The sequence below is a fragment of the Mustela lutreola genome, chromosome 16 (genome assembly GCF_030435805.1).
Source record: "Mustela lutreola isolate mMusLut2 chromosome 16, mMusLut2.pri, whole genome shotgun sequence".
In the NCBI taxonomy this organism is placed as follows: domain Eukaryota; kingdom Metazoa; phylum Chordata; class Mammalia; order Carnivora; family Mustelidae; genus Mustela; species Mustela lutreola.
In genome coordinates, this window is record NC_081305.1 from 19,594,976 (window position 1) to 19,666,472 (window position 71,497).

General features: G+C 48.4%; 1 long non-coding RNA gene across 1 annotated transcript; it reads left to right on the forward strand.

Moving 5' to 3' along the window:
• Positions 1 to 21,299: 21,299 nt before the first annotated feature.
• Positions 21,300 to 38,221, forward strand: LOC131818570 (uncharacterized). The gene is made up of 3 exons (XR_009348883.1): positions 21,300 to 21,467; positions 36,120 to 36,485; positions 37,956 to 38,221. It is a non-coding gene; the product is annotated as an uncharacterized LOC131818570 (long non-coding RNA).
• The last annotated feature ends 33,276 nt before the right edge of the window (positions 38,222 to 71,497 follow it).

Genomic DNA, 71,497 nt, shown 5'->3' on the forward strand with positions numbered 1-71,497 from the left:
TGGGCCTATTTTCTCAATTGTAATAAAGGGGTTGAAATGATTTGCAGTGATCTTTTCAGCCTTTGTGTTTTGACTCTACCTGCCCCTTGTTTACTCTGACACCTGGCGTCGGCCCCTTCTTCATTTTGCAAGGAAAGAAGTTACCCTTCCGGTGGCCCTGCAGCCCTGCCTTCACGAAGGTCCCTGCCCGAGCCCGTGTGTCCACACCAACCCTGACCAAGACACTTCACGCTCAGTCACGCAGATCAGAGGAAGAGGCAGAGATTAGAAACGGTGGGGTTTGCACATTCCGATGGTTCTTAACTTGATTTCAACTTTTGACCTGTAATGCTTCCCAGCTGTTTTGAAGTCATACATCCCATCTTGATTAGACTCGCCCCCAAAAGTGATCCAGACAGAGGGGGCTGCTTCAGGGACCCATCACACCCTTCCTGGCTCTCAAGTTGGCAGTTCCCGGCTGAAGGCGGTCACGGCTCCCCAGCCGTTGGCTTCACGCAGCCCCACAGAAGGGGCTCGTGCTCTTCCCCTCTCATTCTCTGCACCCAGAGGCCGCCTTTTTAACAATCTGTTTTTACAATGTGGGGAAAGAGGTGGGAGCAGGGGACAAGCCAGAGTCTCTGCCCACCCCAGCTCCCCTCCATAATATACCCCAGGTGGCGGGAGTTAACTGGGAAAGCTTGAGGCTCCGATTCCAAAGTACACATCGAAATAAATGGAAACCAACTGGAGCTGAGTTGGGCCGAGGCACGAGAAGAAATTTCATCTGCGAGGTTATTTTTTCCTTTTTTTTGGTGCAGAATGCTAATCACGGGCTGAACTCAGAAGGAATGTGCTTTCTCAAGATGAATTTCCTAACATGGTAGAAAATGGACACAATCCAGGAAGCAGCTCTGTCTGTCGCCTGGGGACGGACGTCTGCGTGCTGGCCACGAAGGGTGACCTCTCCATCCATCACCGGGACTGGAGGCCAGGCGCCTGCCGCCCACATGAGTCAGGGAGGGAGCTCAAAGTCCTCAAGCTTCTCCTGATTTTCTAAGACCCAGGAATTCAGAGGCCTGGGTCCCACATTTGCTTGCTCTGAAAATAAGCTTTTGGATGTTTTTGTTGTTTTGTTTTATTTTGTTTTGTTTTGGTATGTCGGGAGAAAATGTCCCAGGAGCTCACATTTTTTGTTCTGCATGTTTCTTAGTATCGGCTTCACTAAAGCACGTCAATGCAGTTTTGTAAGTTTATGCAAATCAGTGGACAAAGATTTCCTGTTATTTCATGGAGTCCGTTCACTTGGCCACCTTGGACGTTTCCTGAGTCACTACTGGGCACCCGGTCATACGGTTGTTTGAAGACAGCACCTGCGGAAGGTAATGGGGACCAAACCTCCAGCTGTTGGAAGCGTTGACAGGTACCAGGTCACCTGGACTCGCCTACCGAGCCTGGCCCCTGAGGGCCTTCGTCAGCTCCTGACTCAGCCAACTTTTCTCATCTTGGTGACCACAAACTCTCTTCTCGCTGTGTCGATTCCAGCTCTTCTGAATCGGTGGCTCTTCCCCGGGTGTTCTTACTCCTTCTCTTTGCCTCCTCTGTTCCCTCTGGCGACAAGGCTTCCAACATGTGCCCGCAAGCGCCTCACCCCATCAGCTCTCCAAAGGACACACTCCTAGGAAAGCCTTCTCTGTTGCTCCGGGTGCAGTAGTTTCCACTTCTGCTTTGTTCTCACGTGAAATACAGGACGCGGCCCATCGGAAGAGAGCTTCGTGTGAGTCATGCCTTCTCCACCAGACTGTGAGCCTTTAGAAGGCAAAGGTCCTGGTTCATCTCTGTTTCTCACAGTCCTTACCGAATGCCTGTACCAAGTATATGCAAAATAAACATTTTCTGATTGAATTGGGAGTACTTAAAAATATAAAACTGGATACAAGTTGTTACAAGATGTCTGAGCTGTGGGATGAAGCAGGGGTCACCTTGACCCCCAGGGCAACTTCCCTTCAGCCCTGGGGGACAAGTTGACCCGTGCTTTGTCACACAAATACCATAGACAGGTCCGACAGCTCAGACATCTTATTTTCTTTCTTTCTTTCTTACTTTAAAAAAAAAAAAGATTTTATTTATTTATTTGACAGATATCACTAGTAGGCAGAGAGACAGGCAGAGAGAGAGGGAAGCAAGCTCCCCACTGAGCAGAGAGCCTGACTCGGGGCTTGATCCCAGGACCCTGGGATCATGACCCAAACCAAAGGCAGAGGCTTAACCCACTGAGCCACCCAGGTGCCCCATGACATCTTATTTTCTTATACTTCACTCCATTCCAGAAAGGCCCAAAGAGGGTGTCCTATTTTACACATGAAGAAATTTAGGCTTTGAGAGGTTATCATTGGCCCAAGGTCATTCATGTACTGAGTGTATGTTTAGAAATCTCTAAAGACTAACCCAGGACTCTGCTTTGAAGCCCAACTTTTTTCACGGATCCCCGATCCCCCTGTGTCCACCCCTCCCACCCCTGCCTCAAGCAAAGTGCCTTATAATAAACCAACATAACTAATCCCCCCGGGCAGGGGCATAACCAAGCGCTCTTGTCATCACCGTCAGGTTCAACTCTATTATCCAGGCCGTGCTTTTCTATATCATGCACTCTAGGACTTCCTGACGCATCCACACCTGCGCTAAGTGTTCATTCACAGAAGCCAGATTCTACCTCTAGAGCAGGGTCCAGGGGACACAGATGTGTTGGCATCAGGCTTTGCAAGGAGAGTTTCTGCAAGGAGAACTGGACGTTCCTTGATGCTGTGGGTGTGAGACAGTCACCGTTGAGAGGGAGGCCAATGATTCAGCCAGCATGTGCGGGACCCTTGGGACCTCATCTGTCTTCCATTCCTGTCTTCCATTTACCAATTCCTGTATGAGTGGAGGGAGGTTTATTTTACTTTATTTATTTATTTATTTATTTATTTACTTATTTATTTTTGCTTTTCCCTTGGATGTGACCCATCTTGTCAGCCCGTTCTTTTGTGCCCATGCATACAAATTAATTCTGTGGTAATTTTGATAGAAAATGTGATGAGTTGGCCAGAGAAACTTCGGTTAAGAGAAATTAAATTAAAAGCAGCAAATTTTAAGAGAGGAGAAAATAAAATGACAGTTTTGATCATTTCAGGCCCAGGGCGTGGGATGGAGATGACACTTCAGCGTTCTAATTCATTTCCTTCTTTTAATTCCTTATTTAAATTACCACGGCATCTGGATGGAGGCTTCCCTGCCCATCTTGCAACTGGCAGGAGCCGTAGGAGGCGTCGCTGCCTGGTTTGTTCACTAGATGGCGCTGCTCAGACCGGCTGCGTGGCCTGGATTCCGCCTGGCTGAGGAAGTCCGGAGTGGACTCCGGTCAAATACGACAGTCTTCTGTTCATTTCATTTAGGACAGACAGCCCACCCCCCTGACAGCATAAGAAGTGGGGGGATTCTTTGATTTGAAGCAGGAGCGACTGCTGGAGAAGGGCCGGCTACTGGATTAGGAAAGATGCATAGAGCCCACCAGGACCTTGTAGATCATCTTGCCCATCGGTGGTTTGCAAACTTGTTTGTAAAGAGTAAAACGCTTTCCTCAGCAAAATGCTCTGCAGAACCGAGTAACAGACAACGCAGGAAATAGCAGCGCTCCTGTGGTTGCTTTCTGGAACACTGGGGATTCAAGAACCATTGATCTTGCCTCTTTCTTTCTTTCTTTCTTTCTTCCCTCCGTCCCTCCCTCGCTCCTTTCTTGCTTTCTTACCTGTTTTCCCCTTTCCAATTTCCAGAGTTGGAAATGCTGGCTGAGAAAGAACGAGATTCACGGCAGATCTTGGCCCCAAATCAGTCCCCGAATAATCTTTCTGCGAGGCCACTGTCTTGTTGATTTTAAACCCACAAATTCCCATTCAAGGGGTCTCCAAAGAAAACGGTTCTAAATTCCCTGAGAGGCACTGTTGCGGATGGAGACATGTATTTGTTGAATCAGTGTGTTGACAATGATCATAAATTCAAACAGGGACAAAAGCGACAATGATGAGTGTGTAGATTCTGGGCCAGACCCTGGACAAACTCTCTCATGCCTTTTCAAAATCTTTCCTTACAAGAAAAATGTGGTATTTGTTTTTCTCTCCCTACTTTGCAGATGAGGAAAATTAGATTCAGAGGCAAAACTTTTTGTAGCAAGTAATAGATCAGGGTAAGGGGAAGTTTTTACAATAAAGAGACCTGAAAACACAATGTCTTAAATACAGTAATTTGCTTCTTCCTCATATGACTGTCCCCAGGAAAGTGATCCAAGGCAGCTGGGCATGTCCGGGCTTGGTTCAGCCTATGGCTCCCATCTCTCTGTTAGGGCGATCATCTCCCAAAGAGCAGAGGAGCTTTATAGCTAGTAAACTATGGGGCCTAGATTTGAACCAAGGCTTATGTGATTCGAAAGTCTGATGTGAAAAGACCCCTGGACAATCCTCCCCCGTTGCTCTGACCCTCAGTCACTGCAGACCAAACAGAAGAAGAAACTACCACCAGCTTAGGTGTTGGGCTTTGCTGGGGTGGCCAGCCCCCAAGGTGGTTCCCTGTGGTTCAAGCCCTTGCGTGGTTCTCTCTCACGCTGAATAGGGCCGACCTGTGTGGTCACCAGAATATTATAGATTCCATAGAGAGTAACTTTTGATGAGACTAAGTCCCCCAAGACATTGAACTCTCTGCTTAGCTCTTGGATCCCTAGCTCTGGGGAAGCCGGGAGCCTGCTGTGAGGATGCCCACACAGCTGTATGGGGAAAGGTCCCTATGGTAAGGAACTGAAGCATCCCGCCAGCCCCTGGCAGCAACCCCACCAGCCACGGGAGTGTGCCACTGGGGAAGCAGACCCCGCAGTCTCGGCCAAGTCTCTGGAGAGTGATAGCCCCGGCCCTGCTCTCAGATCCCTTCCTTAGAGTCCCTGAACCAGAATCAGTCAGCAGGGCTGCCTCAGATCCCTGCCTCATGGAAACTGTGTGAGATCCTAAATGTTGATTTTTATTTTATGCCACTAAATTTCATGCTAATTCGTTATGCAGCTCTCAATAACTAATCCATTAATAGAGATGCTAGGTGCAGAGGATGCCCTTTTTCTAGTCCAAACTCCAGCCATCTCCTCAGGAAAGCCTGAACTGATTCCATCAGGGAAATAGCTCCCCGTCTTCCCTCTGTGTGATCGCTTCTTTACCAACTCTCGGGGCCCTCAAAGCCGAAATCCGTACTTTTACGGGTCAGTTTCCTTCTCCAGACCCCTGGTTCCTCGATGACAGTGTCCTGTGTTCAGCCTCATCTTCCCTGTGGCCAGAAGGTGCCAAATTAAATGTGTATTTAAGTGACTGACTGAAACCTTGGAACTAATCCTCCGCTTGTTTGTTTTATAATATTATGCATAGATTTGCCTCAGATGCAGGCTCTAGAAGCATTGTCTTGCCTTTTACGTGAAGCCTCTCAGTTCCTTCTTTGTTGTAGTAATAGGCTTTTAACAATGCCCTGTATAAATAAAAGATAAATCTCCTAAGGGCCAGAGAGCATGCTGTTTTAGGAGCTTTTACAAATAGTTGGCACCTCCTTATTCTTGAAAATCAGGCCTGAAATCTCATCAACACAAATGTCCCCTGGAGATCCCCAGAGCTGGGAATTTTTTTTTTTTTTTAAATCGCATTCTCTCTTGTCCCATTTAGAAGAGGAGAGAAGGATGGGGCGCCTGGGTGGCTCAGTGGGTCGAGCCTCTGCCTTTAGCTCTGGTTATGATCCCAGGGTCCTGGGATCAAGCCCTGCATCGGGCTCCCTGCTTGGTGGGGAGCCTGCTTCCTCCTCTCTCTCTGCCTGCCTCTCTGCCTACTTGTGATCTCTCTATACAGATGTCAAATAAATAAATAAAACCTTTAAAAAAAAAAGAAGAAGAAGAAGAAGAGGAAGAGAGAAGGAGGTCTGCCGCGACCTTGCTCAGCTCAGGCCTTCCCTGTGCCCCTGGCCTGGGGGCTTCTGCTGGCCGATGGGCCCACCTGGGACATCACTGAAGCCACCTCCATTCCAGACTCTAGGAAGTTTGGGCACTTTGTCGAAGTTACATGGAATTGAATTTTGGTTCAACAAAGGGGGAAGTTGAAATGTTTTCAGGCGTGAGTGTGGCTTAATAAGTGGAAAACAAAAACAAAAACAAAAACAAATACAGGGTATTTCGGGATGGACCGTGTTGTTCCCTTGCTGAGGAAGCCGTAGACACAATTCCTCCTGTGTATCCACATTCCCACCCTGACTGAGGGTTCAGGGCTGTGAGTCCGGATGGATCTGTACCCTTTCTCCTCCAAAAGCTGCATTTTTTAAAAATTAAATAACACGAAGGAGCGTATTTCCTTCTTTGCCTGGTTTTCATGGTGACCTTAATTAACTCACATGGGACGGTGATTAAGATCATGTTTATGAAACAGTCACGCATCAGTGCATCCTCAGAGAGAGGGGTCGTAAATTTTATCCCCCTAACCTGCCCTCCACACTCCAAACACTTCACACAGTGCGTCCCAAATGGGAAGTCTTCATATCTCAATTATAGACATTTTCCACACTTACCCAGATTGAAGACTCGATCAATCCACATCATTGATTGAATAACATTGTATTCTCCCCCCCCCCTTTTTTTTTTAAGGAAAAAGTCATCTACATTAATTCCTGAATCATTTGTAAGATGCATCCAGATTTTTTAAGACCTAATGAAAATGGAAAAGAAATATTTGTCATATGTTTAAGGATGTTTGATAAGTTTCTTGAGAGGTAAAAAAAACTCCCTGATTCCTAGAGGTGATCAAGCGGAAACGTGAATGGAGGCTAATGGGCTCGAAAAAGGGCTCGAAACACATGTCAATATGCCTGTTTCCAACACAAGCCTGAAAGGTCTTTGAGGGAAAGGATGATGTCATGTCCACCGCTGGGTCCCTAGCACCTGGGTCCATGCCTAGCTCCCCGAGTCACCTGATGACTCTGGGTCATCAATTGTTGGAGGAATTAAATACTGGAGATCCCAGGACCTCCCTTATCTCTCCCAAGTTCCACCTGTGCCCCTGTTATCTCCCCGCCTCGCCAGGCTGTCACAAGCATCGAAGGGGATCACGCACCTAGAAAGTCTCGGTGCAAGTCCCGCTCCCAGATGTCCGCGCGCTCCTTCGGCTCCTTTTCACGCTCCCCCTTCCTTCCACGTTCTTTGCCTACTCAGGATCCTTCAACAGAAATTAAATTTTGCAGACCAATTCCCCAGGGCCTTCCCGAAGACATACTCTTTCTGGGAGAAAATGAGTTTATTGACTTTTCAGCCTCAGGAGAGCATGAGGTACAGCTCGCAGTACGGGGGTCTGGGGTCCGCACGGGGGCTGCTGGGGGCCCCGCTCCCTCGGGCTGGGCAGGGGGCGGCAGCCAGCACCACCGCAGGCTCCTTCTCCCCATCCAGCCTGCGCTTCCAGGTGGGGTGAGAGTGGGCTTTCGCACAGAGGGGCTTCTGTCACGTGCTCTCTGAAGGAAGCCCAGGCTCCTGGGTATGGCACTCAAGGCCCAGTCCTTTGGCCTCAGCTGTACTTTTCTCTTTGTTTTCATGCTGTATCTATCGCATGCCTGGACTGTGAGCAGAGCTCGACACCTTCACATGGGAGATGTGGAGAAAGAATCGTTCTCTTGCTCGTCTGTTGTCTCACCGAAGGGTGCTAGAACCAGGGTCACTATGGTTTGAAGCCCAGCTCCAGCCTTGTCTGAGCCCCCTGCCTTGTGCACTCCCTACCCCACCCCCCCATCTGCCCCCGATCCTCTTCCTCCCTCTGGAACGGCCTCCGTTCACAGCCTCCCTCATCACCTCCAGGCTGATGTGGCTCACAGCCTCTCACCTCCTCCTGCAGCCCAGCGTATCAGCCTTTCTGGCGGGCAAAGGTCAGCAGCCTCCGTCTGCCGTAAAGGCGGAGATGGACCAGGCGGAGATGGACCTGGGATGCCGTGCTGGAGGGGAAGACCGTCGTGTCCCCCAAATGCAGTAGAAGCGGAAGAAGAATTGAAAGCCGGGGTTGGCAAGATCAGGCTTGCGTGTTGCATCTCTCAGGCAGCGTGCTGGCGGGCAGCCTCCGCAAGCGAGCGAGCAGAGGCACTGAGATCACTTAGGAGCGGAATCCAGTTTCGGTGTGCTGGCCTCCAACCGGTCCTTTCCCTGTCTTCTTACCACGGCTCCCTGGCTTCCGAGGAAGCAGACTATCCCGTTTCTTCCTTCTTTCCCTTCCTCCTCCTTCGCTCCCTCTTTCCTCCTCCCTCAGACTCCCTCTCTTCCTGTCTCCCTCTTTGTTTTCTGCAAACGCCATGGCTTCCAGACCCTGCCCTCCAGTGGGGTCCCCTCATGCCTTTGCTCCTGAAGCTTAAGGAAGGCAGCAGCTCCACCAGCCCTGGTCTAACCACACTCCTGCTTTCGGTTCTTTCTGTTTAAATACTTGGGGTGGTTTCTCTTTTTCTGTTTGGATCCTGAGATAGCAGTCTCTTGCAGTCATGGCTAGAAAATATGCGAAGGCCTGCATGAGAGTCACTGGAGAAAAGGAGAAGGTTCGGAGATCCCCCCTAATTAAAATGCTACATAGACTTGTAATGCCTCGTCTTCTGGACCTAAAGAGCACCCTTTGCCATTAGGACATGCCACCATTTGGAATACTGTCTCCTAGATCTCATATACTATTGTTGTTGTTGTTGTTCTTTTTTTTTTTTTTTTTTTAAGATTTTACTTATTTATTTGACAGAGAGAGACCCAGTGAGAGAGCAGGGGGAATGGGAGAGGGAGAAGCAGGTTTTCTGCCTACTTCCCAGTGCGGGGCTTGATCCCAGGACCCTGAGATCATGACCTAAGTCGAAGGCAGGTGCTTAACAACCGAGCCACCCGGGTGTCCACCGTTGTTCTTTCAAGACCCCTTGTCATATCACTCAGCCTGTAGAGAATGATGCTTAGGCACGAATGCTTTACTTCGTCACCAGTTTTCATGTCTCCATGGAAGGAAACAGAGAAGGAGACAAAAGATGAAAACAGAATTGAGAGGAGAGACAGAGCATTGACCCGAAAGTTAATAGCCCAAGCATTTCTCTTTATTTTCTTTTTGCTTTGTATCTAGCTAGGTATCAAGCTATCTGTGTGATCTTGGGGGAGTCACTTTCCTTCGGTGGGACTTACTTTCTCCATCTTAAAGAATATGATCCTCATGTATCTTCTAGGCCTGGCCAAAAGTCACCATGCTCTCTACTGTTCTGGGAGCTTATCATGGACACCTCCCATTGACTCAATGAATTCTCACACTCTCAGGGCCTGATCCATGATATTAAAGCCTGCATAAATGCTAATAACCTGGTTTCCCTTTGAAAAGCTATGAGAGTACAGATGGATTTTCCAGGCCCCATCTGAGCTTTGCACCCAGCAAATCAAGTATCACACATTTAAATGTCCTTGGCACTCAGTGTAGACAGAAGCCTTAGCCAGACATCGCAGGGAAGGTTGGTTCATTCACCACCAAGTAGTTCAAAGTCAGACCCTCTGTTTTTGAAATGAACCAACTTGCCTCTCACCGTCTGTTTTGTAGGACCTGGAATGATACACACTCTTATTTCCATTTGCAGCCTAATCTGTTCCCAGAAATATGTACTAGAAACCAGGAAAGAAATGTCATCCTTTGGCTGGTTACCCTAAGATACCACAAGCTACCTTCTTTTTATTTTCTTATTTTTTTCTATATTTTAAGTTATCATAATTTTCTAGAAATATCTTCACTTGCACATATTTCTTGGTTTGGGAGGATGGAAAAGCGCACTTCTTCCCAGGCTAACACTAAGGTCCACCCTGGAGATGGTGTCTCCTTTTTAATTAAGCCAAACCTCATTGGGACCTTTGCGGCACCCTTGCTATGTAAATTTCATGGAGGCATTTCTTTAGACATTGACGGCAACTTACCAGCCCCTAAAATCAATGTGTACTCTGTGGCAATAACTTTGCTTATGTTTGGGTCTTCTGAGATTTAAGTTATGTGGCCCCTTTCATTGAGGATCTCAAATCTGATGAGAGAAACAGAGTCGTCAATAGTAAACGCTATCATGGTATTGGATGGCTCGGTGACTCTTGCAAGTCCTACCCTCACCCGAGGCCAAAGAGTAGCCTTGGTGGCCAATTACTGAACTGCAGGTTATAGAACCATGGAGTGAGCTCTCAGACTTTAGGACTGAAATTACATCTTAACTTCTCAAATCTTGGCAAAAGAATTATTCCACTCATTTCTCCACTGTCGGAGTTTATGCGCCTCCATGTTTGAAATGGAAGTTCCAGATATGTTCAAAAATTTGACCTGTCCATTTGGAGATATGTCTCAAAAGTCATAGAAATGGTTCGTGGACCTTGTCCCAACACTAGGAAGTTATAGATGCACTCAGAATGTGAATCCAATGTTCATTCCAGTGTTATTTACAGTAGTAACAGGAAAAAGAAAATCACCTAATTATAAAGCGTGAATTCAGTTATGGTAGAGTGATATGGTAGAATGCCATGCATTGGTGATACAGGAAAGATTCATGGCCAGAAAAGAAACTTGTGATATATAACTTGATAAAATAGCAAGTGATGAAATTCAGTAAGTCAGTGAGACTGGATTCAAATACTTGTGTGTGTTTGTGTACGCTATGCAGTGGTAGATGGAGGCAAAGGCATGGCTGCAAAAGGAAAAAAAATGCAGAGCGTAGGCATACTACTGGTATGCAAGTCATGCTGGTCATTTCCAAGTGGGGCTATGTGAGATGGAATTATTATTTTATTTTTGTGTGTATGCTGCAATGTACATGAATTGCATTTAAAATCAGAAAATATTTGGAGAGCCTGGGTGGCTCAGTGGGTTGAGCTGCTGCCTTTGGCTCAGGTCGTGATCTCAGGATCCTGGGATTGAGCACCGCATCGGGCTCTTTGCTCAGCAGGGAGCCTGCTTCCCTCTCCCTCTCTCTGCCTACTTGTGATCTCTCTCTGTCAAATAAATAAATAAAATCTTAAAAAAAAAAAAGAAAATATTTTAAAAACCACAGGACTGGCTTCAGGATCTGCTGCAGCAGTGACAGTTGGTGGGGGCTAGCTGGCACAGCCATTAGAGAAATCTTGAGGCTCTGGGTTTCAGTACGTCCTTCCAAAATGAATGCCAACGTTGACATCATTTTGGGCCATTTGAATATGGACATTTCTAGCACATCTATGTATGTAAGGCCGAGCGTAGTCGTAAAGATCTCCTTGGATGACATGGACGGTTGGTTGGGTTGGACAGACTGACTACGGAGAGCCTTGACCAGATGGAGTTCGCGGAACGGGGGCTCGTGTGAGTGCTTCCATCTGCTTCAGCTCCTTCTCAAGGCACAGCTGTCACAACAGGGAGGTAATTAGAGTAACTCTGAAGACGACCAAGAAGCTGCTCTGACACAGCCTCAGACTTCACTACTAAATCGGGGTCAGGGGACAGCATGGCTCTCCGCTTACCTGAGCCATCCTGGGCGCTGTGCGTTGGAGGCACAGATTGGAGCTCCTTACTCCCTGAGACTAGTCAGATGTACCTGGCTGCATCTCAAAACGGTGTCCAGGGGGCCCCATTCCAGAGGGAAAATCTGGAGAATACCTCTGCGAAGAACTAAAAGAGCAAATTACCTGTTGTCCGGGATTCTTTGCTACTCATTGTACTCGTAGGTTGGTGTAGTCTCCTTGGCTTCCTTCTACCACGGCTTCTCCCTTCTTTCCATGCCTCTTTTTCATGACCAGGAGGGAGGACGGAGGGGCTCATCTGAGCTCGGGAGAGCCGCCGAGACAGGCTTTGCTGTGGGGTGTGGTGACCGACTGTCCTTCATGACCAGTCACCATTCTTGCTCTCCGGCCTCCGCCCCCAGGGCTGGGCGGGGCCGACCCTCCCGGCCAGGCCGGCTTTCTTCTTCCCTCCCACTTCCCCTGAGTCCGCAGCTGGCTGGACCGCGGGACCCGAGCACCAGTTTTCGCCCCACTACAGCTCACTGTGCCACGGGGAGCAAGGCTGCCTGCGGTTGTCTCATCCATGAACTTGAGGGATAGGCTTGGTACCCCCCAAGCTGTCTTGCACCTAGATTTCTCCACCTGCTGACATCTTGGGCTGGATAATTCTTTGTCCTGGGGCAGGGAAAAGGCTTCCTGGGCGTTAGAGGATGTTTAGCAACGTCCCTGGCCAGTAACACTGCCCCCTCCACCTAGGGCAACCCAGAATGCCCCCACAGCGGCAAGACTGGCCCCCCTCTGTCAAAACCATGGCATTTCCCTCGTGGCTTTCTTGGTGCTCTTACACCTTCTGTTTGGCAGTGTTGGAAAGCAGCATGTACCTTCTGGATACGTGTGGGCAGGTTTCTCTAGAAAAGCCACAATTTAAAACTCTCGCCCTAGCACAGAGCCACGTGAAGAGGCCTGGCTCACCACTGCCAGGGGAGTCGGGGAGCCCAGCCTTGTTCTGCTTCCTGGCCCCTGCGAGCACATGGGGATTGGGAGCTTGGCTCAGAGCCCACAGAGGGGAGCGGCCGGTGTGGAGGCGTGAGCAGGGCAGCGATGAGAGAATGCAGGAGTGGGGTCAGGCATTTCCTTAGCTTCATTGGAAACAGATGCCTGGCTGAGGTGGCCGGCCAGAGCTCTGCTTCAGGCCAGCATGCTTGGCGGTGTCTCCTCCCCACAGCCCTCAACCTCCGCTCTGTTCCTCCCCGCCCCCGCAGGCGCCACCAGAGGATTCTTTAAGCGAAGGGCTCTGGTTTTAAGGGAAGCTATGGTTGTGTGATGTAGGAACAAAATCTGTCTCCATGAGAATGTGAGCATGCGTGATAGGACCATATAAATGATCATAGATCATTGTGATGAAAGAACATCAGAGTTACAAGGTCCTTTTCTGGTCTGAGTTCGACATCTCAATCTGAGGTCTGAAATCAAGAATAGTGTCCAGGAATCTAGGATGGTTAATTCTCCTGGTCTTACCCATAAACACCCAAACCTGAAGTCCTCCTTTAAGATACAAACTCATTAAGACATAACTGAGTACCCCTACCATCCCCTGCCTGTGCCTATGGCAGACATTACTAATTGATCACAGAGCTCTTTCCTGCTGAGCCTTAATCCTGACTGACGATCCTGTATCTGTACAGGAATCTAGATAGCTAGTGACAATCAGAGATGACGTACTTGCCAGTGATTTGGTCTGTCGGGGTCTTTCTAGAGATACAGCTGGCACTCGCGCAGCATGGGTTTGAACTACGCAGGTCCACTTATATGAGAACTTTTCCATAAATACAGCATAGTGCTGCAAATGTATTTTCTCTTCCTCATGATTTTCTTAATAACATTTTCCTTTCTCTGACTTAGTTCATCATAAGAATAGAGTATATAATATGTATACAAATTATGTGTTAATAAACGTTGTGTTATCAGTAAGGATTCTGGCCAACAGTGGGCTATTAGTAGTTGAGTTTTGGAGAGTCAAAAATTATACGGTGATTTTTTGCTGCAGGAGGGGTTCGCACCCCTAGCTCAGTGTTGTTCAAGGATCAGCTGCCTGTGGAAGTGAAGACCTAAGACTATGTGTTCATTTGAGATCATCTTTTGAGAAAGAGTCAAAGGAAGTCTGTCAGGAGTATATGCTACTCCAGGGCTTCAGACTTTAATGTGTACAAGAATGACCAGGAGAGGCCTGAGATTCCTGCAGGTCTCACGAGCCCCCAGGAGACGCCGATGCAGGTGGTCCGCGGACCACACACTGAGAAACATGTCGTTCAGCCAAGTGGTTATTTTACCATTTGGAAAACTATGATTCCAAGAGGCTGAAGGAAGGAACCCGGGCTGCTTCGCCATCAACATGACAAGTTGCTTGCTGCAAGAATTTCATTAACCTTTTGCTCATCCTCTGAATCTCTACTGGCTTTTGCCGGTCTCTCGACCTCTCCACTCATCTTGCGTCCACCAACCCGATTAACCCGAGGCATCTCAGAACTGATGTCCACCAAAACTGTGGTGTGTTCAGACCCCGACCACAAGAAAGAGCTGTTTGTCTTCACATTTCTGATCCTTCAAGAACATTCTTCAAGATTCTGCAGGAGTCACACCCTGCTGAGAACTGAACCTTAACCTAGAACAACGGAGTGGTTGGATAGTCACTGAAAGGTCTACTTCCTTTGAGCAAACCTCATTTATTTATGGAAATCCTGCTGTTGGGGGAGAAAAACGAATCAGACCTTATGTGGCCAGTCAAGGCTTAAGGGAAAGAGGTGGGAACTTCATTTTTTTGCTAACTAACCTCTGAATTTGCGAGAAAGTTTTTTAAAATCCAGCCTGAGTAACAGAAAAGGGAAGAATAGTGAGGAGGGGGCATTTTCTTTCTCTTTAGTCAGTAATTGAGACATCTCACCTTACTCTGGCATAATTATATTGTCAAAGGAAGTGGCTTCAAGTAATTAGCAACATAATTAGTCAAGCTTTTCTGCTCCCCATGTCCTCAACTAAAACAATCCTTGTAGCCAGTGCCCTTTGCAGCATAGGACAATCCTCAACACGTTCTTCCTTTTCTTTTAATGAACAAAGAGAGAAAAGGGCAACGTATGCCGGGTCCTGTAGGGCTGCCTCGGAAAGGCTGCTTGTTCGGCATTGGTTAACGGATGAAAAATGGCTTTGTGGAAAGAGAACGTTGAGAAGCACATCATAGGGCCTTGGTCAGGTTGTTGTTGCTGCCGTCGTGGCTGTTCTTCGTAATAATAGCCCCATCTCGTAGAACTTGGTTGTTCTTTTCTCAGAGTTTGCAAACTCACTCTCGGACAGCCTTGTTATCCAACACAAACCCTTGGAAGTTTCAGCCGATTTTGCAGAGGTTGTGACGACGTCTCTTGGTGTACCAGACCCTCCCTGCCCAGCAAAGCGGAGATGTGAATGAGGTCACGTGGGCTCTGGTCTCCTCCAGGGGAGGAATCTGCCTTCTGTCCACCAAACACACATGACATACAGCGGGCATCCAGTAAATGGTGGCTCCGTGAGTGGGAATTGGTACCCAGACCACATCAGCGTGGATGCGATGGGGCAAGTTACCGTCTCCTGTGCACTTGGCCAAGAACTTCGCTGAGGCCTTCATATACAATAGCTTGTTGAGTTCCTGTAGCCTTCTGAGCAGACAGCTCTCACTTTATTGAGAAGAAAGCTGAGGGTCAGTGAGGGTGTGCGGCTGGTAAATTTGCCCCATGCATTCTGCTTGGAATCTCACTGGCCCCCAGCTCCACGGTCTCATGATCATCCCAGTACACTAGAAGGATGAACGGTGTTTCTCACCTACAGGACTGAAGGCGCTGCAGGTCCCTTTCCCTCGCTGGATTCCTCTCTCTTACCCCAGGACTCGCTGGTACGCTCTGGCTGTCAGTCTCCATGTGGCTTTCTGACTGTCTGAGTTGTGGGGTCTGAGGGAGTTGCAGGGAGCTGGGGTCTGCCGTACTGTGTAGTTGAAGCACATGCATTTAGATTGAATCCAAGCTCTATGGAACGTGAGGCCAATTACTCCCTCTTTGTGAGTTTCTGATTTTCAGTATATTAAATGGGAAAGATACACAGATGGACATGGACTGATGCGGCCTAAAATCAGGACTCCCTGGTCAAAGGTGTTTGGGGAATTTAACCTGCTCTTGGAGATTCACATAGATAAGAGCCTTCGAAAGATCTTGCAGAAACCTGTTCTATTATCCTTATTCTTACCATTGAGCATCCAGTGCTACTGAAAACTCTGCTCCCAGAGCCTACATTTCACAGGGGGTGTGAGCTTTATACATGACAGTCCAGATGACCAAGCACGCTCAATGTTACATTTACTTCCGTGGTCATCAGGAATCTCACACGTGCTCAGGAAGCCTTCTCCCAAGCGATGAGGTGAGAAAAGCGGGGCTGGTATGACCGGCTGGAGCCAGTCATGGATTCCACGGGTGAATAATGGGACTCAGGCAGGTGGAGTGACTTGTCTAAGTTCGCACGGCTTGCAGTGGGCAAGCTGGACCCCAGTCCAGGTCGGCCAGTGCAAAGCCGGTTTTCTTAGACCCACATAGACTCCCACTCTGCAGCCCCGAAGGCCTTTCGTGTCTGCTTGGTTATCTCTCGATGCCAGATCTGTTGAACGAGGCCTGGGCAGACGCATGCGCTTCCCTTTGTGTAACGTGGAAACCCCGAGTGCACTTCACAGCCCGACAAGCAGCTCTCCAGCCAAGGCTAATGGAGCCGCGAGAATGATTGCACTAACGACGGCAATAATTACACCATCCATGCCTTGGAGAGCCCTTTGCTGTTTCATGAGCCCTTTCACGCATGGCAAACTCTTTGATCACCACAGCACCCACTGCCTCAACGGGGTCGGGGACTTTTCTCCATCTGACAAGGAAGAAAACTGTGGTGCAGAGAGGTTATGGGTAGAGCAAAAACTCACACAGGATGTCAGTGGCAAGCCAGTGATCCAACACCCCCTCCTCTCTCCTGACTGTTTCTAACACTCGGACTAGCATCCAGGAGAGAACATGGTGGCAACATGTTCCGGCTGCTCTGCTTTTCCTTCCCTCCTCCCCGCTCTGTGTTTCCCTCCTTCCCTCCTGAATTCCACATGAAAATTTGAAAATACAGAGATACTCAAAGAGAACAATCACCCATCATCCCACCCTCCGGAGATAACCACTGTGTATTTGCTTCTAGTAATTGTTTGATGTACATTGGCTCTTATTAAATTTTCTCAAAAGCATAATTTTAAATGTCTGCAAAGAACTGCATTTTAGTTTACATAACCCATCTTTTGTTGTTGGGAATGTAGGATGTTTTCACATTTTCTGTAATTTAAATAATGTGCGAAACATCATTACACATAAATCTCTGTGCACTGTAAAAAATATTGTCCTTGAGACAAATTTCTTGAAATTTTAGAGAAAAAAGGGGTTCCAGATATTTAATACTTTTGCTAGATATTTCAAACTGCCATCTAGAAAAGTTTACCAGTTCCCAGCTTCATGAGCAACTGCTTTCCGACACTTAAGTTTTATAATTTTTCTTGACTTTTAAAAATTCACAGGCATTGTTTCAAGTTCTTAGAAATCTTTCTATATTAAGGAAACTAACATTTATGTTGCAAATATTTTTCCCTGGGTTGAAATCACCATGAGTTGAACACAGTGAGCCATGTTTTTAATGGATAAGAGAACATGCAGGGGAACAGACTTCAGCCCAGGGTTAAGAAGAAAGTTTTAGTGATGAATGAAAGTTATGCAAAGAAGGGATTGGTGGCTTTGTGACAACCCCATTTCTCGGAGAGGTTAATTAAGACTCAGAGAGGTCGAATAACAGCAAAAAGCCTCAGAAATGAGATTTGAACCCAGGTCTGCCTGTCTTCACCTTCTGTGTTCTTTCTACCGTGTGGCTTCTTGGCATATATGGGGGTGCGGGGGGGGGGGAAATGCTCCGGGTGGTGTTGCAGATATAAATCTTTTGCTGTCCCCAGAAAGCATGAGACCAGGAAAGAGGAGGAAAATGGAGAAAAGTAATGGAGACTGAGATCAGAGTCCTCAAATGAATACATTCAGAGAAGTGAGGGCAAAGGTGCTCATTCATGAAAGGGAGATGGGCTGATGTGGCCAAACCACTTTCCTCAATTCCACATTCCCCGACCCCCTCAGAACCCAGCCTTGGGTGCTTTGAAGCCGACTCCTGCCTGTCTCTGGGCTTCACTTTCTCTAAGATCCGTTCTCTTAAGAAGACAGACACAGCGTCACCTTCTGAGCACACCCATTTCCGCTATTTCAGATTCTTTCTCATTTCTATTTCTTTTTATTTATTTTTCTTAAACTGCTGAGCCTGATAAATTAGGGCTATTAAGAGACTCTTTGTTATTCTGTCCTGGGTTACTATTTTAAGGGCTAAAAACACTCATAAATATATGGAGGCTCCGACTGTAAATGGATACGTTTTAGCCAGTGAAAAATTCATTTTCTCTAATATACGTTTTTAAAGTGTCCTGCTGAAATTCCACACAATATCTCACCATGATCTTTCACTGTTCCTCCCATTTTTATCCGATAAAAGCAGATCCATCATCAATGCGGTGCCTTTTCTCTGCACCATAAATAACAGCTGGGGAAGGGGAGCATCTCCCACAACACAGCAGCAGCGGATTTTTAACCAGTTTGGGGATTTATTGTTAAGCCTTCTTGGGATGGAAGCCAGAAGTACTTGCATGCCCATCAATTACCTCATGGCCTTCCTGGTTTTGGACAAAGGCACTCCAAAGCCCAAGAATGGAGAAATCTGCATCTGATTTTAGCCTCACTTTCTGGATGGAAGATAAGTTGTTACGTGTCCCGGCTCATCTGGATCCGTCCTAGCTTATGCTTCTGGTCTCAGTGCAGTGACTGAGAATGACCTCGTTCGCTCTCAGAAGTGCCCTGGTTTAGATGATAAATCGTATGGTCCCTATAGATGTAGGCTTAGAAACACAGGGCCCCATATTGCCTCTCATTCTTTCCCCCACTCTCCACCAGACGTTCATTCTGTGTATTAAAACTCCTTCCCCATCCATCAACCCCTCCCCATAGTTAGGAGACTTATAGTCGTGGGGAACATCTCTGGACTAGAAAAAGTGAGGAAAGAAACACGGTGTGCAGGGCTCTATGCCAGAGCCTTTTTGGAAAGGTCATGCTTTCGTTGTAAGATCAGTCCCATGAAGTGCTAGAATTCATCAGTCTCAAGATACGCGTGTTTTTCATTCATTAATATCTCGAAATTGGTCTGTGCCTTATCACGGATGTCACCTTCTCACTGCTGTTGGTCATGCAGTTCCGTGACACACTCAGGGCTGTCTCGGCATGGACCAGCACCAGAGCCCCCAGAATGGGTGTCAGCGCTTGGAAGAAAATCCCAGAAGCGGAGAGCAGTTTTTTTTTTTTTTTTTTTTAGTCCCCAGGAATCAAAGGTTTATGGAAAAGGAGGGGCAGAGTTGCAGAATCAGAGGTGGTTAGCAACGCCAAGAGAGCAGACAAGGAGAGGAGGCCAGTACCACAGCAATGCAAAGCCAGATCGAACATTCAGCAAACGTGCCTCTTGTTCTTTTAAAGATTCTGTTTAAGGAATGCTGCATCACCAATAATCTTGATGACCCGGAGGGCAATTCTGTTTGGAAAATTACCTGTCTGATGATTTTGAATCACAAAGGGACTCTGAATGGGAACAAGGTTTAGGAATACTTTCACCCATTTAATTCGCTTACATTTTTTCCTTCTGTGTGCCCAAGTGATAAAATCTATGCCATGAGGCACCTGGGTGTTTCAGTGGGTTAAAGCCTCTGCCTTTGGCTCAGGTCATGATCCCAGGGTCCTGGGATCAAGCCCCAAACCGGGCTGTCTGCTCTGCAGGGAGCCTGTTCCTCCTCTCTCTCTCTGCCTGCCTCTCTGCCTACTTGTGATCTCTGTCAAATAAATAAAATCTTTAAAATAAAAAAAAAAAGAAACCTCAGTTTCTCAGTTCAACCTCAAAGAACATAGAAACTATGAAATAAAAACTTCAAGAGATTAAAAACAAGCTCTGAGTTATTTGAAAGTAGCCTTTCTTTCTTAGTGACCTAAAGGACAACAGGCAGGCTACAGCTGACAGTGTCTAACGGTGATTAAATACTGTGGGTATGAGTGAGCCCATCTCACAGGTGAACCTAGAAATATCATGTGGTTTGCTTGGCCTAAAATCACGCCGTTAGCTGGGGCAGTGCCAGAGTCAGGTTGGAATGACGCTAAAAGTGATTTAAGTAACAGTCGCAGAGTTGCAACAAAGTACCAGACGGTGTCTGCTGAAACGTTTGTTCTGTGCCTTCACGGAGCTTCCTGTCCTGGGGGGAGAGGGCAAGTGAGGGGCAAAGAGACAGGTGATTGTGATGCACCACAAAGGCTCTGATGGTAGTCGATGAGCCCCGAAGCTGGGCTCTGGGGCAGCATTCAGCAGGAAGGACCTGCCACAGCAGGAGGGATTGTTCCTAAGAGGAGCGTAATGTGTGAGGAAATAACAAGGCGCCCAGCCGGACGGCGGGTCCCACACCTGCTGATTCTGTGCACAATCTTTCCGTGTCGCACCATTCTGCCTTCTTGCATGGCTGCTGGTGGTTGGTTTGGACAGTAGCCCAGGGTGGACATCAGCTGTCCCCTGGAAAAACAACATTCCTCTGTGTACTAAGGCTTTGGACTGTGTTTCCGTCATTTTTACAGAAGTTGGGGCAGGCATTAAAAACTCCCAATTTGGGCACCTGGGTGGCTCAGTGGGTTAAAGCCTCTGCCTTCAGCTCAGGTCATGATCCCAGGGTCCTCTGCTCAGCAGGGAGCCTGCTTCCCCACCCCTCTCTCTCTGTCTTCTTGTGATCTCTGTCTGGCAAATAAATAAAATCTTAAAAAAAAAAAAAAAAGACCTCCCAATTTTAAGGAAAGAAGAAACGACGTTCAAAGTGCTTCCTACAGTGCCCAACATCACACAGGTAGTTAATGGCTGTGATTACATCTGAACCCCTATGGACTGAACTCCGAGTGAGAGTTTGTGGGGTGCCAGCGTGGCACAATGGGTTAGGTGATCCATTCTGGGTGTCAGCTCTCAGGTCCTGATCTCAGGGTCTTGAGCTGAGCCCTGGGTAGGCTCCGAGCTCGGGGTGGGGGGGGTGGGGGGGACACTAACTCCCCTGTGCGTATGGGTGCGCTCGCTCTCTCTCTCAGCCAGCTCTCCTCTCCCCTGCCTTCCTTCCTTTTCCCAACCTGTATTCAAGGTTCGCCCAAGCAGAGCAGACCACAACTTTAGAGCAATTACTTGGAGAGGATCAGGAGGGGCTGAGGGGATTCTGTTTGCTTATTTGCGTGAACCTAAAATGCCTGCTTTCTTAATTAAGCCTTAACTCTGGGTTTTGCCTCAAGCTTTTCATTTTTCCCTCGTTAACAGGTTTCAGCTTTTCTTCCTCACTGCAGGCCTTGGGCTTTGCCCACTGGCTTTCTCTTCCTCCTAAGTAGCATCTGCTGCTGCCCCACCACGGAGGACGCCTCTCTTTTTATCCCCACTCCCCAGCTGCTTTTAACATCATAATTATAGCCACGAGCAGTATATAATCCTCGGTGAGTTAAGAGCAAGGGAGGTGGAGGGTTGTCTCCCCAGAGCGCCCGCCTTCCGGCCCGGAGCGCATCTCCAGGTGGCTGCAGGGGGCTGGCGGCCGTCCCTTGGCAGCGGGGTCTGCGCGGGGCACTCTGGTTCTGGCTCTCCTGGACCAATGACCTTGTGCTTTTTGCTTCTCCGTCTCCAGTGGCTGGCAAAGCGTCGCGTACACAGGAGATGTTTCATAAATGCCTCTTGAACAAATGAATGCATCAAGGAATGCATGAAGGAGTAAACTGGGTCTGGTATTCAGGTGAGTGCAAGGGTCCGGGGCGGGGCTTGTGCACGGTCTGCTCGCATCACGTTAGCGACTGAGTTTCCCGTAAGGAGATATTTCCTGGCCACATAGTAGCTCATCGTGTTTTTGTTGGAATATCTACGCAACCGCCTCGGGCTGGACATAATTTATGCATCACTTCCTTCGCAGTCTTGATAGAGTCATTTAACCCCGCTTGCTGGGACTATAAAAATTCGGTTCTGTCCTTAGCTTTCTTCTCCCCGCTAATTAGCAACTTCTTAGTTGTCCCACGTGACTTTGTTCAGTCTCTCAACTCCTGAGCTCCCTGCTGGAGATCCGGAGCCCACGCAGGGGGCGAGCATGGATCCCGGCCTCTTGGGCCCCAGTGAGGTGGTGGGAGACGCAGACCGGCCGCTAGGCACGTTGTGATGGGCGCGGGGTGAGTTTCTACGGAAACAAAGAGTGGGGGCACCTCAAAGGGACTTCCCTTTGGAAATGGCTTTCCAGAGGAAGGGCCATCTGAGGTAGAGGATGCCTGCAGAGTAGTCAACCAAGGGAAGGGAGGGAAAATGTCTGGGTTATCTGTTAAACTGCATAGCCAACTTGCTTCCAAACCCAGTGGCACTGGGCATCACGTCTTGTCTCCCCGTTCTGGGGGTCTGGAGTTTGGAGATGTTTTGGGGATTCTTCTCAGCGTGGTGCTGTGAGGGTTGGGGGGTTCTTCTCTGTATGGTCCTCGGGTCATTTGATAACATTCAGCAGGAAGGTAGTCTGGTCTGGTGGGTTTAAGAGGGTTTCCCTCACGTGCCTAGTGTCTTGAGGACAGCTGGGAGCCAGCCTCTCTCTGGAGTCTCAAGGGCTCTCCATGAGTCCCCTCTTATGTCTCTAGCCAGACAGTCAGGCTTCTTACATGGTACCTCAGGGCTCCAAGGGTGACAAGGTGGCAGCTGCCAGGCTTCTAAGGTCTGGGACCACAAGCTGGCAGGGTGTCACCTCCCTTGAGCCCCAGAGCTCAAGGCAGTCACAAGGGCTCCCCAGATTCAGGGGGAGCCTCCCACTTGTTGAGGAAGAAGCATCAGAGGATGTGGCGCCATCTTGAATCTGTGTTCTTGGAGAGTTGGAAAGAGGGTTCCAGGCAAAGGGAGCCTGACCAAGCTGGGGAAGCAGACTTAAGCCCTCTGGTTGGACCTTACATGTCCTGAGTCTGGACTTGATCCTGGGACAGTGTGAAGGCAGTGAAGGATTTGGAATAGGGGCGTGACATTAGATTGAGAAAAATCTCTTTGGTGGCTGGCTGGCAGTGTGTGGGGAAAAACTTGTAGAGATTCTGGTAGGAGCCACAGATGCTGGCATGAAGGTCTGAAACAACTCCTGTGAGAGGTGTGGAGGCCCCCAAAAAGGTGAGGGGTAGTGGGGCAGGGCAGCCAGACAGCTGAGGGGCGGACACTGGGGGCTTGGACCCACAGGAGGATCTGTCCCTCCACCGGCCATGCTCTCTGGCTTCCCAGCCTCGCTCCCTCCTGTCCCGCTCTAGTCTCCTGTGGGCCAGAGACCCCACACTTCACCATCAGGCAGTGTGGACGCTGGCCCAGCGCGCACCCAGTGGCTCCTCCGCCTCCCCAGCGCGCACCCAGTGGCTCCTCCGCCTCCCCAGCGCGCACCCAGTGGCTCCTCCGCCTCCCCAGCGCGCACCCAGTGGCTCCTCCGCCTCCCGAGCGCGCACCCAGTGGCTCCTCCGCCTCCCGAGCGCGCACCCAGTGGCTCCTCCGCCTCCCGAGCGCGCACCCAGTGGCTCCTCCGCCTCCCGAGCGCGCACCCAGTGGCTCCTCCGCCTCCCGAGCGCGCACCCAGTGGCTCCTCCGCCTCCCGAGCGCGCACCCAGTGGCTCCTCCGCCTCCCGAGCGCGCACCCAGTGGCTCCTCCGCCTCCCGAGCGCGCACCCAGTGGCTCCTCCGCCTCCCGAGCGCGCACCCAGTGGCTCCTCCGCCTCCCCAGCGCGCACCCAGTGGCTCCTCCGCCTCCCCAGCGCGCACCCAGTGGCTCCTCCGCCTCCCCAGCGCGCACCCAGTGGCTCCTCCGCCTCCCCAGCGCGCACCCAGTGGCTCCTCCGCCTCCCCAGCGCGCACCCAGTGGCTCCTCCGCCTCCCCAGCGCGCACCCAGTGGCTCCTCCGCCTCCCCAGCGCGCACCCAGTGGCTCCTCCGCCTCCCCAGCGCGCACCCAGTGGCTCCTCCGCCTCCCCAGCGCGCACCCAATTGCAGGAGCAGCTGCGTCTCCATCCCAGTGCTTCCAGCAAGCACCAGTCCTCTTCTTTGGTGAAAAATGGGGACAATAATATTACTCACGACAGATACTTAACTGTCTCCGAAGCTGTGACCTCAACAGCAGCTTGGGAGGAAATGATAAAGTGGTGACAAGGAGGGAAATCAGATTTCCGTTGGAGAGGTTGATAAAACATTTCATTTCTCTAAACAAAGAGTTTGAGATTAAATGGATTGATTTGAAGCACATTTTGGAATCCTCAAGTCCAGAACTGGGAGGCTTGTGGGTTTCCTTGTCCCCAGCTTCTCCCCTACGTTTCTGACAGGTAAGTGGGGAGACCCGCAGAACATGGGGTTTCTGGAATGAGCCCCTGGATTTGAAACCTTCCACTCCCCTCCGCAGCGGAGCCAGTCATCCTTCTGGGCTTCAGCTTATAAAACAAGTGTAAGTGATCCCCGGGTCATTCAGCTGATATGAGCATCAAGAACTAATGCAGATGAATGTTGGACAAGCAGCGCCTAGTGGACCCTCAGGAACATTCTGCATGTTCTGTGAGGTCCGACCCAGTTGAGCCGTGAGGGAATGGGGCTCCTACTGGAGAAGCAACTTCTCCGAGAGGCTCTCTAAGAGGTTCTGCCACAGTGACATGACTGAGACTCCCTCTGTCTCTGTAATGACAGTCAGACCGGGTTGGGGGGGCGGGTACCCCATGGAAGCAGGTGTGAATTCGGTTTAATAACTTTCTGGAAAATAGTTAAGCATGTGTGGTAGTGAGCTCTCCATCGGAAGTGTTCAAGCAGAGGCTGGAGTCACATGGTCAGATTCCTGGTTGGAAGAACTTGGGACTGTTGTGTGGGATCAGAACAGAGGACCTCTAAAGCAGACCCTGGAGCAATGAGTCTTGGAGCCCTAACTTGTCTCAGGAACAAATGCTGAAATAACCACTGGGGGTTCTTCCTGTGACTTATGGACAACCTTTCCACCCCCACCTTGTGGCCTTATGGTCGGAGGAATTGGCCCTCTGAGGGGTGGTTGGTGGTGACTCCCGACACCGTCTGGGCCAGCTGGGCTCCCCAGAACTCCCCAGCTTCCCAGGCAGAACCCTGTTTACCCTACATACTTGCCAGCTTCTGCGGCTGCCTTTAGGGTTGAGGTGACCCTAGGGTCTAGGCTGGGTGGCCTCTCCCCCAGCGCGGAAACCCCCAGAGACTTCAGCTACCACCCTGCTGTGGAGAGGGAGTGACAGAAACTAACTCTGCTCTGAAGTAAGCGAGCGGGTCAGGCCCCAGGGCTAAAGATGCAGCACACAGAAGTGTGTTGGGTTTGAAGTTCTGTCCTTCTCTCCTGGGTCTCTACTCTAGCCCCTGCTCCCGCTCAACACCAGTTTGCCTCACTTGAAGTGCTCGGCCAGCTCCTTCAGGGGTCAGAAAACTTGTTCTTAAAGAACCAGATAGATGTTTCCCAGCTTTGCAGGCTGTATAGTCCTTGCCATAGCTATTCCTTTGCTATCTGCAAAAACGGCCTTAGACAATATGCCAATAAACGGGCAAGGCTGCACTGTCACTGCAATAGCCACTATGCAAATATGTAGGTGGAGATGCACCTTAATTGACAAAAAAGGCTCCAGGCTGGATTTGGCCTACAGGAGTCAGTTTGAGGACTCTTTGAGCTCCGCCTCAAGGAAAGTCCGTGCCTTACACCAAGGACAGTGGCTGTGACTGTTACAAACTTTCTTCTTCGAGTGTGGTGTATGAAACTGGATCATCCTCACCCTCACTATGTCCGTGGGAACTGTTGGAAAGGCAGAAGCTCAGTCCCTCTTAATCTTCTGCCCCTAAATGCCCCTCCCATCAGAATCTGCATTTTAATCAGAATTTTCCAAATGATTCACATAAACATTCAAGTTTGAGAAATGTGTTTTAAGAGAGCAGTCTCGGGGGAGTGATAGACGCTTGTACACTCGTGTTCAGGTGCTGTGTATGTGGCTGTTATGCTTATGCTGACTGTAGAGTTGAGAGAAAGTACTACAAAAGTGTAGACTCTGTGAAGAGAATCTGCATAGAGAGGGTAATTGTAAAACCAATTTTAGCAACTGTTGTGATGATGGCTAGTCTTCACACAGTCTTTGGCATTTTCCAAACTGATCTAACAAAACTTCATGAAATTCTCACAAACCTCTCTGTATGGAAGGGCATGGATCTGAATGTAATGGCCCTGGAATTGAACAGTGCACTGCCTGAGCAGCTGTCCACAGCAGCCCTGTCTGCCTCAGGATTTCTGATGGGGAGGCCAGAAGCAAACAAACACATCACAATGGAAATGCAAATCCAAACCACAATGATTTTATCACCTTACACCTGTCAGAATGGATAGAATCCAAAAGACAAGAAGTGTTGGCAAGGATGTGGATAAAAAAGAAGCCCTGTGCACTGTTGGTGGGAATCAAAGCTGATGCAGCCACTATGAAAAACAATATGGAGTTCCTTCAGAAAATTAAAAATACCCTACGATCCATTAATTCTGTTACTGGACATTTATGCAAAGAAAACAGAACCACTAATTTGAAAAAAAATGCATGCACCGCTGTGTTTATTGCAGCATTATGTATAATAGCCAAGAGGTTGAAGCAACCCAACTGTTCATCATCAGATGAATGAAGATGTGTGTGTGTGTATGTAGAGGATATGTGTATGTTACATATATAATTATGTAATACCTATAATAATTCCATATATATAATGGAATATTATTCAGTCATAAGAAAGGATGAGACATTTGCCGTTTGCAACAACACGGATGGACCTAGAGGGTATTATGTTAGTTGAAAAGAATCTGAGGAAGACAAATATCCTATGATTTCACTGACACATGGAATCTACAAAAAACCTCCAGGAATAACCCATAAATACAGAAAACAAACTGATAGTTGCCGGAGGGGAGAGGTGGGGCTTGAGCAAAATGGGTGAAGGGGAGTGGGAGATGCAAGCTTTCGGTTCTGGAGTGACTACATCATGGGGATAAGCAGTTCAGCATATGGAATAGAGTTGCTGCTATTGTAATAGCACTGCATGGGGACAGATGGCCATGGTGAGCACGGCCTAACGCAGGAGTCAGATCTGTGTGTTGTGTGCCTAAGACTAATGCAACATTGTGAGGCTGGAAGCTTTTGAGGAGAGGGAAGCACCAAGCTCTGCCTCTGCTTTTTTTTTTTTATTAAAGATTTTTATTTATTTATTTGAGAGAGAGAGAGCATGAGAGGAGAGAGGTCCACCAGAGAAGCAGACTCCCTATGGGGCAGAGAGCCTGATGCGGGATTCGATCCCGGGACTCCAGGATCATGACCTGAGCCCAAGGCAGTCGCTTAATCAACTGAGCCACCCAGGCGCCCCAGTAAGCTCTGTTCTGAAGAATGATCTTGAATATGTAGAAGGGGAAGAAGAGGAAAAAGCATTTAGATACCACCGGCCGCGTGGCAAGCACGTTGGGCTTCCGATCCCCAGGATCCTGTGGTAGCAGGAGGGACTGCTGTTCATCCCAGCTTGTGCTTGAGGAGATGAAGCTGAAGGAGGAGTCCGGATTCCCACCCAGGCTGGGACCGCCCTTGGTCTGGTCCCCAGAGGGGTTGTCCTCCCGAGCTTCCCCAGGTGTGCTCCCCTTCCTCAGTGCTGGCGGGAAGGTTCGATGGTGATGGCCTTCCGGTGTCCTGGGTTAGGTTTTTTTTGTTTGTTTTTTTGTTTGTTTTGTTTTTTGGTTTTTTTTTATCTCCCTGACCTGACAGTTGCTTGGAGAGGGGTCTCCACAGAACATAGACAAGGCCTTTGGAGTGAGGTGCCTGGGATTCTGGGCTCCTCTCACTGAGGAGTGAGGGACCCCTGACGACAGCCTGCTTCTTTCTAAACTTTGTCTCTGGAGGCTGAAGCCATCGTGGGTGGAAGGCCTCAGACACACTGTGGGTGTTCAGCGAATATGGGTGGTTTTTCTCTTCTCTCTCTGGATGCTGGCCACGCTCGTGATCTCATGTCTCCCTCAAGAGCAAGCAGAATCCCACGGCATTTAGAGATCTCCACCGAGTCCTATTTCTGTTTGTGGCCGTGCTCAGCCTGTTCTACCACTGGTCTAAGAAAATCTGTGTTTCATTCCTTTTCATCTTTAGAAGATGAAGGGTCACCTCCCCAGATCAGACAAGGAGTAAGCCAAGTCTCCTGTGTCTGACCCCGGGCGGGCCGGCCCTTCTGGGAGAAATCAGGCGGCTGGGGAAGCAGCAGCCCACGGGGAGCTTGGGTCCCTGGGCTGAGCGCCCGGCACAACACGCTGTGTGAGGGCGGATACCTCGGATCCTCTGGGAGCCTCAGCCCTAAGAAGCCAAGATGAGGAACCGCTAGGAGCAGGACAAGGCCCTGGGGCGGATTCATCCCCACCTCCCACGTGTTTGGGCCTGTCTGGTTCTGTCATACGGTGTGCTCACTCGTGTTCACCGCACACCTGAAGTCCTTGCAATTCACAGATGTCAAGACCGAATTTCAGATGTTGCATTGCGTGCATGATGTCCCATAGCGGCTCCTCAGTGAGCCTCTCTGATGCTCTGCCAGACCCTTTCTCGGGAGGAGAAGCTGTGCAGCCTTGGGTTTGCGAACGGGGCCCGACCGTGAGGTGTGTGAGGTGGGGGGGTACTTGAGTGTCTCGGTCACCATGCCATGGTGTGCGTGCCGCTGACCCACGCCTGACGCGTGTGGCCAAGCCCTTGTCCAGCTTCTGGACTGTTTGCTTATGGTGTTGCTGAGACTCCAGCCAAAGATGAGGTCATAACTCAGATGGACAGTACCATTGCTCGGAGGCTCCAAGGCCCTCATGTTCCTTCCAAAGCTCCCTGGTGTTTTATGCCAAGAAAATATATCGTTGATGCATATTTGAGCACGCATGCATATACCACCTGTGTTCACCAAATCCCGTGTTTCTCCTCCATTTCCCTTCCCTGCTCCTCTCCAGTCTCCCCTTGGATTTCTTTGTCCCTGCCCTTTGTACCAGTCCCTGTACCCTCAGTTAAAACTGACCCCGAGAGCTGCACATGGTCTGCATGAACACCAAGGCCACTACAGATGGAGATGAAGCAGTTCCCTTCTAGGGAATGGTCCCCTCCAGGCCCGGCCCTCACTGATTCTGCTTATGTGCTGGAGTGTCCCTCCTAAGAGAACCTCCTTTCAGACTTGTGCTCTGCTTCCCTTGCTTTGCATTCTGTGCATGTGGGCGTCCACTGGGATGCTCCTTGCACTTTCATCAGGCTTCTTGCTTGGCAGGCCCTCTGAGCGATGCCACGGCCAGAGCTGGGGGCATCCTTCTCAGACCTCTCCTTAGGTTAAATTTCATTTTTGTCACAGGAGGCAAGAGCCTCGGCTTCAGAACTCCCCCTCCAAGTAACCTCAGGCAAGTCTCTTCACCTCACTGGCCCTCTGTTTTGTGTCTGTAAAGTGGGGCTGATAGCAGTACTCCCCCCTTCAGGGAATTATTGTGAGGATTGTCTAACATGGTGATTTTTAAATCCAATGCATCCCAGAAGCTTTAGCGCAATTTTAAGCTTTAATAACTTCAGCGGCATAAATGCTGTAAACTTAATGGAACACCTCATTCGAACGTTGAAGTATTTTCATTTTTTTGAAGTATTAATTTTATGAATTGATACATTTTTAATTTTAATTTTTGTTTCGGTCAATACTTGCTGTGTCTAGCTGTGTTTTCTTTCTGGAAAGAAAAGGAAATTTAAAGACTTATTTTGTGAAAAATACTCAAGTGCATAAATGCAAAAGAAACGGAGACAAACTTTCAGGCAAGTTTTTGTGTATTGATAGCATTTGTGTCTGAAGTTAGAAGAGCTTCTATGGTACTAAGGCAGTGTTGCCCAGAAAGGAGCGCTCCTTTTAATATTTCTATTACGCTCCTTTGACTATTTCTCCGTCGTCCTCAGTCTCCCCGTCATCATTTGGTCACAGCAGTCACAAAGGGAACTCTCAGCTAGTCATTACTGGAGGCCAAGAAATCGTGGCCTGTTTCTGTCACTCTTTTGGTGCTGCTCTGGACCCAGAGACCTCCCTGCCCACGTTCTACCTGCCCTCCATGGAGCACGTGATCATGGGCTTCTATCCCTTGCCAAGTTTCCTCTCTTCTGTCTCCCCTGCCAAGCTCCGGTGAAACATGCCGGGCCTCAGATGGGCAGGAAATGGGGTGAGTCAGCGTTGCAGAAAACTTGTGTCCATGGTCCATTGTGAACCTAAAGGTCATTTATTCCATCCATACACTTCCCCTAAATCCCACTCTGCCCTTGACCCTACTTACGACTAAGAGGACACGCCCACTTGGACTGGATGCTTGTCACCTCCTTTCTTAGGGCTTCTACAGCCCCAGCTCAGCCTCTGCCAGTCCTTTTACACCTACTTATTCCGACTCAGTGTTCTGGAACCTCCACTCCAGTGCAGAGTCCCCTGAAAGCCTTTACCTCCCCATAGGAACCTTGATCCTGATCCCCCAATGGAATATTCCTCCCCCCCAAAGACCTCCACTCGGCAGGAACTTTTGCAAGTCCCGGGATTTTGGGTCCCACAGGATATCCGGTGTGAAAGGCAGAAGCAGAAGCAGCTCAGGGGGAATCTTCCGGCTTATCGCGGCTATGTTTGTCATGAACTCCCCTCCATGAAACAGGCTGGAAATGAATGCGTATGTTCTTGAGCATGGATAGCGTCAGGAGTCCCCAGAAGGCAGGCGTCTGTAGGGAAGTCTGAATCTTCCAGAAGACAATCAGGTGGTGTTAGACCTGGGTCTCCCCAGACGGAGGTGCCGGCCGGGCTGTCTGGGAGGCTGTGCAGCACGGGCGGAGAAGGCACGAGGGTGGAGCCCAGGAGAAATACCGGATGGGCTGGCCTGGCAAAGATCCTGGCAGGATAGTGCCTGCGGTCCCCAGTGCCAAAAGCGGACAGCGATTCAGCAAAGGGGCAAGGAGTGGCTGGTGCTGGGCAGAGGTCAGGAGGGACACAGGCTGCTGGTGGTGGCTCCGAGGAGATCGTGGGAACTCTGGAAGGAGCAGTTTCAGGGGAATGGGGACGATGGCAGAACACTGAGGGCTGAGAATGGTGACCACAGCCAACCATGGCAGCTGGATGGGGCACAGCAGAGGGTTGTAAAGCAGCCTGGACGTGAAGGTGTTGCTGACATGGGGACGTTTTGGAGTAGCGGTTGCCGGAGAGATAAGAGGAACTGTAGTTTGGTGGTGGTTTGGCTCCGCACACCTTTGGAAGATTTGACGGAAGCCAGGACAGACCCACTGTCTGCGAACTTGACCCACATGCTGAGGCCACCCCTCATGAACAGAATTCGCAGATCCTCTGGAGCCTACCCATGACCCCCAAGTCCCTCTGCCCAGGGCCGGCGCTAGGGAGCCTTTCCCTCTTTCTCTGCCTATCCAGCACCCTCTGCCCTCTCTTCTTCACAAGGACTGTCCCCGTTTTACAGGTGGGGAAACTAAGTCACCGAGGCTAGGTTGTGGGTTGCTCTGTTTCGCTCCCTTCAGCAGAGGCCCGGAGGCAACCCTAGCTTCGCGAGTTGTCTGGTCTAATTAGCCTCTAATTGAGTTTTCTCTCCTTCCTTTCAGGCGTCACGGTGACATTAAATTACAGGGTTCAAACATATAATTTCCTAAACTTAAATGTGATTTATCTTAATAGGACTTCGTACCAGGTCACTTTATCATGCACAGTGTCAGAGAGCAGATCTATTATTCACGGAGACTATTACCGAATTGGAGAATCTGGAGCTAGGAGCGACCTTGAGAGGTCAGCGTGCTCAACTCCACTGCCCTCAGCTCTGTGCGGCCCCTCACCCCTAGCCAGCTGCCTGCTCCTGGGCAGCTGGGCTTCTATGTGGGCAGAAGGGAGAAACCCAACATTCACAAGCCCGATATCTTGTTTCGGGTCTTACTTAAAAGCCCTATTGCTTTAGGGACTATAAATATAAGGCTAACCTTGGACTTGCATGCTGCTTTTCCTTCTGTTTGTCTTGATTCTGGCTTTCAATAACCAAGCTGGGCTATTCTTTAGAAAAATGCTTTGGAGTTACGGTACTTTTGAGCAGGAAGACCGTAGGTATATTATATAATTCATTAATTCATCCGTTCATTTATTCAGTCATTTAGTGGTTTATAGGACCTCTGCCAGCATCCCTTGCTGTAGAGATGGAGGAAAAAAAAGCCACAGGGGAAGGGACTTGCCCAAGGTCATGCTGGCCCACACTTAGTAGCAGAGCTTGGGTTCCGACCCAAACCTTCTCAGGACCAGGTCTTATCCTTCCACAGCTGCCCACCAGCTGACACAGGCTCTTTGAAGGTGGCAGCTTGCATGTGTGTGTGTGGGGGGGGTAGGTGGCTGATGTTTATCTCCATGATGAATGGAATTCCTGTTGGCAACTTGATCTTCAGCTGCTGCGACTTTGGGAAGACAAAGGGTGATCAAAAGAATCTGTTTTTCTAATGAAAGACTCCTTTGGAAATCCAACACACCACTCTGTCAGCTCTCCGAGTTGGGGGAGGAGGGATGAGAAAGATCTGTTGTGAGCAAGCCCGCTGCTGACAAGTTGATCTACATGTGTGCAAGCTGTGCCGTCCCTCCCAGAGCCAACCAGAGTCCACACACGTGTTGGAGAAATCCACACGAGGAGGCACGGAGCTAGCGTGGTGGCTCTGGCTCAGGATGCGGCGCTGGAGCGGAAACCCCGGAGGCCGGCTTGACCACCGGATACCCGCGTGACCTGGCCGGGCAGAGGCTTCCACACTCACTGTCTTCGGTTTCCCGTTCTGTAGAGTAGGGGCGGTTGGACGGAGCCCATCAGGTCGTCGTGAGGGTAAAACAAGATCAGGAACCTTAAAATACTGAGCATGGGACCAGACAAATGCACCGTAATGCCTGCTTTTATGACACATGCTGTGCTTTGTTTTCCCAAGTCCCAAATGGATGGAGCTGGTTGGACTGGGCACCATGGTCCTTCCTGGAGTTGCAGTGATGTTGGTTCTTCTGAGTCATGAGCGGTGTGGATACCAGGGCTCTGGAAAGTACCTGAGACCCAGGCATTAAGCTCTGACCCCTGCTGAGACGGGTGCTCGCCTTCCATCTGGGACACGCGTGTGGGCAAACTGCCAGGAGCAGAGTGTGTGTGGAAGGGGTACCAGGGGCCGAGGGGCACCTGTTTGAGGGCAGGTCTCTGGGTTCTGGTTGGGGTGGGGGGCTTCATAGAGGAGGCAATCTTTGAGCTAATCCTTGAAGGATGAGGAAGTTCTGAGTTTTTAATTCCGTGTGACAAACATGGGAAAATCCCTGGGGAAATTGCATGGACAGTGGCTCAGTCGTCAGCAGGATCATGGCAGGCTCAGGGAGGGGGACTCAAGGGTGTGCGTGTGTGTGTGCTCGCGCGCGTGTGCGTGTGTGTGTCTGTGCACACGCAGATGCGTCGCTTGGTTAATGCAGCAAGATGAGAAGGAAGCCTGGATGGGGCTGGGGACAGGTGGCCTTGAGCACGTGACAGGCTTGGAGCATTTACTGCCTCAAATCCACAAGTCACTGCAGAAGCGGCAGCTAGCTAATCCACTCTGGGGTCTGGATGGCTTCTGGAGCGTATGATGTTTAAGCTGGGAACTGACGGCCTGGGGAGTGTCTGACCCAGGAGGGGAGAATAACAAGGACAGAATCCCAAGGGTTGCAGGAGGCAGGGAGGGAGGGACAGACAGCCCTGTCTCTTCCAGCAGTGAGTTGAGGGTGAGGTTAGAAGTAAGGAGATGATATGTAGGCAGAAGCTGGGGCCAAAGCACTCGGTGCCTTGTAAGCCCTGCAGTGGCTGGGGTGCAAGGCTGGTCACAGGCAGGTGGCACATGGGATGCGGATTTTTTTTTTTTTTAAGATTTTATTTATTTGATAGAGATCACAAGCAGGCAGAGAAAGCGGGGTGGGGGGTGGGGAAGCAGGCTCTCTGCTGAGCAGAGGTTCCTGATGTGGGGCTTGATCCCAGGACCCTGAGATTATGACCTGAGCTGAAGGCTGAAGCTTAACCCACTGAGCCACCCAGGCGCCCTGTGATGGGGATTCCTGCCCCAGCTGCCACATGGCCTGAGGTCCTCCTGCACATCCCAGCGGTGCATTGCTGTCTGGTTGACTGGCCCTTGACTGTGTGGTCTGTTTACCTGGGCTCAGAGGATGCCAGGCATTGCTTAGGTTTTTAAGTGCTGATGGACACCCCCACCCCCCAACCTTGCTGGGTCTAATGCAGATTTGTGGCTCGTTCCACGGAATTCATTCTGCACTACAAGACTATGATATTACCCAATGTTTATGGATGGCTGAGTCTAAAATATCCATTCTAAAGCCCACTGAAGGATGAAATTCCTTGTTACTTTCATAGATTCTCTTGTCTTATTTTTTTCCCCCTGTGGAGGAACATAAAGCATTTGTATTTTTAGTTCGAGCCTGGTCATTTTTCTAATCACACCTGTGTTAGAAGGAAGGGCATCTGGGGGAGTGGGGAGAAGGGTGGTTTGCTGAAACTGTCATAGCCTGGAAGGGGTCCTCTAAAGCAGCCCCCTTCCAGCCACAGGCTCAGTTTGCCCGGTTTCAGCCACATCTGGAAGCTGAGGGCTGCAGCCCCGAATGTCTCAGCCACTATCCAAAATACCGACTCTCACAGGGGCTTGGGACTCCAATATTAGGCAGAAGCTTCTGCGCAGCCCAGCCTAGGTGCCCACCCAAGAAGGAAATATGGTGGGGGCTGAAGTCTTGAGTTCTTAGCCCACTTTCTCTCTCTCTCCATGGTCAGCCTGTCTGTGTACTTGGGGATCTTCTCAAATGTCCCAGTGCTCTGTAATTCTGGACTGAACTGCTTTTAACTCCGCTAACGACACCTGTCGTGCGTCCGTCCGGACTCCTGGCTCCCCAGCAGGTCCTGCTTTCTTGTTTACCAAACAAGCCTTTCCTGCTGGTCTCAGATAGAATTATCCATCTCCTGCCTTTCATGCCCCAGCATGGCACCGACCCCCGTTCTGGTGCCTGATGCTGCCATAGCCTTTTGTCTTAACACCTTTTGGGATTTCCTGGGTGGGGTATTTCCTGCTCCCCCCTCCCCACCCCCCATGCATGCTGAAGAAATGCATGAATGGATCGACTTGGAAGCCATCCCATGAATAGCCCGGAGCCACCTCCACCATGCAAATGGCAGCCAGCCCCCTTGCCAGCCTGGCTCCCCTTGCCCACGTGTGCACCCCGTGCGTCACGGTCAGATTGACTGATGTCCTCTCAGTAATGCCATCAGCAGGAATTCTGTACCCTACTGTGCATGGTGGGGTCCGGAACTATCAGCAGGGGAGTGAGACCCCGTCCTCACATAGGCACATTGTGGGCTGTGGACCACATGCGGGAAGGACAGAACCTTGGGTGGGACTCGAGCCAGAGCTGATGGGTTCAGGTGCTTTTGAGCTGGGTGGATCACAGCAGACGTAGGTGCACCTGCTTTCTCTCCAGAGGCCTCTTTCCCTTGATTGGGGGCCAAACAGCCAGTGGAAGGTCATCGTCTCTGGGGGGAGGGGGTGCTGATCACAGCACCCTGCGTGCCTGCTCGTGAGGCCTCCTAGGTGTCCTGGGCAAGCGCCGCTGCCTCAGTGAGTCAGGCTGCTCCTCCAGGGTTCAGAGAGCAGCCCAGTGTGCCTGTGGGTTGCTGGTCCTCCTATAGCTTCGAGGCATCCTGGCCTTGGGGGTGACTGGGGGGGAAGGCACATGAGACTGATCACCCCTCGCTCGTGATGCAGATTTCCGTCTGTCACTTAACTTCTCGAGGCTTCCTGGCTCTGCCTTACCGTGGGAATAAGGCTGGTTTTGAGGATTAACTACAAAAGCCTAAGCGCAGAGTAGGTGCTTTGTACCGCTACTGCTTTCCCGTTACAGAACACCCCAGAACGCCCAGGCCGCTCATGCAGCCTGGGCTCATGATAGTGCCAGTGCTTGCACGACGTCAGCCCTGGGCCATTCCCTTCGCCACTTTGCCGCCTCTGGCCACGTCATAAGGCGTATCTCACAGACAAGGACACGGAGGCTGGAAGGGGTGACGCTACTTGCCCAGGCTCTCTAGCAAGTAAGCTGGGTTTCGAGCTGGCAGTTTGACCCCAGTGCGCTTGCTTCTGGACCGCGGCCCCGCCCAGGCCCTCCTCAGCCGGCTCCATGGCAGGGGACGGAGGAGGCCTCTGTTTCCAGCGCCTTCTTGTGTTCTCGCAGGATGCTGTTATCAGCTGACAGGTGGCCCTGGGAAAAACACACGGTTGTAAATAACCATTGTGGGTGAAGGGGGACTCGTTCTTGACGCCACATCCTGACACATGTCCTTCTCTCCCCAGGCTCGCACTCCAGCTGGTGGAGTATCTGCGGGCGCCCAGATGCAGGCCGGCCTGGGGCTCAGCCTGCACACCCCCAGGCAGCAGAGAAGGTGACGCTGGGCCTTCAGTGACAGGACCAGATGTTCTTCCAAGGGAGATCCCAACGGGTTCTGGATCAAAGTCCTGCAGGCCTTGCCTACTTCTTCCGAAGACAGGACTCCGGGCAGAGGTGCTGCTTCAAGTCCATGCCCATGGCCACCGTGTATGTGCCCGCCGCGTCTCACTAGGTTACCCGCAGAGCCGAGCGTGCCCATTTTACAAGGAAGGAGATGGAGGAGGCCAGCGTGGCAGGAGAAAGGCTGGTCACTGAGTCATGGGGCCACCCAGGTGAGGGGTCAGCATGGGCCGGGGTCCTGCGTGGCGTCCTCGCAGGAGGCGACTGCTGGCTGGGAGGTGGGTGGGGTTAGTTGAGGCAGGGGAGCAGGGACCAATGTGGGAGCCAAGTGCACTACCTGTGGAGGCCCCAGAGAAGGGGAGGAAGTGAGAGCTGTGTCTCCCGGGCGCCAGTTATCCGAGGCCTCCCTCTGGGATACAGGATGGGGCTGCCTTTGGAGGGAGGCAGAAGCTGTGTTCTCAGGAGGCTGGGTCAGGGCCTCCCTGCAGGAACTGAAGTTTTAGGCGAGGCGTGGACAAGGGGGGCGGTCAACCCTCTGTGAGAGGCCGGCTCTTCTTCTGTGGGCTGGCCTGCGCCTCTCTGTTGGGTCCCTCCGCCCAGCAGTGGGGAGGGGTGCCGCCCACCAGCTCTATGCTGATTTCGATTTCTCCCCCTATCCTGCGGAGCACGTGGCTGCTGACTTCTTTATAAAAGCAGGTTTTGCTTCACTGCTGGGCCCTGCGTGAACTTAAGCTCCATTAGTGCTTCTAGGAAGATGCCCCAAGGGACAAGGGAAGGGGGAGGATGAGCTCACCCTTCCCTTCCCTTCCCTTCCCTCTGGATGCACGGCTGAGCACTGCTCCGATGGCCCGCTGTGAACAAGAAAGGCTCGGCCTGCCTTTTCATAAAGGGCTCTGGATTTTCCCAGCACATTACAGAATGACCCAGTGTCTCCGTCCTCAGGAGAAGAAATGCACCGGCAATAAAAAGATTGGGGGTTAAATGAGAAGGAGAGAGACAGGGTCGGAGAATCAGAGTGAGCGGCGGATCATTCCGGGGCCAGAGCTTTAGGATGGCTCACAGCCGTGGTTTGATGTCGAATCCATTTCTGAACCATGCAAGGCATAGTGTCTCTGTCCTGGTGTGCTATGAACCATTGCCCTGTGCCCACTCTGCACGTGGCCCACCCGTGGCTTGGCATTAGGTGAGCTGGGACCTGGATGAGGGGCTCTATGGGAGAGGTGGCCTTGAACCAGGGCTCCTTTGCCTTTGTAAAACGGCTTTCCCTTCCTCTGGGCTATGGCCTCTTGCGTGGTTCTGGCTCCCATCTCTCACCACTCTAGGATTTTCCTCTTCTAACCCGACCACCCTTCTATGTCTTGCATCTTGAATCTCTCTCTCTCTCTCCCCAAATCCCTCCCAGCACAGCCTACAAAAGTGCTGAACCACAGACATCAGCCCTGCAACCTCGCAGGCTTGGATCCACCTGCTTCCCCCCACCAGAGGCTCCTCTCTGATGCCTCCTTCACTTCTAGGTCAAGGGTGGTGTAAGAACTACCCACTGTTATTTGTCCTACTGTATTCCGTTTTATCCAGGTGTCATTGTCACTTTTATCACCCAGCTCTATGGAAAGTTTCCCCAAAATTCCAGGGACCTCCTAGGTGTCCCATTCTAACGACCCCTTCCTTCTCCTGTTTGACAGCGTGAGATTCTGCTGACTGTTACTTTCTGCGGAGACCCCGTTCTCCTTTGAACTTGGTGACACTTCTCTCTCCCCCTGGGTGCTTCCGCTTCTCTGCCCATCCCCTTGGGTGTTGGTGGTCTCCGTCTTCCTCGTTCCTCTTCTTGCCATCTGGGTTCTGCTGCAGCAATCTCGAGAAGCCCCAAGGCTTGCTCCACCGTCTGTCTCCCCGCTGAAGACCAGGAAACCTGAGCTCCTCACGGGACTTCACCGTGATGCGACCCTGCAGAGAGGCAGGAGCGACGCTCTTGGTGAGCCAGGACTGGGCCTGTCTCATGGGGGGAGGACGGATGGATGTGGGAACTAAACAAGTTGCTGTGAGTGTTGGCGAAACAATACCCTTTTGACTCAGGAAACAGAAGTGAATTGGAACCTGGTGGCCATAGAGTTTTATTTGCCCATTTCCCGGCTTATCGTGGAGCTTCGTAAATGTTAGTTGAATCTGTTGTAGATCAGTTGGTTATGCATATGGCTTTTCCCCTCTCTCCTGCTAGTTGAAGGGATGAGAGTGCAGCTCTTGTTGTCTTCAGGTTTTGAAAAAGGTGGGTGAGCAAAATAGTACTTACTAAATGACGAGCTAAACACATGAACGAGACAGTTAGCACAGAGGAATTGAGATCGCGGGACCTGTGAGTGTGTTCTGTTGGAAACTTAAAGTTTGTTCTCATTTGTTTCCCACAAAGTCGAGAACATCCCTTTGCAGCTAATTCGCACAATTGGTGGAATCTAGAGATTCCAAGGTTCATGAAGGTAGCAGCACCAGGCCGAAAAGACAAAATCATGGTGGATGTGTGCCCAGGTTTTTAAAAAAAAAAAAAAAAAAATTTTTCTTCATTGTGGTAAAATACATGTAAAATGTACCGTCTTAAGCATTTTTAAATGTAAAGTTCAGTGGATTCACTGCATTCAAGTTGTGTAGCCATCACTGTCCTCCATCTCCAGAAAGCTTGTCATCTCGCAAAGCTAAAACTCTGTCCCTACTGTAGGACAACTTCCTGCCCCACCCCACGCCCCTCCGCCGCTGGCACCCGCCGAGCCACCCTCTGTGTCTGGGAATCTGACTCCTCTAGGTGCCTCCTGGAAGTGGAATCAGGCAGTATTTGTCTTTTCATGATTGGGGTATTTTACTGAGCGTCCTGCCCTTAAGGTCTGTCTCGGCTGGAGCATGTGTCGGAACTTCCTTCCTTTCTGGGCTGATGAATATTCCGTGACATGCATACGGCCTGCGCCCCCCGGAGCTCACCATCAGCCTCAAGCCGGAATTGGTTTGAGGCCTTCTTTTGTGTGCTAAACGTGCGTGCTGTCGCTTTCTCTCTCTCTCTCTTTTTTTTTTTTTAAATTACGTTAGTCACCGTACAGTAGATTATTAGTTTTCTTGTGTTTTTTTAAGATTTTATTTATTTACTTAACAGACAGAGATCACAAGTAGGTGGGGAGGTGGGGGGAGCAGGCTCCCTGTGAGCAGAGAGCCCGATGCAGGGCTCGATCCCAGGACCCTGAGACCATGACCTGAGCCCAAGGCAGAGGCTTAACCCACTGAGCCACCAGGCGCCCCAGATCATTAGTTTTTGATCACTAGTTTTCCACGATTCCTTGTTTGCATACAACACCCAGTGCTCCCCGCAGTCCATGCCCTCCTGGATACCCATCACCAGGTCCCCCATCCCCCCACCGCCTCCCTTCTTAAACCCTCCGTTTGCTTCCCGGTGTCCATAGTCTCTCATGGTTCTTCTCTTAGTCCGCTTTCCCCCTCCCTTTCATTTTTCTCTCTCTTCTCCTAGTGCCATCTCTTAAAGGAGCTTTACAGGAGGGGGACATGAAGGTTTAAAAGTAGCTTCCCCCCCAAAAAAAAAACGGACCCCTCTTTAGACTCTACGTTCTTGATTTTATTTTCAATTCTTTCTCCCTTACGATTCAGTGAAGTCTTCTAATTTTGCTAAAGGGAACAAAGCAAGAGGTGGTTGCTGGGCTAAGGTCCTGAGTTCAAAGCAGAGTACCAAGCCCAGGGGCTATTGCAATAGGAAGCAAACTCTGTTACCCCAAGGGAGAAATGGGAACACGGAGTCAGAGCATGGGGCCACAGGGACCTGACATCCCGTCCAGCCGCAGCAGTGACTCTGGTAGTTTGGGCCTGGTCTTCCTTATATGTACCTGAGACCATGCTCAGCTCGTGGCATGCAGGGGGGGAAGGGCACACAAAGCACACCTTACCTTGGGAGCCCCCCCTCACACCCCAGATCAGAACCACACCTTTGACAGATTGCTGTTGGGAAGAGAACGTGTTGTGTCCCAATTTCTATTTTATGATGTGCCTTTGTCCTTCCAGGGCTACTTTTCTACAAAGGAGTATTTGTAGAAATGCTGGATGCCATAGGAAGCTTTGAAATGAGAAAAATGAGGATTCTGTAAGCCTATTTGGAAACCAAGATTTGCCCAAAAGTTAAATTTCTTTGGAAAGTATTTAACCTGGTTTTCCCTGGCACTGGTTAATCGCTCATTTTCCCCTAACTCCCTCCCTACTGTCCTACTGTCCCCCTTTCCCCTCCCCGCTCCCCCCCCCAAGTCCCGCCTCCCCCCTCCTTCTCACTCTGTCTTTGTCTCCCCCCCCCCCCCCATCCCCGGAGCACATACTCACATATGTGCCACACAGGGAAAATGATGCTTGGCTCTTTTGCCCTTGTCCATTGAAAACATGACCCGTGCCTGCTGGCTCTCTGAAAACCTTTCAGGCTTGCCTCCCAGTAGCCCCTGTGAGTAGCTGAATTACCATTTCTCACCCTAACCTCAAAGAGGGTTTGTTAACAAAGCCTCAGGTGCAGAGGAGGCCAAGCAAACCAGCTCAGAGGCAGGTAGAACCATGAAGGCTGCAGCAGAAATAGAAATGCCTTTTTTTTCTTTTTTTCCTCTGAAGAAGGATTTTAAAGGTTATCAAGTTATTCCCTTTCAAAACAGAGCAGAAATACCTGATACTAATACCGTTGTTGAAGGAAGGAAAGCTGACTGCCAATTTGAAGTTGGTCACGAGCTTTGGGAAAGGAAGCCATTCTTACCATACTGAAAGGACATAATCTGAATTTAGAAAAATAAGGTGTTTGGTTCAAACTCCACCCCTCCTCCAGGGCCTGGTGAACTTGAGCAAATCATTTACTGTCTCTGGACTTCAGCAGAAAGACGCTTCATTTGATTTCGGGGAAGCCTGGATTTTTCCAGGAGCTATCCGTCTTTAGCTGTGTAGTCTTGGGGATGCCATTTTTGCCATCTCTGTCTTTCTCTGTCCCTCTTTACCTCAACGTGGAAAAAATATAAAGCCCCCTCCTTTGGGGAGACTTTTGGGAGAAAGCTCTTAGTTCACTGAAGGTAGGTGAATGTCATTCTCAGAAAATGCCTGCAGTGAAGATAATGATAACTAAGTAGTACTTGCTGGAAATCGGGGTGCCCTCCCAATTCTCTCCTTGCAGAGTGCAGGGGGCTTTTATAAAAGGAGGCGTCTAACAAAACCTGACTCCGTCTACGTATGGCTCCACGTTGGGGCTTGGCTGCCTTTATCGTAACGGGCCGCGCCATTTTGAAACTGAACAAAACCTGTTCTTTTCTGATTTCTTCTAGAGAGTGTTTATTTACCCAACCTATGTTTTTATATTTTCTTGTAGCGTATGTCCTTCCCCCACATTTCAAGGTAGAAGAGCCATTACACCTAATGAGAGCTCCTTTCTAGCCGGTGTGCCACTTAGAATGTTCAAGAGTGTGTTCGAATTTTAACCTTTCAATGCATCTTTGTAATGGCATGTCACCCTTAAAAAATGAGATGTCAGCTTCCTGCTGAAAGGAATAGACACTGATTTTCAATCCGAAAACCACCACTCGTCCTTCTAGGAGCCTCATTTAGGTTGAGGGTATTATAAAATACCAAGAGATGGAAAGCCTGTATAAATGCTGCTTGTGGAACGTGTCCATTCTCGTGGGATCCGTGTTGCGAATGAGGCGAATACTTAGTGGGGTGACACATTCCCATTTAAGCCCTGCTCTAGGATCCTGCATCATATCGCCTTGAAATGCATTGCTAGCAACCCTGTTTTTAAAGAGGCTTCAATATCACCTAAGTGAATTAACGTTGCCAGGAAAAGCATTTTGAGAATTGATGCATTAGAAATAATTGTCTTCTCGCTGCTCACCAACTTGATGGATTCCTCCTACTCTGTTATCCCCATTGCTGTGGAAGCGGTCCTTCTGCCACTTCTCATCATCATTTGCCATCCTGGAACTTTCTCCTGTCCAAGTAAAGCCTCTCTGTGCTCTTCAACCCTCCAGGCTTCACCTGAAAGGGGAAACCCTCCTCTTCTCCCAAGACCCAGTTCAGAAGTCCCATCTCGGAACTCTTCCCAGGTTCCCTCGCATAGGTTATGCTTGCTTCCCTCCTTCCTCAGACATCCTCTAGAACTTTCTCACTTGACAGTGGCACTGCCCATACTGAACGGCAGTCGGCTGTGTGCTTGTCTCTGTGTCTCTCAGATGTAAGCTCAGGGGTCGTGGGGATCGGGGGCACGTTTTATCCATCTTTTGTCAGCATCTGCCCACTTGTGTCCAGGATATATCTGATACTCATTCAAACTCTGATGTGGAGGGAGGGAATGAAAAAAACGAGAGGCCTCCAAGAGATGCCAAATTGGTTTAGGGCGAGAGAAGCCAGGGATGGCTTCCGATACAAAAACCAAGTGGGAAAGGACTTCTCCTTTATGGTACACACCTACCCCTTCTACGGGGGAGGAGCTTGCCTTCCTGAAGGCACATGGGATCTGGAGCTGGGTCTGTCACTCAGCAAAGCAGCGTGTCCTTCTTCCTCACGCAGGGCTGCCTTCTTCCCACAGCAGGATCTCAAAGGCATTGCCTTGAAGGAAGTGAGGGGCATGAAGTAGTAGTTTCTGGAGCACTGGAAAAAAAGAGTAATGCAGGCTGGAGGTTGCCTCACTCCAGCTCCCTCCATCCTCCATAGCTGTGAGAGACTAGGTCCTAAGGACATGTGTGCTTCCTTGGGACAGGAAAAGACGTGTCTGCCATGGAACCTTGTAATGGTGGTCATGGAGCGGACACTGTAGGCCGCCTTGCCAGCTCCCTTCTCCCTTTGCTGGGGCTCATGGGCCCCATTCAGTACCCGTGGTGTGTACTTCAGGAAGCTGGTAGGGATTATCCGTGGTGATTTCAATCCTGCATGGAGGTTCTACGCTCCTGCTAAGGCTCAGTGTAAGCAGAGGCATGGGTCATCATTCTGGTCAATGATGACCGAGAAGGACCATTGCTCGGGTAGAGTGTCCTCACTGTCAAGAAGAAACTCAGCTAGAGTTGCCAGATTTGGCCAATAAAAATACAGGACACCCAGTTATATCTGAATTTGAGAGAAAAGAGTTTTTCAGTGTAAGTATTTTCCATGCAATATTTGGATGCCATGAAACATTCATGAGGTATCTTCTTCCAGAATCCTCCACAGTCTCACAGTGTTTGCCTGTGAAATGTTGGATGTGGAAGCAGAGTCACATGCAACCTATTCAAACTTCCTGGGGCTCAGGAATGACAGATTCCTATTCATGAAACATACTTGCTTTGTTCCCACTTCTGTCTTGGAAGGCTGTTTGGTCTTCAAGAACTAGAGTGCTTATTGGTAGCTTAGTTTTTTTTCTAATAGAATTCTCCTCATCCTCTAGCCTCCAGTATAGTTGGCCATATTAGTAGATGTCAGATTTCTTATTTCACCTGGAGGTAGGGCTGGGAGCAACTACTTGAAGCTATGTGGAAACATTTGTAGAACATCTGGGACATTCTGCGGACCGGCTTGAGGGGTGGTGAGTGGTCAGTATTTATTCACTGTTCTGCCTAGAGAATTCACTAGTTTGGCTTCCTTATCTGTAATATTGTAACTGACCCCACAGCCTTGTTCTGAGAACAAAAAGGGGAAACACGCAAATCGGTGCAGCCACTTTGGGAGACAGTGTGGCAATTTCTTAGAAAACCAAGCACACTCTTACCATATGATCCAACAATTACACTCGTTACTTACCCAAAGGAGTAAAAACTTATATCCCCACAAAAACCTGCACACAGATGTTTATAGCCACTTTATTCATAACTGCCAAAACTTGGAAGCAACCAAGATGTTCTTCAGTAGATGAATGGATAAATAAACTGTGATACATCCCAACAGCGGACTACTATTCAGTGCTAAAAAGAAATGAACTATGAAGCCATGAAAAAACATGGAAGAAGCTTAAATGCATGTTATTAAATGGGCGAAGTCAATCTGAAAAGGCTACCTGCTGTACAATTCCAGTGTAGGACATTGTGGAAAAGGCAAAAGTAGGAACACAGTGAAGAGATCAGTGGTTTCCATGGATAGGTAGGGAGGAGATGAGTAGGCAGAGCACGGAGGATTTTTAGTGTAATGACACAACTTGTATGATGTTGTGGACACATGTCATCATACATTTGATCAAACCCACACAATGTATACCACCAAGAGTAAACTCTAATGTAAACTATGGACTTTGGGTCATTATGCTGTGCCATTATAGATCCATCCATTATAACAAGTGGTCTACTGTGGTCAGGGATTAGGGTAGCAGAGCAGGTTAGGATATATATATATATATATATATATATATATATATATATATGGCCAGAGGATATATGGGAAATCTCTGTACCTTCCTCCTAATTTTGCCATAAACCTAGAATTTCTAAAAAAAAACCCAAGTCTATTTTTTTTAAGATTTTATTTATTTGACAGAGAGACAATGAGAGAGGGAACACAAGCAGCGGGAGAGGGAGAAGCAGGCTTTCCACTGAGCAGGGAGCCTGACACAGGGCTCTATCCCAGGACCCTGGGATCATGACTTGAGCCAAAGGCAGATGCTTATTGACTGAGCCACCCAGACGCCCACCAAATCCATTCTTTTTTTTTTTTTTTTTGAAATAAGAGGTGAACCATGGTGACAAGCACAATGACAGGACAGAGTAACTATTTTGTGAGTGGTAACTTTCTTCCCACTTGTCTATTGGGGCAATGGCTCTGATGAGCTGTTCCAGTCTTCTCTCGGCCACTCTTGCTATGTTGACCTCTCTGGGTCTCCATGAGACTAATGATAATAATGTTGTGAGGAACGATTAACTGACTCAGAGCCAGAAGGCCTGGATTTTTGCCCAGCCTTCCACTGCTTATTAGATAATAAAGACCAGGGAAACAAATCCAGAGAACACAGCTACTGACGTGAAATGAGTGATGATGGTGACGGCGATGGTAATAAACACTTGCATAGTTTTCATTAGCTCTCAGCCTTCCCAAGAGAGAAGATGGCCCAAGGGAGATCTATACTTGACAATGAGACATGAAGCTCTTCACCTCATTCAACCAACAGGCCTATCTGGGGCACCAACATTGTGCCAAATTCCGTGCTGGGTACAAGGCATCCAGATGTAAATGAGACTCAGTGCTTGAATTCAAGGCGTATGAGTCTAGTAGGGCAGAGGTTGGTAAATTCATAATAGTGATGTCATACATTAAGAGCTAACCAGAGGTGGAAAACCTGGGTGGCTCAGTGGGTTAAAGCCTCTGCCTTCGGCTCAGGTCATGATCCCAGGGTCCTGGGATCAAGCTCCACATCAGGCTCTCTGCTCCAAGGGGAGCCTGCTTCCTCCTCTCTCTCTGCCTGCTTATGATCTCTGTCTATCAAGTAAATGAATAAAAAAATCTTTATTAGCTCTGGTTAGTTCTTTTTTTTTTTTTTTAAAGTCCGGTGTGGAACCCTAGATGAGAACAGCGTAAATGAGGCTGCGTGGGAGGAGCTCAGGTTGGGGGTCTCATGGGCCTGGCTCCCTACATGTGATCGGAATGTACTTGAATAGAGCCAAGCAAATAAGAAGAGGGAAAAGGAGTGGAAGTAGATATCTTTAGGGTTAACTAGGACCTGCAGAATCTGTTACTCTTCTCAAGCAATCCGATCAGACTGCTGATAAGTTAGTAAAGCTTTGTTAAGGCAAATGTGACTGCTCTGGGTCAGGATTTGAATCATGTGTGGTTGTTAAGTCCTTGGACCATCTTTCTAACAAATCAGTTCCAAAACTGGTAGGTCCCATAGCTTCCTAATAAAAAAAAAAATGGAAAAGTTTGAGAAATGTAACAAATTTTGAAACCATATTTGCATTCAACCTAGAGTCAAAAATTAAGGTTTTAATAATTCAGCATACTTTGAATCAGTCTCAAAAGTTAATTAATACAAAATGGAGGAATAAACCATGTATACCACACCAATTGGAATTAAAATCTAGGGGATACCACATGGCATTAAATAAAAAGAAACTGAGGACACATTTTATAGATCTGTCTCTATCCCTTGTCTGTGGTTCAACGGGAAGGGAGTATGTATTGACTCAGGGATCTCAACAAACTGGAGAGAATGTGCAAAAAGCTTCACCCAAAAATCTCAAAGATAGCTGGAAGAAGTTTTCCTAACATGAAAACTTTCCTAGGTGAGGAAATTGGGCAGTTTAGGGACCATATTAAAGGAAATAAAAGCAAATGACAAGACTAGCTCCCAATTCATGTATTTAAAAAATTAGATACTTTTCTTCAAGAATGACTCTCTTTGCTAACTATTTTATGTACTTTCTAGAAAAGGTTATTCTGAAATTTTTCATCAAGAACAAAACATCTTAAACCTTAATGGCTTAAGAAAATTACCTTTTATGGGTCTCATAATTCTGTGGGTTGATGGGAAGAACTCAACTGATTTGATCCCGCACATGCATCTGTCATTAGCTGGTTTGTTGCCTGGTGACTGACTGATGGGCTGGGGTGGCCTTGCTCAAATCTCTTACATTTGATTGAATGTCACCTGTAGGGCCTTGGTTATCATCTCTGTGGTACCTCATCCCTAAGCTGACCATGTTGGGGCTGGTTATGAGGTGATAAGCAGATTTGGGCAAGGCTGGTGGTGCTGGTGTAAAGCCAGGAGTTAGACTTTGTATGTTTTAAGGTTGAAATGTCTACTAGACCTTCAAGTACTGATGTATAATTGGAGTCCAGAGTTCAGGGGCAAGGGCTGGGCTAAAGATACACATTTGGAAGTCCTCTGTAAAGATATCATTTAAATCCATGAGCCTAGATGACCTCAACATGCAAGTGTGAGCGGAAGGGGAGTCTGAGGAGTAAGTCCTTTGGCTCACTGCTGCTTAGTTGTTGGGGAGTGAGAAGAAACAGGTGAAGAAACTGAGAAGCATCAGCCAGTATCGTGGGAGGAAAACCAGGGAAGAAGGAACTCCCAGAAGTTGAGTTGGGGGAAGGCGAGTGTTGGAAGAGGAAGGAGTCAAGTGCTACAAATCGATCAAGTAGAGAACTGGGAAGAACCACTGTGTTTAGCAATGTGAAAGTCATTGGTGACATTGACAAGAACTGGTAGATAGCAGTGGTGAAAGCTGTATTGGAGTGGTCTTAGGAGAAATATGAAAGAAGGTGAAAAGAAATAGAGACCGCTTCCACCACCCCAATATTGTACCTTAAACATTTTCAAATATGCAGAGGGGTTGAAAGAAGTATACAGAGGATTCTCATTTACCAACCCCAGATTCATAATTAACTTGTTACTAGATCTAGCTTTTCATGTCTCTGCATCTATCTAATCCTATATCCATTTAGAAATCCATCATTTTTTATGCTAAAGAAATAAAGAAATGATGCAGAATTGAAGTAGAGATGGGGATAGAAGGTCTCTCTCTCTCTCCCTCTGTATGAATGATTGTACATAAGGCAGCATATACTCTTTTTAAAAAAATATTTATTTATTTATTTGACAGAGAGAGAGGGAGCGGTCACAAGTAGGCAGAGAGAGAGGGGGAAGCAGGCTTCCCGCTGAGCAGAGATCCTGATGTGGGGCTTGATCCTAGGACCCTGGGATCATGACCTGAGCCGAAGGCAGAGGCTTTAACCCACTGAGCCACCCAGGCGCCCCAAGGCAGCATATACTCTTATGTGATGAGATGATCAAGTATCGAAGTCACCTGAAGTTAATATTCAGAGAGATGTCTTTGGGCAGGCAAATGATTTTGTGCATCATTGGAGACGCGGTTGTAGGTAGGCTCATCCCAGTAATGAAAGAGTAAAAAAATGTGGACAACTGAATGCATGAGAATGTCCTTTAAAAGCATGAGATCCAGCACCTCCGGCATTCGCTCTGGACCTGCCTTCTGTCTCCAGCTCCCATGCGGACGTGCTGTGATGCTCTGGGAGAGTATCACAGCCAACCTCTCGGGTCTTCTGGGACCTCCGCTGCAAAATGAGAATAATTATGAATGTCATCCTGACCCTACAGGGAGCTTTGGAAATTATACACTGGGGATGTAGGTTTTGTTATTTTTATTACCCACACTTAGCTAGGAGACTAGCGTCACAAGCTATTGCAACTCTGTCCCCTACTCCGAGCAACACCTCCATATCTAGGAACTTCCAGATACTGAATGAACAACTTGGGACTTCACAGACTTTGTTCCCCATTAAGGTCCTTGACTGCTTAGCTGACAGACCAACAGTAGACTGGAGGGCAGTGAGCTGAAGAGCTGTCCCAGAGGGCTTGAGTCCATTTCCACCTCAGAGCGGTGCCTACTCACTACACCGAAGGACTATGGTATTGGACAAGAGCCGCCCCTCATGCCCTCCGTCTGTCCTTCTGTTTCTTTGGATCACCAGAGTGGAGCCTAAGGCCTGCAACTCACTGTGGACTGGGTTTATTCTACCAAATGTGGCCATTTTTATACCAAAGTTTCTTTGTCCTTTGTCTTTCCACACATCTCTTCCTTGGAGTCATTTATGCCTGCAGGGAGGAGAGGTGGCTAACCCATCAGGAGGAACCACACAGCACAGGACCTTGCTGCAGAAACAGACTGGATAAATTTAGTACTGCTTAATTAGAATGAGCTGTCTAGGCTTCATTTTCCTTTCTGTATGGTGAAGGTTTTTTTTTTTTTTTTTAATCTTTTATTTATTTGAGAGAGACAGAAAATCTAAGTTGCTGGGGACGGGAGGGGTAGAGAGAGAAGCAGGGTCTCCGATGAGTGGGGGCCCAACACAGGGCTCGATCCCAGGACCCTGGGATCATGACCTGAGCCGAAGGCAAGCACTTAACAGACTGAGCCACCCAGGCGCCCCTGTGGTGAAGTTTTAAATGAAAACCCAAACACTCTATGTTTGTATCCACTGTGATAGAAATCAGGTGGGTTAGGCTGAAACCTGGATTCTCTCACCTTGGACAAGATAGTGCATTACCCAGACTCGGTTTCCCCATCTGTACTCTTGAGTTAGTATTTTTCTCATAAGTGTGCTGGAAGGATTGAATGAGATTGTGTTTGTGAAAAACCCCAGTGCAGTGCCTAGAAAATAGCAAGATTCAGGAGATACTAGCACAGTGGATTAATGAGTATGCCACCAGCAAGAATGAAAATAATTGAACACATTTGGTACTGAGTGTGTGTGGGGTACCAGACTCACTGTTCTGTGGTCTTCATGAATGACATTAACCTTGACAAAAAAAAAGTTACACAGATACTGTTTTCTTTGAAAGTTAACTCTTCTCGATAATTATATATGTATAACAGCCGATGACATTTGTGTCTCCAACCTCTATTTCAATAAATTCTACATTTTATCCCATTTAACTTTAAAGTTGTTGAATGATTTTCTAATAAGTTTGAAAGGTAAAAACACAGGATGCCCACTTAATTTTGCATTTCACATAAACAAAGAGAACTATTTTAGTAATAGCGTGTCCCATGTAACATTTGAGACAGACTTAGGGTTATAAAATAAATTGGTCACCTGAAATTCAAATTTAACTGGGGATCCTGTGTTTTAATTTATCGAATCCAGTAACCCGAGGCCCTAGGAGATGCAGTGTCTGATATGCTTGTGTGTGTTCCAAAGGCAACAAAATCTTGACCATTGGGTTTGAACTGTGTGAGTGTGGCAGAGGTCGTGATGACCTTCTGAGAGATGCTTTCCCTAACGCTGGCATCTAATGTCAGGTGAGCTCTCAGCCACCCACCTCTTCTCCTATTCTCTTTCCATTCTTCCTTAACCTTCCACTAAGCAACAATGTATTCTTAGTTGTTATTTATCCCAATAGACGGTTAAGAACTATTTCAGTTCCATTCATTCCTGTATCGCTCTGCCTGACAGAGGACCTGGTATATAGTAGGTCAATGAAACTTCACTGATTCAATGAAGAGTTGGTATCAATAGGACAATAACACAGGTTGTAATGATCAGTGACAGACTTTATAGACAGGAGGTCAAATTTCAATGACCACCTACTATGTTCCAGACTATGGTAGGCAGCAGGATTCTGGGATGAACAAAATAGAGTTCCTGACCATCAAATGGGAAAAATAATGACCGAGACTACATTATTACTTAGTTGAGGGCTAAGGGTGAGTGCAGGGAGTTCTAGGGTTTTGTTGCTCTGTGCCTCAGTTTGCACATCTAGTAATGCGTTCCCTCTATCTACCACAAAGGATTATGTTGAGGGGAAAATGTATGTCCACATCTGTGGCTGTGTCTGCGTCTTTGTATCTGTACTGTGTGTGAGCGAGTGAAACCAACTGGTAAACAGTACATTTCCTCAATTAATACCAGTTTCTTTTCCTTTCTTCTCTGTTAGGAAACCATGCCTATTTGTGCTTTGTTTTTACTATTAGCTGTCTTGTGAGCAGAAGGGCAGTGCCTTGTCCAGAAAGGATTATGAAAGCCAGGACTATAGCACATGGGATTTTTTTTTTTAAAGGCTAAACTTTCCAGGATGCATGTTTTCGGTTGCTGAGGGACTTGCTCACAGACTCAGATAAATATTGCCACCACCACCTTGCAGAGGGCCTCCGAAAATAGGGTGCTAATGATCTGATAAGATCCCTACCTTTTCTCTGGAGTCTCTAGGGTTTCCGACAGTTTTGTGGGGGGAGGGTGGTGACGAGTTCTTGCAGATGACTATTGTCTTTCATGGGACACATGGCGTGTGAGTCTGGAGTCAATTAAAACCCTGAAACTGAATGTCAAGATTCAGGGAGTTTGTACCAATATTAGACTTCCTGTTTCTTGGGAGGGTGATTCTGACACCCTGAAGGATGGCTAGGAAGTTAATAATAACATCTTCAACACATTGCTTTTGTTATTGGAAGCTCATTGCTTTATTCAAGCAGTTCAAAACCATCCACCAGCTACATGCCTTCAGTATGAGCCTAGGTAGTAAATGCAGACCCTTGGGCAAATAACAGTTTAGTTGAGAATGTGAATATTTCAAGGTCACAGGATTCCAAAAAGAAAGACGTACTTATCTGTGCTCTCCCTGGTTCATATGCATCATGAGGCCCTAGGAAGTGCTGGTTCCACGTAAGTGTATGTAGTGTGGATGCATTAAGGTCTTTTATTGGTCTGTTAGGCTCTGCTGAAGTCATTCGCTTATCTCAGAGGGTTGTATGTCTATGTCCAAGGGCTGCCTTGACTTCTGGGGGTATGATTAGGACAGAGTCTCTGAAAGATCACCAATGAGAACGTGGTCAGAGATTCATCCTACGTTATGGCTTCCTTGCCACATCTTGCTCCATCTGAGGAGAAAGACAACATTCTGAATTCTCTAGACCTTTTACAAACTTTTGTAATGAAAATTAGATTTTTTAAAATTGGGCCCTTTTGTTTCAAACCTACTCACTCCATCTAACAGCTCAGTTAAGCATAATTTTCCTACCTAATGAGAACATCATTTAGGGCTCTATTTGGTAGGGTCTTAATAATCGCAGATTGAAGAAGTAGATATTAGAGAGGAAGTTGATATTAAAGTAGATATTAAGGATTGTTGAAAGGAGAAATAGCAGCGATGAGTTGAATGGCAGAATGAACCCAGCAATAATTCAAACACAATAGAAGGTGATTTCATAGGATTGAAGAATCCAATTAGTTTTTAGATTGGAAGATATTCTTAGATGTCAAACAGAATAAATAAATGAAAAATTAAATCCATACGAGACACTGTATGGTGAAATCTTAGATCAGGGAAGAAAATTCCAGAAGCCTGTAGAGTGAGGCACAGTGGCCTTGGGAGAACAGATTACCTAGAAAGGGATGTGGGGCAGGTTGACACCGGAGTTCGCAGCAGCAGCAATGGATGCAACAGATAATGGGGCAATATTTTCAAATGTCAGGGAGACAATTAATTTTAAGTTGGGATAGCTCTATCCAGTAAAGTTTAATTCAAGTTCGAGGGTAAAATCCATACATTTTCTGATATGCAAAGATTTTATGAAAATGTGCCAGATGCAGATCCCTTGAAAAGAATTGTAAGCAAGGGAAAAATAAGCCTAAGGAAGAAGTAGGATGAAAGAAACAATTGTGAGCAAATAAACCAAAAAAATATAAAAAACCCTTATTTTTCTGTTTAAAAATTAATTTTCCAACAAATATATTTCATCTAATTTCCAATGCAATGTGCTTGGGCCGTGGAGAGGAGGCAGATGGAATTTAGAGCATGCTGAGAGTCTTGTCTTGTTATGTGGAGAATATAGATGCTGATTATCTCTAAAAACTGTTCAGAATAACCCATATTCAAGTATGTTTATCTAAAGCATAAGGTAACCATTCAGAAAATAGGTCTAGAGTACAATCCTTCAAAGCACTAAATATTCAGGTCAGGGGAAACAGAGCAGAGGAACCTCAATCCAACAGACATCAGAGGAGGAACAAAGAATAAGAAGATAAGAAGTATCAGAAAGAGCAGGAAATAGAGAATGAACGAATTCCTTCACAGTATTGTGATTACTAATATACTTGGGCTTACTTATGTCCAAGTATATTAGTAATCACAATACTATGGAGGAATTAATGTCCCTTGTTAAAAGACAGTGATTCCAGATGGAAAGATAAAACCCAATCATGCTCTTGTGCCATTTGCCCCAGGAACATGAAATCACAGTAGAAGGAAGCTGAGAAGGAAGGGACCTAATGTTCCCACAGATATAGCAGAGAGTACATTTAGGGAAGGGGCTGAGAGTAGGACCACACACAGATCGTGGAGGGCTCTTCAGGGAGTAGGAGAAGCTTGGAATTCATCCTGAAGGGAAATGAGCAGCGATGTAAAGAATTTAGTGACTTAATGACATTTACACTAGAGAAAGATCACTATGGCAGCTGGGAAAGCCTGGGAGGCAGCTCAAGTGAGTGTGTGGGTGGCACTTAGGAGATAGTCAAGGTCCTCATGCATGAGGTGATGAGGGGCTGGGCCACGTCGTACAGTGGGAGTTGGGGGAAGGATGGTAAGTAATAGCGATTTTAAGAACATAGTCTCTATAAGATCAGTGATGCGGGGGAGGACAGCAAGCAAGATGGCACACGGGTTTCTGAAGTGAATGACCTGGTGGCGTCTACCACCAATATAGGAACACTCAGAGAGGAAGGTACAGGGAGTGGAGAGATGATGAACTTGGGCTGGTGGTGTTCCCAGATGGGTGATAGTCAGATCTCGGGATACGGATTTTGGCTGGAAGGGCAAATCTTGGAGCCACTGTCTCACTGATGGAAGGGAGTCATCATGAATTCATACAGAGAGCTGGCATCACAGGGCTTACCCACGAGAGGTCACGTTCTTTGGATCTGTCATGTGAGAAGCTGGAACTCTGGCAGGAGTCCTAATTTGCTCCCTTTACCTTCAGTAGAAAGAACACTGATTGAAAATAATCATGTCTTCCTAAACCCAATTAGGACTGTTCAAAGCTTGACTAAGCAAAGATCAGCATCTTGCTTCATTCTTTCCTCTGAATCCTCATGTCCGTACAGGATGGGAATGATGTAGGTGAGAATGAGAATGGATGGTTCCTGATGCCGCCTCGCATGAAATGAACACTAATAGCAAAACATATAGGAAAATTAAGAAGCCCCTTGTTGCTCAGTGAAGAAAAGTAGTCGCCCCTTGGGTTAAATGGTTGCTAATTATTCTCCTGTCTAGTCATCAGTAGCATGTGATAATTGACTTCGTACCTCGCAAATGACAAGCCTTCTCTGAGCTTTCCCCACTGCCCTCCCCACGCTCCACATATAAAGTGAAGACACCCACAGTACAAGTGAGGGAGTGTCACAGAGAGATGGGCTTGGACATTCCCAAAGTCATTGTTGGGATAGGACTGCTAAGGTTTGAGAAGTTTCTCATTTACATTCCTTAGGCTTTTGAAGAGTTTCCCAGATTCCTCCTTTTCTTAGTGCTCAAAAGCACTTCTGGGACAGACCTACATTTACATGACTTGTCAGATGCCAAATACAGTCACTTCCCAGGTCAAACTGTGTTCCCAAACCTATCGAAAGGAAGTCTGGAGGGAACCTAATGACCTTGTTTTCAGTTGTTGAAATTCACTGCACTTTCCGGAATCTTTACATTGCTCATTGGAAAGTCTTCCCTAAGGAGATGAATATTGAACTCCAACTTGAAGGAGGAAGGCATTTTCCACGAGTGGAATGGCTTTAGATTACTCTCTTTCGGGAAGAACTGAGCTCACCCTCTCCTCTGCCTCCACTGCCTGTGCAAACACTTCCATTATAATTCTCCATGTTCACTGGATTCATTTGTATAAGTGTTCGTATTCCTGACTCCTAGCAAAGTGCCTGGCGTAGAGTAGGACCTTGGTGGATATTTATGGGGTAAATGAATGCAAAGGATGAAGCCAAGGTAGAAAAATCTGCTTTATTCTGAAGTTTATGCTTTGAACAGCAAGATGTCGTCCTAAAAGTACTAAGAACTTGGAATCTCCTGGATAGAGCTAGGCAGTCTATTCACACAAGCAGCTGATGGGTGTGGACGAAAGAATGGATGCACTTGACAATGGGTCAAGGAAGTAGGGAGGGAGGAAGACCTGGTCAGTGGAGCAGTGGCCGTAATTCTGTGTCTATTTTCACTGAGGAAAAAAAGGTTTTCCCAAAGGATTGCAATGTCTGCGAGGCTAGAGGGATAGGTCATCTTGAGAGCCTTTGCATGAGGAGAATGGATTCCTCAGAAAGACTGAACCCCCAGAGGAAGGGTATTGGGGATGTGAGTCTCCTTCAGTGTGTGCGGGTTGAAGACAGACGATAGGGCACGTCTGAGAGCAGCAGTGAACTGGTCAGCTGATGTTGGGTCCCTTCTTTGGTCCAGGCAAGAAGGAAATCACAGCTTCTGAGAGAGATGTGCAGAGCCCAGGGCTACTCTGTTCTGGGTAAGCCCCCTCCTCAACCAAGCCCTCGGTTGTCCACAGTAACAAGAGGTAGGGTGCGCTTGTCCTATCAACAGTGGTGGCTTGGGACGAGGCAGAGAGGCTGAGCAGGAGGTCGGGGCTAACGTACTGAGCTTTCATCCCGTGCAAGCTCCCGCTCAGAGCAGCTGGTATACACAGGACAGGACCAACATTTTATCTCCCAAGGAGACAGGCATAAATATGACCCCTTTGACAAATGAGGAAACTGAGACAGAGGCTCACTAATGCGCTTACGCAGACGTGTCCCTTAGCTAGGGAGTATGGACCCCACTTCAGCATTTTATTTGAGCGATAATACTTGAAGCTCAGAGGATGAAGCTTTTTTCCTAACAGCTCCTCAGCCCAAGGGCCACATTTGGGTCCCGAGGTGGGTAGGGACAGGGTGGTCTGCATAGCAGTGAATGTAAGAACCAGAACTATCAGAGTCCAGTGGGCAGGTGCTCTGGAGAAATCCTGAGGCCAGAGACCAGTGGCAGAGCTGTGTTTACAAAACTCTTAGCAGGCTGTTTCCAGGTCGCTGTAAGGTCTGTGGAAGGGTCCCACAAAATGGGATGGATAGATTCGTCATGAGGACAAGTCACACACACTTGAGGTGGAGGATATATCACTTTTGAGGTTTCTGTGTGGCAGTTGTGCACCAGAACAGGGGCTTTAGAGGCAGCAAGGAACAGGGTGTTGTGTGACGGATTAAAATGGACTTTAATCAAGAAGAGTAAGCCTTGTATCCCAGCTTGACCTTGTATTAGCTCTCTGACCTTGAATAAGTGACTATCCTTGCCGAATCTCTCATTGCTCGTTTTTACAATGGAGACCCTCGGACTGTCATTGCGCGCTTGCAGGGAGAATTCCCCGGGATAGCGCAGATACGGCGTGCACAGTACTTGCCTCAGGGAGAACTCCCCGGGATAGCGCAGATACGGCGTGCACAGTACTTGCCTCAGGGAGAACTCCCCGGGATAGCGCAGATACGGCGTGCACAGTACTTGCCTCCTTCCCCGTCCCCCCAGACTTCTCATCTTGGCTGACGGAGCATAAACAGGGAGCACAGGCGCACATTCCAGCGGAGCCGACTGAGCTCTTTTCAGGAACACCTGAGTGACACCCTCCGCTCCTCCCGGGACCATCTGGGAGGGAAAGCACAGGACGCTGGGACCTGTGCCATTTGAACCTGCTGCACAGCCAGCAGAAATCCCTTTTTAAAGGGCTACCGTGGACATATTATCCTGAAGGTTCTCATGACCCTGGTCCACCCCGGTTCTATTTAAATTGGAAAATAAAATACACAGAACCATGTTAAATACTTACCGGGAAAACACTCGGGCCCTCCTGCCTGTGAAAGGATGCTGCACACTGAGATCAGTCCCTGGGAAAAAGGAGGGAATATCTGTTGGCCCTTTCCTGGGTCAGAGCCCAGCCTGGCCGAGGGCCTTCCAGCTGCTGCCACAGGGAGAAGCAATTTGTCAACTTTATACCTTTCTGCTTTATGGTCTGGTGACTTAATAGGATTCGACCTTCCCTAGATTCCATTTCAGCTGGGTCAGACACTGCACTTTAAATTAAAACTTGGGCTCTGAGACAGGTGATGAGGAGCCGGGAAGGTGTGCGGGCATGTGACTGGGGGAGGACAGTGGCTTTAGATGCCCTCAGCCAGCGTGATCAGTCCCTGTGCTCGTGCTACGACCCAGCCTGAGCCCCAGACTTCTCATGATGCCAGAGCCATTCGGTCTTCACCTGGCACTATGGCGGACCCCAGATTTGGGGGAGTCTATCCATCCACCCACCTGTGGAGAGGAAGACTTGATTTTTGCGCGGTGAGGGAATGGAATTCAAAGATGGGCTGAGACCTTGCCACTGCAAAGGGTTCTTAAGATGCCATTCTTTACTTGGCCAGTCAGTAATTAGGAACACTCTGTGTCGTCACCATGGCAGGTAGTGAAAGGGACAGGGGATCCAGCCGTGCTGTTAAGGAGATTGTAGTTTGAATGAGACAAAGTCAAGAGCACAGCGGACTATAACAGAAGGCATACAGTGATTGGACTAAGGGGTGGGGGGCTTTAAAACAAGGCGAGAAAGCAAGAGTTGGAGGTGTTGGAGGATGGGTAGGAATCTTGAAAGGCTTTATCATGGAAGTACCATTTGACTGAGTTTTTGAATAGAAGGACTTGGGAAAGCAGGCACTGGATTAGGGAAAGGTCCATCTGAGGGGAGGGAGGGGCACGGGCAGGGGAGCAGGGGTTTGGCATCATGTGCAGGGAACAGACCTGGGGCATTGCAGGAAGACCTGGCTTTGCACTGGGTATGTGGCCAAGAGCAAAAACTTAGTAAGGTTCCTCAGAGATCACTGTGGGCCACTGTTCTAAGCAACTTATATGTCCAGCAGAACTACAGATCTGGTAATACGAATATAAACTAGACTTATTAAATCTTTATATCCCTAGTAGTAGTTGTTACTGTGTTACTGTGATTTTAGGGAAAATGAAACTGAGGTTGAATGAACAATACATCTAAGTAACTTGTCTGATGACACAGCCAGCAAGCAACAGAGCTATGCTTCGAGCCTGGCGGTGTGGTTCTAGAGTTCAGGCTTGCACCCTCGCTGCTGTTTCGATTTTGATGAAAGTTAGATTTGTAGGGTCACTTGCAGCTGCTCTACAGAACAGGTTTCAAAGGGGAGAGGCAGTAAGAAGCAGGGAAAGAAAGGTCGCTCTCTCCCAGGACCGACTCTTGCTGTGAATGGGGGTCCATCGCAAGTGAGTTTCTGGGCAGAGTCAGCTTGTGCAATGAACAGTTACTGCAGGGTGAGTGAGAGTCAGGCTATAGCCCCTGTTCCCAAGTCAGCTCTGCTTCTCCGAGTCTCTACCATGGGCTTTGTGGCCGCAGGAGTCTCTGAGGCAGGCGCCCTTTCCGTGCATTATCTCCTGCTCCTGTCATGGGGTTGATACCTTTTGGCTGACACCTTTTGAAGGTGTCACTGAGACACCCAGCCCGGAAGAGATCCTCATGCAGCTTGAGTGAAGTAGGAAGGGGGTGGCTGGGGACAAGTGTTCTTTAGTGGACCTGAGGGCCTGTCATCTGCCCATTGTGTCCAGAGATGCATCTCAAGGGTTGACTTCCAAAGGGCAGAAGGTCATTTTCTCTTACTTGTTTAGAATTCCTGCTGGGGGTTGGCATCTACACCTGACCACTCACTAGGTTTTCCTCTCCCCCAAGAGCAACTGAAAGTAAGGGGTACGAATTTCTGGGGAAGATGGCCTTGGTCAACTTTTGGGACTGTCCCTCAGAAATAAAATGGGAGATTTTCATTATAAATGGTTATTGTAGTACTGTACGTATTAAACACACACACACACACACACACACACACACTCTGAAAACCACTAAAATGACATCAATCCATCAGTAGAACTCATTAAATAAACTGGTATTTTGGTGCATCTGCTCTGTAATATAACAGAAACTACTTAAGTGAATGAGAAAGATCAGTGTGTGTTAATGTGGAGAGATGTCCAAGAAAACAGTGTCAGTGAACTAAGAAGAGTCCGCAGGATAATGTATGTGATGTTCTGATTGTGTGTGTGTGTGTGTGTGTGTGAGAGAGAGAGAGAGAGAGAGAGAGAGAGAGAAAAGAAAGGAAAGGAAAGGGAGATGAGACAGAATAAGGAATCCTATCTGTGTATGTTTGTGTGTCTGTAAGCACAGCAAGTGAGGAGCAGAAGGAATAAAATGATAGGATTTGTTACCTTAAGGCCATGGCTTAAAGGAAAATAAATTTTAAATTCTTTCTAAAGACTCTTATTTAACTTCATAAAAATTATGCATTTTATAACTGAATCCCAATAAACTAGGCATTGTTCATGGATGATAGTGAAGGAGGAAACAAAAGTGGAGTTAAATTATGGCATATGTGAAGTTCCAGAATATAGACTTCGGGCTTCGTGTCACACACCAGAATTTTTAAAGGCAGTTTCTGTGTGACCTAAGTATTACTGGAATACTGCTAAAATAGTTTTGTGATAAAATAATTTTTGGAAAAAAAGTTTTTGGAATGTTGCCTAATACAGGACACCATGGAACTTCAATACACTTGCTTACCAACATCTTATCAAAGGCGCTGAGAAGTTCTGAAATTACGAAGTATTTTTTTCAAAGTATTAATCTAGCTTCCCGCATGTATTTTTTTTAGAAAATCTTTTTGTATTACATGCAGCCTGCAGAACACTTAGTAAAACCCTTGAGAATAAAATCTTTGATTTTATGTGAGGAGCTTTTGGTGGTTTTGAGGCAGAACAGTAAGACCTGAGCTGAATTTTAGGGACCTGTGTAGCAAAAGGCTGATGTGTTGGAAAGGAGGAAGGGGTGGGGAGCAAAGAGGACCAGCTGGGTGGATGTTTCAGCAGTTCAGAGAAGATGTGATAGTTGCCTAAAAGGACAAAGCTGTGGGCTCTCTACCTGGCTCTGGTAGAGAGCGATCCTGTCTCTCTACCAGGATGTAACTTAGAAGGATCATGTTCTAGGGGTTGGCCAAAGAGGGGCCAAGGAAAGATTGAGGAAAAGGATATAAAGAGGTTGTAAGTTTGGTTGCTGGGTATGTGGTGCTGCCTTGAAGTGAGGAATGCTAGACAGGAGGAGGTGTGGGGTCCAGGAGAAGAGGGTGATGAAAGTGTTGGATTGGAGGAGCTTGAATAAATGTCCTAAGCAGTCTGACACAAAACTGCCCAACACAGCTCTTCTGAAACTCCCTGAAGCTGTCTCTCATCGGGAAGGAGGTTATTGGTCTTCCAGGACTCTATTTTCATCTGATCATCCTCAGAGTCCATAAAATAGGACTGAGGTCCCTTCTAGAGGGGACCGGTCCCCAGCAGGAGAGTCTGTCCCCAGAGAGAAAGCACCTGGATCTTGCAAAGTGAGCCTCTGACAGCCCGAAGGCTGGAGGGAAACTCGTGGCTTTTTCAGAGACCCATTCCCCTGGATTTCTGAGTGGGCCAGCATCAAGCCACGGGCTCCTGGGTGCTATGATTCCAAAAGCGCCTCACGGAGGTAAACCCAGTGCTGGAATGGAAATGCCACCCAAGGTCCAGAGATCAAGTCAGATAGAAGTCAAGGGATCTGATTTTCAGCATCGCCATGATCCTCGGCTATTATTTCCCGTTTGTTATCGCTAGGGCTTTAGTCCGTCTGAGTTGGAGATCCAGCTCCCTTCAGTTGTGCCCCGAGGAATGGAGAGTGGCGGCGGCCGACAGGGAAACCGCACCTCCTGAGGCCCGTGTAAAGCCAGTCGCAGGAGCTGGTGAGAAGTCTCTTGAGGATGGTGGTTATCAGGGAATGACTTTCAGACTGTGAGTGAGGTCCAGATGCTCTCCCCATGTGGGCATTTTCCTCTTTTTAGCCTTAAAAGAAGGTTTTCCTTTCAAAGACCTACAACATTAATGAAATGGCTCCATTCCTCTGGCCATGACCCATCCTGAGGTCATAATCCATTGATTTCTCTGTGACGCATAAAGAACCCTCAGAGCCTCTCCCGTCCTGTTCAGAATAGCCACCAAGACGCCCTCATCTCCCCGAATTCGTGAGAAAGATGGTAGGCCACTGGAGGACGGATGGGTGAGGTTTCAGGTTTTTCCATTGCACCCTGTGTAGAAATATTCTGTGGCAGGAAGTAAGGCCACTGTTCCACCATTCACAAGGAAAGGGCCCAACCATCACGGCCAAGGCTCGCCCCATACACCCTCAGTCTCTGCCTAGACAGAGAGACGTGGCCGCACAGGATTCTGGGGGATCCCAGCAAGCACCTCTGCTAAGCTGCAGTCTGGCAGGAAGTGGCTTTGTTCAGAGCAAGATAAGTGCGATTGATCTGAAGACGGGCTCTCAGGCGGCCAGTGGGCCCTGGTGTAGGACCAGAAGGAAGTGGCTGACACATAGGGACTCCCTGGTTACTGAGTCCAAATCCAGTTAGCATCTGCGCAGAACTTTTTATTTTATTTTTTTCCTCTTGTGAAAAAGCTGCCAATCACATCGTGTGTTTTGGAGTATATTGCCCCAAGTAGCCCCTGAGAGCATCTCCTCTCTGGCTTCCAGCTTCAACAAGGAACCTGCGTCTGAGAACGGGAACTGGTTTTGGTCCGAGATCCCACAGGTTGTTGGTGGCAGAGGCAGGCATCCTGGCTTCCTGGCGAGTATCACTCATCAGGACACAGGTCTTCCCCAAATGAATGAAAAGCCCATGTTGGAGTGTCTTCCAAGTGCTGGGCACCTTGCTTCGGTCCCGGGGAAAGGAAGAGGTAATGAGTGTTTTTTTGCCGGAGGCACGGACCATGCACGGGGGAGGCAGGTGTTTTAACCGAGCCTCACGTGACTGGGCAGTCCTCGTACCAGAACACTGATGCCATGAGGGAAGGCATTTAGTTTCTCCAGTCCACAGCTGTACCCCAGGGGCTGCCACAGTGCTGGGCCCATAGTGGGCTCTGCACACGTGTGTGCAGAGTGAATGATGGCGCGAGAGACTGTGCTCCTCCCACATTTGAAAGGGATTCATTCTGCCAACAAAGTCACAGGGATTCAGAGCAGGCTTAGGAGAGGTGTGTTGGTGACATGGATTTTGGAGGATGAAGGAAAGTTCATAAGTAAATGTAGGAGCAGATTCTAGATAGACAAAACCCAGCACCGTCGGGAGTGGGTCTTGATTTCATGGCCAGGTCCCGGGACGGGGATGTTCTCGGCTGTGTCTATGGTCAGAGCCCGCCTGTGGGTGGACCCAGGGCGGCAAGAACAGAACACCTGTAGGAAGAGACCTGCAGCCTCTTCGTGAAAAGTCCCTTAACCTGGCCATGGAGACTTGACTGGCAGTGGGCAGCCAAACGGAGACACCTCGCTATAGTTCACCGCTTTTGACCTGTGGAAAAGGGTAAAAAATAAAAATCCTCGTTGGTGACTGAGGTGTTTCTCCGAAACTGCAAATGTTCCAGATGAGACCATCGAGCAAGTGAAGACTGAAACGTCTCCTCGCACTCGTGGCAGATGTAGTCTGCTCTGGTGCCTCTGGTCCAATCTGGTCCCTTGGAATCCAAACCGCCCCTACGTTCCCATCGCGTCTGCAGGAGGCTTAGCAAGCTCGCTCCCATTAAATGCCAGATCGCAGAGAAGCGCTGCGGGAGAGGTGTGAGCTGTGGGTACCAATGATCTTTACAGTAAGTGCAGGAAAAGAGTGTGTTGGAGAAAGGAAAAGTAGACACACATTCTTAAAATGTTAACTGGTTTGGGGGCACCGGGGTGGCTCAGTTGGTTGAGTGGCGGACTCTTGATTTCAGCTCAGGTCATAATCTCAGGGTGGTGGGATCAAGTGTCAGGGTCCACGCTCAGTAAGGAGTCTCTTTGGGATTCTCTCTCTCCCTCTGCCTGTCCCCTTGCATACGCTCTCTCTCTCTCCCTCCCTCTCAAGTAAGAAGCAAACCTTTTTAAAAAAAAAAAACCATTAAGTAGTTTTGTTTAGGGTAGCCTTGAATGGGGTTTGAGGTGACATCTGTATTGGAGATAAGTGGGCTTGGACTTGAATGCAGACTTTGTCACTTAATACATAGGTGATTGGGTTTTTTTGCTTCACCTCTAGGAGCCTATTTTCTCTTCTGAAAAATGTGGATAATAGAATCTTCGTATAGAGTCATTGTGAAAGTGAAATGTGATGCTACTGCCTGGGTCTTGTTCTGTGTCTCTTTTCTCTCCTTCCTCCAAGAATGGGGCTTGGCCCTCAGGGCATTTGGAGAGGGAGAGCTGTTCTTCCTAGCTCTTAAATGATCCAATCTTGGGGCACCTGGGTGGCTCAGTGGGTTAAAGCTTCTGCCTTTGGCTCAGGTCATGATCTCAGGGTCCTGGGATCGAGACCCGCATTGGGCTCTCTGCTTAGCAGGGAGCCTGCTTCCTCCTCTCTCTCTCTCTCTCTCTATGCCTGCATCTCTGCCTACTTGTGATCTCTGTCAAATAATAAATAAAATATTTAAAAAAATCCAATCTCCTTGGTGGGATGTGATTGCCCCTCTCATGGGGTGGATAACAGCCAAGGTGTGACTAAGATCTGGGTGCGGGGCCCTTGGGTGCTCAAGGGAGGGAAGAGTCCAACCTTCCCACTAGTGCACAGGAAGAGTGAGGCGGGCCTGGAAGACCTTGGGGTTGAAGGGTGCTAAGACTTTGGCATTTGGAAGCTGAAAACAAAACACAAAAAACACACACACAAAAAAAAGAGGAGAGAAACTTTTGAGCAAAATGTATTCAAGCCTGACTGCCGTGTAAGGTATTTTGGAGGTGAGGTGGGTTGGGGAAGTGAAGGGAAACAGTGGGCTATGAAACTGCAGAGATATTGGGGGTCGTTTTGGAAACCCTAGAGTCCTGAAATAGGGATACAGGGCTTACTGAGGTCCAGAAAAACCGTAGCCAAGAAAGAAAAAGGAGAAGAGACTCCCTTCACCACTTCTTTCATGTTCTCCCCTGGTCTTGAGACTTCACTTTCTCGGTACCTTTGGGCCAGGTCTTCAACGGAAGGTCCCCGTAAGATCTTCTGTGCTGGGTCTTCACTAGATGAGAAGAGTGGACTGGGGTAGGCATCATTATCTCCTCCACCACTTTCTTCTGATACGAAGGAAATAGTTTCCTCAGTTTCCTGGTGGACACGCACACACTCGTGCACACACACACCGGGTGTATGCTTTCCTGGAACGAGCCACCATGGCCAGCAGCAGCCTGCTGGGAGTGGGCACTCTGCCATCTCCCCAACACTTCCTAAAGGAAGTTTCTCTTGTGCCCTATCCTGAGGTCTGGCCAGTGTTTAGATCAGATGTTGCCTTCCAGGAGCCTGGGCCAGTTTCCCAGTGGAAAACCAGTGCTGACATTTAATTTAAAAGCTAAGATGCTACTTGGTAAAGTTTGCTAAGTTACATCTCAGCTCCTGTAGACCAAAGCTCCTTCCAAAAATCTTGGGTGCCTGAGAATCTGAAATACCTCTCTGATAATTTTCCTAACAATGGGGACATGTGAATAATGGGGCACCATCTTTCCTGCATGAAAGAATGTTAGGATGGAAGTTACATTGATTCTGTTACAGATGAGAGAAGCAAGGGTCAAATAAAGCAATAGACTTGTTTCTACAAAACACGTTCACTAAGTGCACTCGATGTGAAACTTGGGGGTGCAAAGATGAAAGAGGCTCATATCAGAAAGTCTGATCTTTCCGGCACATTAATTAGATCATGGCACTGTGACAACCTCCCTCTTTATTTCAAACAACCTCCTTCATCAGTTTAGTAAGGTCCTGTATGATCTGTCCCCTACATATGGCATCATACTTCACTCATGTTTCTTGTTCCTCTTCTCAAACATGACAAGCTTTTTCTCCACAAGCCCTCCTCATACCCTGTTCTTTCTTACTGAAAACTCCTTTCCTCTGTGCTTCATACAACTTGTTCCTTTTTAACCTTCAGTGTCTAGTTAAAAAATGTTACCTCCATAAGAGGTCTTCCATGACCACGCTAGCTATTACTCATCTACATTGTATTTTTTAATCTTTTTCTTTTATCAAAGAATAATCAACAGATAATGTTAAATTTCATCAAAGTACCTTGTTTGTTTCTTCTGTAGAACTGAACATAATTTAAAATCATTTATCCAACACCTTCCTTATGTACCAGATTGTAAGCCCTATTGTGTCTGTTTTTTTTTTTTTTTAATTGATGTGGAGACCCTACACCCCACATATGCTAGACACAGTGAAGATGCTGAGTACGTATTTACTGAATGAGTGAATACGTGCATGTGTGCATGAATAACTATGTGAATGAGCATAGCCCCCACCCCTGCTGTGCCACGTGGTTCCTGGGGAACCCAGTGCTAAAGCCGTTCCCGATAACACATCGTAACTCTGTGACAGTGGCAGTCTAGCTGAGTGAAGCCCAGGGCACTCTGCCCTAAGGTAAGAGGGATTATTTCAGAAATTCGAGAAAGTTATTCATCAACAATTCAATTTGAGTTGTTTTGGAAGATGAGGAGTTTTTGTTTTTGTTTTTTTTTTTTTTAAGACTGTAGAGTAGGAATTGCAAGCAGAGAAAGTAAGTATTATGCCAAATTAGATAAAGTATGTCACATGCAATATGTGGGACACACTTGTACTAAAATATATTTGTTGTTTATTTGAAATTCCTATCTAACTGGGAATCTGTATTTGATCTAGTAATTCTACATATGTACTAGCATGGACCAGTAAGAGCACAGCATGCTTAGGCTTAGGGAAAGAGGTACATGGAATTCAGGAAATCTTGGGGCACAGGGATGTTAAGTGCTAAGGCTTGGGAGCATTGCCATGTGACAGTACCTCAATGTTGGACTGAGGAGCGTGGCATTCATTCTGTGAGCGATTTTTCATAAGCAGGAGAGGGGCTAGATCAGAACCTGAGAAATCTATGAGTATAAACCCTATCTTCTTCCACCACAGAGAACTCATTCCACCTGTGCTGGCACTGGTCCTACACATTACACAGTCGGAATGGGAATGTGCTTTGTCTTTGGTCTGAATGTACCATTACTTGTGGGACTAAATCCGGTTTCCAGTTCTGTGTGAGCCGGGTGAGTGGCTTGCTCTCAGTAGATGGTCGTCATTCTGCCACTAAAAAGAAGGGGTTGACCAGATGTCTTTAAAGTCCTTTTGAGTTTAAAAAGCATTTAGCTCTTATTTTGAGAGCCTATAAGACATTCTAGTAGTGGGGCATCTGGGTGGCTCAGTCGGTTCAGCATCTGACTATTGATTTTGGGTCAGGTCATGATTTCACGGTTGTGGGATCGAGCCTCATGTTGGGCTCTGCGCCGGAGTGGAGTCTGCTTGCTCTCCCTCAGCTTCTCCTACCTTTCCCTGATCATTCTCTCCTTCTCTCTCAAATAAAGAAAATCTTTAAAAAGATTTTAAATCTTTAAAAATCTTTAAAATCTTTAAAAAGAATTTTTAAAAATTCTAGTACTATCCAGGGAACAAATGCAAAGCAACGACTTCAGTGCCTACTCTTAGTGGTTTTACCCTGTGTCATATACCCTGTCCTTCCTTAGGTGGTATCTTGGGATGGGTTCCTGAGGAGTGCAGCCTGAGCCAGGGATGGTTCTTAAGCAAGTGACTTACTGAAAGAGTGTTTTTAGGAAGAGGACCCTGGGGGAAGTAGAATAGGGCAAAATAAAATAAGCTGGGATGTTTTCTCACCTGGAGACTTGTTTTAGCCTGATCTCTTGGGGGAGTTTGGAGAGTTGTCCCATCATGACATAAAGGTCCCCAACTTTAGGGGTCCCATAAATCAGTCATTCATTGACTCTGTGCTGCTCCTCTTGGGGGGTCACAGCATGGGAATAACTTCTCAGGCCACTCTGATGAGTCCGGGACAATTGTCCAGAGAAGCTGCAGCTGCGGACCGTTAGCAACTGCATTCACAGCAGCCGGGGGCTGGGTGCACCCTCTCAGAGAAGGGGATGTAAGCAGAATCCTGAAGCTACAGGTGGCTAGTTCTCAGAGTGCTTTAGAGGAGATGTGTGATCGGAAGTGTGAGTGAATATGAACTAAGTGTGTAAGTACATATTACAAATTACCGTATTATGTAAACTACTAGAGGGCACATCTTTTTTGCCTGTGACTTGGTTTCTGTATCTGTGAAGCGGAAACCCTGGATGACGTTTTCTCTATCGTTGCTCCAACATTCACAGGCTCTCGAGTTCAAATGCCTTAGCTCAAACTCTCCTTCTCCCACCAAGGTGTCTGTGTTCGTGCAAATGAATGTTCTTTAATCCTTAGTACTCACCGTTGACAAAAGTATATTCTACTTGGTTGAGCCTCCTCTGTCGAATGGGTGCACGTGCCCTGCATGGTTTCTATGAAGATGAATGGGAAAATGTGCAGCACGTGCTGAATGCGAACTATACTCCTCCTCTTCCCGTTATCACTCATGCAGACCTTTGGAAGAAACTTAAGAGTGTTTTGTTGTTGTTGTTGTTTTGTTTTGTTTTGTTTTTGACAAGTTCCATTGTTTCCCCCTCCCCCCCGGGTGTTTTTGTTTGTTTGTTTGTTTTTTGTTTTGTTTTGTTTTTTTGTTTTTTGACAAGTTCCATTTTTCTAACTGAGGAATAAAAGCACTTTTCTTATTAAATGAAGCAGAGATATCTGCAGGCAGGCTGGGTTTTTAGCAGTGAAGCTCAAGGTCTTGCCAGGGCTTATGACATCCACCTCAAGACAGTCACCATTTTTCCAACCCTTGTGTTCTCTGTGAATTCCTCAGAGGGTCCTGGGAGACTTAAGAGAGTGGGACAGGCCTGGGTGGAACTTGTTCTCAGCATATTGCCTTAGGAAAACCACATGCAGATGGGCTTGTGCTGATTTGAGGAAACAGAAGGAAAATAATTCATGGTTTCAAAACTTGACATTTTTTAGCTTCCCACCAGATATGTCATGTGTACTATATTTGCTGCACTTCTTGGCCTGACTTTCCGAGCTCAAGATTCAGGAATTCCACTTGATATTTCCTCCCAATATGGGCGAGAGAGGCAAAGGAAGAGGGCACGGCGTGGCGTCGAGAGGGAATGTGGGCTTCGGAGATGTCCAGGCCCAGGTCCAAAGACTGGCTCTGGTTGTGAGTTACCATGTGATCTTGCTCGGGTCTCCTTTATCTGAGCCTGACGCCCCTCATCTGTGAAGTGGGGGATAATCCTTAGCTGTCAGGGATGACACAGAAATCAATGGCGACTCAAGTCTCTACACTGTTCACATCAGGCTGTGTTAGTAGGTCACTGTGGGTCATGGTAGTAGAAGGTCATAGTAAAAGTCAGTAGGTATCATGATAAGGGCTTGTTTAAATAGCTCCCATGAAGTTACCCTCCCTAAGGAAACCATTTACTCTTACAACAGTACACGTTACAGGCAGAACTCAAACAGTGCCTCGCTCTGAAGGGGGACCTTCCCAGGCTCCTCTCTCCCAGTGTGCGAGATGGCGGTCGTCTCTAAAATGACCACTTGGAAAGTGAATCTGCCCTCTGTTAGCATGGGCAGATGAGTAGTTCTAAGAGTGGTGAGGATGACCTACCGTGTGACAGCAGCGGGAGTCAAAGCGGAGCAGGGGACAGATGTGGAGTACTCACGCTTGGTACATGACTGTGAGGCATGTCCACAGAACCTCCACAGAGCCTGGTGGGTAAGGGGGGAAGGAGGTTTAGTTGGGACTAGTTCCTGGGGAGCACCCCCAATGATATGATTGGCTGCCAGTTTGTGGTCCCACGTAGGGTGTGGGGGAGGCCATCATGCTGACCGTGGGGGAGACTGGCTCCACCAAGCCCAGCACCCACACACAGGGTGGGCTCAGCATCAGGAGAGTTGAGTCAGCATCAACATGACACACATCGGTACTGCCCCATCACGTTTCCTTCTCCCTCTGAGCCTGGACCAGCACAAGACCCAGTGTTGTCAGAGCCCACCGCTGGGCTCCAGGTTCCCTAGTGGAAATGGAGTGTTCAGCAGAAAAGGCATGAATGTGGGGGCCCCCTGCAGGAGGGGGTTCACTCTACATACAGTGGGGGCTCGCTTACTTTCCCAAAGTCTTCCCAACAGAGAGCAGGAGGCGGTGCTCCCTTCTCTCCCATCATTGCCGAGCTCTCCTGTCACCATCTTTCCTGCACCCTGAACAGAAAGTTCTGATGTTCATCCTGATGGGATGACCGTCCCCCCCTCCGCCTCTCCCCAGCCCTCCTCCTGACCCCACGTTCTTCTCAGTCTTCCTGTGTAATGCTGCCTGCGTCTACCTCCGGGGATGGCACCCGTGACCCCAAACTGTCAGCTTACTCTTTCACGCTCACTTAGAGCACATTACAGACACATCGTGCAAAGAGCTTCTATTTGCAGAAACATCAGCGTGTGGTCGTTCGTGTGTAGGGATGAGTGCACGCCTGTATTTTACTGACCAGGAGAAGGAGGGCTCCAGACCTCCGTCAGCCCCACGGGCTGCTGCGTCCTGAGCCCCAGTCGGCGCATGCCTGCTCGTGGCTGCGGGAGTCAGCTCCCCTCTTGGGAGCCGCGGCAGAGTGCTCCCCTGGAGGAGTCCTCCTGGGGAGCACCTTCTCCTCGTCATCCCTTCTCCTCGTCATGCCCCCAAACCCACCAGACATGGAGAGTTCCAAGTGAGCCTAATACTGCAGAGAAGTCTCTATCTCTGGTCCACGTGTCTCCCTAAACTGTCCTAAGCCTTCTAGCTCCTTTAACATTGGAAAAAAAAAAAATATGCCCCCACCCTGGGAAGTTCCCCTTGAAACTATGTCCTGTGCCCCATCCCTCTCCTTGTCCTTCCAGAGTCCCTGTGGCTCTGCTTGGGTTCCCAGCCCTCCACGACTGTCTGCTCAGGGTATGTGCTGTGTGTATGGCAGGGTGGTGGGGGTGGGGTCCCATTACATCAGTATAGGGAAAGTGGCCCCCCATTTCTCTCCTGAGGGACCTTGTCCCCTGTGTCCCATCATATCATTGCCTCCTGTAGCCGAGAAAGTCCCTTTCTGAGACTGCTGTGCCCTCCCACGCTCCCCTTCTCTCCTCCACACCCACTAACCCTCCAGCCACAGTGAACAGTGGGAAGATGTCTCCCCACTCTCCCCTGCCATGTCTCAGCCCGTCCTGCGCTCCCCTCTTGGCTGTGCTGCTGCTCCCATGAACCTTCCCTCGAGCGATTCATTACCAACCTCAGGGGTCACCTTTCGGGAAGAGCCTACCCGCACTACTTCACCTCTGCCCCCTCGGTTTGGGGAACCCCTGTGTCTTGCCATGCTCTGTGCTTATGTCTACGTCTAGTAAGATTTGGGGATGGGCCGCACAGAGCATGTTTTAGTCTGCTGAGACAACTTGAACACAACTTTTTAAAAATACCACTGGCTGGGTAGCAGATAACTGAAGTGCAATGCTCATTGTTCTGGAGGCTGAGAAGTCCCAGGTGCCAACCAAGCACCTTGGACATCTTTCAGTGATGGTCCCATTCCTGGTTCACCCTGCCATAACCAACGCCTTCTCGCTGTATTGTCACATGATGAAAGGGACTAGAGATTCGTCTGGAACCTCCCTTAGAATCTAATTCATGCAGGCTTCACCCTGATGACTTAAGCATCTCCCAAAAGCCCCACCTTCCTGTATGATCACATTGGGCATTAGGGTTCCCACAGAGGGATTTTACAAGGACAGAAACAATCCACAGCTGCCGTTCTAGCTCTGCGTCAGCACAGTCCGTAAGCGTCTTCAGGACTCAGGCTCTGCTGTCATCTCTGCCTCACAGATAGCTCTCATAGGCTGGGGTACGGCCTTGATTCGGTGAGGCACAAGAATGATAGATGGGCTTGCCATGGTGCCCAACCCCCCATAAGCTAGACCCCATACCCCCAGATACTATTTCTAGCATCTCACCTAAGAGGTTGGTTGGTTCTCTTTCAGGGAAGGGACTGGTGAGGCTTGTGTCCATCACCCCGGTGCCCAGTGCAGGGTTTAATGGGAACTAAGTACTCAAGACAAAGGACATGACTAGAGGAGGAGAGAGTAAGGAGAGGCATAAGGTCTCTAACCGTCACTATGAAAGTTACAGTAATTGGTTGAAAGCAGTGAGGCAAACAGGTTTTCTTTCTTTTTTTTATTTAAGATTTTATTTATTTATTTGACAGAAAAATCACAAGTAGGCAGAAAGGCAGGCAGAGAGAGAGAGGAGGAAGCAGGCTCCCTGCTGAGCAGAGACTCCAATGTGGCGCTGATCCCAGGACCCTGAGATCATGACCCAAGCTGAAGGCAGAGGCTTTAACCAACTGAACCACCCAGGCGCCCCTCTTTTTTTTTTTTTTTTTTAACTTTTTAATTATATATTGTTGGTATGAATCGTAGCTTAATCATCTTCATCTTTAGTCTGCTTCTTAAACAGACTGATTAACACGATCAGTGTGAGTGTGTATGGAGGCTGTTTCCCTGGCCTCATGCCACCTGTTGAAAGTCCTTGTCTTTCCATCATGCAGCAGACAGAGGGACAGATCCTGGAGGAGGTTAGCCCCAGGTCGGCTGTGAAGGAATCTGGGCTCTGCTGTTCATATCCAAGAGGCTGTAGTTTGGGAGGAGCTGCTGGAGCTGCGGCTGGGGTCCCAGGGTACCTCAGACCTGGGGATGGATGATGGGTTTTGTCATATCTATGAAT